The sequence below is a fragment of the Chionomys nivalis genome, chromosome 3 (genome assembly GCF_950005125.1).
Source record: "Chionomys nivalis chromosome 3, mChiNiv1.1, whole genome shotgun sequence".
NCBI lineage: Eukaryota > Metazoa > Chordata > Mammalia > Rodentia > Cricetidae > Chionomys > Chionomys nivalis.
Window position 1 is genome coordinate 104,051,267 of NC_080088.1, and position 71,061 is coordinate 104,122,327.

At 46.1% G+C, this 71,061-nt stretch overlaps 3 protein-coding genes across 6 annotated transcripts; 2 read left to right on the forward strand and 1 right to left on the reverse strand.

The window, feature by feature from the left end:
- Positions 1-4,003: 4,003 nt before the first annotated feature.
- Crcp (CGRP receptor component) lies at positions 4,004-45,054 on the reverse strand. 4 transcript variants are annotated; one of them, XM_057764822.1, is made up of 6 exons: positions 44,958-45,054; positions 34,649-34,685; positions 32,046-32,144; positions 26,495-26,589; positions 18,563-18,620; positions 4,004-9,331 (listed from the first exon to the last, which is right to left on the reverse strand). In XM_057764822.1, the coding sequence occupies exons 1-6, from the start codon at positions 44,963-44,965 to the stop codon at positions 9,182-9,184; spliced, it is 447 nt and encodes a 148-aa protein (XP_057620805.1). In that variant the 5' UTR covers positions 44,966-45,054; the 3' UTR covers positions 4,004-9,181. The 4 variants fall into 4 exon arrangements, with proteins under 4 accessions (XP_057620805.1, XP_057620804.1, XP_057620806.1 ...); XM_057764821.1 differs by having other exon boundaries at positions 44,872-45,042; XM_057764823.1 differs by lacking the exon at positions 26,495-26,589.
- LOC130871462 (NADH dehydrogenase [ubiquinone] 1 beta subcomplex subunit 6-like) lies at positions 35,547-36,063 on the forward strand. The gene has a single exon (XM_057764825.1). The coding sequence runs from the start codon at positions 35,592-35,594 to the stop codon at positions 35,976-35,978; it is 387 nt and encodes a 128-aa protein (XP_057620808.1). The 5' UTR covers positions 35,547-35,591; the 3' UTR covers positions 35,979-36,063.
- Positions 45,055-53,836: 8,782 nt separating the features above from the next.
- On the forward strand, positions 53,837-69,605 carry Asl (argininosuccinate lyase). The gene is made up of 16 exons (XM_057766085.1): positions 53,837-54,136; positions 59,497-59,691; positions 60,218-60,301; positions 60,522-60,578; positions 60,710-60,807; positions 63,058-63,135; positions 63,255-63,332; positions 64,611-64,663; positions 65,502-65,564; positions 65,980-66,094; positions 66,219-66,303; positions 66,398-66,457; positions 66,709-66,792; positions 69,037-69,117; positions 69,227-69,333; positions 69,427-69,605. The coding sequence occupies exons 1-16, from the start codon at positions 54,125-54,127 to the stop codon at positions 69,569-69,571; spliced, it is 1,395 nt and encodes a 464-aa protein (XP_057622068.1). The 5' UTR covers positions 53,837-54,124; the 3' UTR covers positions 69,572-69,605.
- The last annotated feature ends 1,456 nt before the right edge of the window (positions 69,606-71,061 follow it).

Sequence of the window (71,061 nt, forward strand, 5' to 3'; positions counted from 1 at the left end):
CTCTATCTTAAGTCGTAAATATTGTCTCAGAAAGTAACGTGGGGACCAAAGAGACACCTCAGTTCTTAAAAAGCACGTATTGCTGTTGCAAAGGATCCATGCTTGGTTCCCATAACCCAGGCCAGGTGGCTCATGACTGCCTGTGACAAAGGGAGGAAAAAAACCACAAATTAGGGAGGTGGGAGGGTGGCTCAGTGGTAGCGCACTTGCCTATCTTGTGCAAGGCCCTTGGTTTCATCCACAGCACTGAAACCGTATAACAAAGAGAATGTCCTTGAGAATCTTACGACAAAGGCCTCCCATGGGTCATTAACCAATGGTAATAAAACATATTCAGAGCATACAGAGGGGAATCCCACATCAGAGGGGGGAGGACATAAGGAAGCAGGCTCCATGAGGAATGCCTGTCAGTGAGGACAGGAAGGCACACCCCGTGTGGAGTGGGCAAGAGCTCTAAGGGTGACGTCTACACAGACACAGTGGCATTGGTGCTGGTGACAGGAGCAGGTGCAGTTCTGGTAACCTCAGGTTAGTTCTGCAATGTGGCCTGGGCACTGTGCCTGGAGGCTCGGTTGCAGGTGGTTCTGAGTTACCCACTGCCCTGTAACGAGTGCTTTTTCTGTGTAAACTAACTGCAGGAGGTTTTGCTATATGTCATGAAGTCTTATCTGACCCAGTAAGCAGGACTAAGCAATAAAGGCAGTGTGTATCCAGATGAACTATAGTTATAAATGCTTGGTATTTAAAGTGTGTGTCATCATACACAGATCCCCCCGGAAGGGGAAGTAGACAAGATCTCCTCAGTAAATTGGCAGTGTGGGGGGAGACGAAGGGTCATAGGAGGAGAGAAGGGAAGTAGGGAGGAGAACATGAGGGAAAGGTTGACTTGGGTAAAGGACAGAGGAGAGTAAAGAGATACCTTGAAAGAGGGAGCTATTATGGGGTTAGCGAGAAACCACAGACTAGGGAAATTCCCAGGAATCCACAAGGATGACTCCAGCTAAGAATCTAAGAATCTAAGCAATAGTGAAGAGGGTGTCTTTTTTTTTTAAATATTTATTTATTATGTATACAATATTCTGTCTGCATGTATGTCTGCAGGCCAGAAGAGGGCATCAGACCTCATTACAGATGGTTGTGAGCCACCATGTGGTTGCCAGGAATTGAACTCAGGACCTTTGGAAGAGCAGGCAATGCTCTTAACCACTGATCCATCTCTCCAGCCCCCTGGAGAAGGTGTCTTAATTAAGAGACTACCTTAATTATCACAGAACCTTCAACTGATGGAAGCAGATGCAGAGATCAACAGCTAAGCACTGGGTCAAACTCCTGGAGTCCAATCATAGAGAGGGAGGAGCAGTATTATGAGCAAAAGGGGTCAGGACCATGATGTGGAAATCCACAGAACAGCTAAGCTGAGCAAGTGGAAGCTCACTGGCCCTGGACTGACAGCTGGGGAACCTGCATAAGACCGAACTAGACCTTCTGAATGTGGGTGACAGTTGTGTGACCTGGGCAGTTTGTGGGGCCACCAGCAGTGGAACCAGTATTTATCCCTAGTGCATGAACTGGTTCTTTGGAGCCTACTACCTATGGAGGGATACCTTGCTCAGGGTATACAGGGGGGAGGGTCTTGGTCCTGCCTCAAATGTGTGATAGACTTTGCTGACTCCCCATGGGAGGCCTCACTCTCTCTGAGGAGTGGATGGGGGTGGTGGGGAGAAGGTGGGGGAGCAGGAGGGAAGGAGGGAGAGGGAACTGGGATTGGTATTTAAAATAAGATTATTTTATTTCTTTTTTTTGTTTGTTTTTTTGTTTTTTTGTTTTTCGAGACAGGGTTTCTCTGTAGCTTTGGAGCCTGTCCTGGAACTCCCTTTGTAGACCAGGCTGGCCTCGAACTCCCAGAGATCCGCCTGCCTCTGCCTCCCGAGTGCTGGGATTAAAGGCGTGCGCCACCACCGCCCGGCAGATTATTTTATTTCTAAATAAATATTAAACAAACAAAGTGTGTGTCATGACCAATGGCACCAAGGACTTGGTAACAAATACATCATTTGGAGGTTGGAGCTGTAGTTGTACAAAGTCCTGAATTTGGTTCCCAGCAATACATAAAGCAGGTATACTGTCATATGCCTGTAACCTTTGACTTGGGAGGTGAAGGCAGGAGGATAAATTCAAGTTAAGCAGGGCGGTGGTGGCGCAGACCTTTAATCCCAGCACTTGGAGGCAGAGGCAGGCGCAAAGTTCAAGTTTGTCCTCAGCTACACAGCAAGTTTGAGGTTAGCTGAGGACGCATGAAAACCACCTCAAAAACAAAATAAAACCAACTAAAAAAGAAGCACATACATAAAAAAATGAGTATTTCTATAAACTGGTATAGAATAACTCCCAGAAGATATGAAATAGATATATTGAATTGCAGAATATAGTAGAATTGCAGAACAGATCACACACAAGTTCTAGAACAATCTAGGCTATAATATCTCAAAAATAAACAAAAAAGGGATATAAATTAGTAGCAATGGAAAGAAAGCAAGAATTGAAAGCAGATTGCACATAATGAAATCAATTTTATTTCGAATTTGCTCCACAGCCACACTGCAATTTTGTAAAGAATAAAGCCCACTAACTGAACACAGGATTTGACTCTGTACCCTCAGCTGGGGGTAGAGGATGTGGTGGGGAGGAAAGAGAATCAACAAATCCTAAACTGGTTTTTTTGTTGTTGTTGTGGGGTTACTTACTTATGAGGCAGGGTCTGTGTGGCCCTGGCTGTCCTAAAACTCACTATGTAGAATAGGCTGGCCTTCAACTCACATATATCCACCTGCCTCTGCCTCCCAAATACTGCAATTAAAAATGTGCTCCACCAAGCCTAGCTTAAACTTTTTTTTTTTCCTTTTGAGACAGGGTTTCTCTGTGTAGCCCTGGCTTTCCTAGAACTCTCTCTGTAGACCGGGCTGGCCTCACACTCAAGAGATCCGCCTGTCTCTGCCTCTGGGGTGCTGGGACTGAAGGTATGCACCACCACTGCCAAGCCTTAAACTCTTAAGACTAAAACTTTATTTACTAGCATTGTGCTGTGTGTGGGTGAGCGTGGCAGGTATGCAGAGGTCAGAGGACAGCTCTGTGGAGTAGGTTCTCTCCTTCTGCCTGTGTTTGGGGCCAGGTTTGTGCAGAAAGCACCCTTACCCCAAGCTATCTCACTAGCCCTAAACGCTTTTAAATAGCTGTTGTACCTAATGGTACACAGGAAACCGTTCGGGAACATTTTGACGGAAGAGAGGATTGAGTTTCTATGCTGATATAGTTGGAAGCCAGGAGTCTTAGAGGAAGAAATATGAACGTATGGAATGGGAGGGGAATCAGGTGCAGTACTATACATGTGCACATTTCAGGATATGGAAAGCTGAGGCACGATTACAAGCTTGAAGCCAACCTGGACTAAATTGTGAGACCCTGGCTCAATGAACAAAATGAAAACACTAAATGTGGAAGGGAGCTGGAGAGATGGCCCAGCACCTAAGAGCATGTGAGTTTGGCTCCCAGCAACCATGCCAGGTGGCTCAAAACCACCAACTCCGGCTTAAAGGTCCAATGCCCTCTTCCTTCGATGCCTTCTTCTGGCCTCCAAGAACACTGCAATCATGTGCACACAGGCATATACACACAAATAAAAACGAATCTTAAGCAGAAAAAAGCCGATATTATCTTTTACCAGCAATGACGTCAAGACCCTGACCTTGACCTTTAGCACCATTCATTACTAATAGAAATTAAAACTGCTTCACTGGGTGGTGGTGGCGCATGCCTTTAAACACAGCACTAGGGAGGCAGAGGTAGGTGAGCTCTGTGAGTTCAAGGCCAGCCTGGTCTATAAGAGTAAGTTCTAGGAGAGCTAGGGCTGGCTGTTACACGGAGAAACCCAGTCTAGAAAAACCAAAACAACAACAAAAGAATTAGAAATTAAACTGTTACTTTGAACTACTTTAAAGAAGTAATTTAATCCACAGCGGGCAAGATACACATCTGGTTCGATCAAAGAGACTTTTAAAAGGACGGGGTTATGACACAAGGACCCAGGAGATATCTTAAAGTGGTTTCTACTAACAAATCTGAGGCAATTTGAACACCAAGATAATTTAAGAGAATTTTTTTAAGCTAGAGTCTTGTGTAGACCAGACTAGTCTCAAACACACAGTTCAGCTAAGGATGACCTTCTGAACATCAAATGCACACCATGGCATCCCACACAAACATAATAAATAAATGTAATTTACAAAAAACAAAAGCTAAGAAAGCCAGATGTGGTGCATGCATTTGCAATGCCAGAACTCCAGCGGCACTGGCCAGTAGACTGAGTGCTGAGCTCTGGGCCAGTGTAACACAGACAAAAAACAAGGTGAATGGTCCCCGAGGAACAGCACCTAAGGCTGTCCTCTGGCTTCCACATACACACATATACAAGTGCACACTCTCACAAGCGCTGTGCACACACACACTAATTCAAGTAAATAAAACGTACATTTATTTTTACATCACCTGCTTTTATTCTTTATCACATTTTATAAATTTGTTTGCACATATTTTGAAAGATAAACAAAAAGTCCTAACAAAGAAAGTGTCTGGAGTGAGGCTCTTGAAGAACGCAGTGTTCTTCCAGAGCGGTGAGGATCAACAGAGAAGCCACAGCTGAGATGAAGCAGCAGGAACCCCCTACTGAGGAGACTTCAGAGAAGCTGGACCCTCACGTAGTTAGGTAAGTCTGGGCCTGAGGGGTCTGTTGGATATGCCTCGCCACACCTGGAGAGCTGAACACTATGATGCCTGAGAGACACCCCTATCTGATGCTCCCCCAAGCCTGGTACATCCCTAGTTGAGGCTCCTCAGCCTCATCCACTCTGGGCTGATCATCCCTCCTAGTCTTGAGCACTTCCAGCACTGAACCAACCAATCCAGCAGGCCTAGGCCACCATCCACCCCAAGAACAGCCCAGCAGCTCTGGGGATCTGCAGACACATGGCAGCTTCTCCGATCCCAGCCCTTGAGATCGACTGCAGCTCCCTCTTGTGACCTTACTCACTGCTGCTGACTTCTACCAGGCTAGTTCAGCCTTGGGCTTTCCTTCAGCAGCTCTGACATTGTGTGCCTTGCCCTGACCCTGACTCCCTGGCTCCCCTATGACTCAGCCTTGGCTCCTTACCCCAGAACCCCACCCTGCCAATGCATGCTCTGGTCCTCCTCTCTGAGGCTCTCACTGGGAAAGAACTGGAATATTTAACCCCAAATCTCCCAGGTTTCCAGGCCCCTCCAGCCTGCCCTGCAAAAGGACAACTTGGAGCTTCTAATTCTGTGAACACCATTTCTGACCCAAATATGAGACAGAACACCAAAGACATGTAGGTGAATAATGAGGCTTTAAGCAGGAATAGCTGCTGCTCTAGCCAGGAACTGACTACAGAATAAGGAACGTAACTACCCAGCCCCAAGATTGCCTGCTCTACCCTGGTGCTGGTTAGTTTTATGTCAACTCATTACAAGTAGAAGAAGGAGCTTCAGCTGAGAAAAAAACCTCCATAAAATTTGTCTGTATGAAAATGCAGTGCGTTTTCTTAATTAGTAATTGATGTGGGAGGACACAGCCCATTTTTGAGTGGCGCCATCTCTGGGATGGGGGTCCTGGGTAATACAGAGATACAGATAGATATGCAGGCTGAGCAAACCAGGAGGGAGCAAGCGGTAAGCAGTGTTCCTCCATGATTCAGTTCCTGCCTGACTTCAGCAGTGTTGGTCTGGAAGTATAAGTTGCTCTTGGTCAAGGTACTGGTCACAGCAATAGAAACTAGCTGGGCATTGGTGGCGCACACCTTTAATCTCACCTTGGGAGGCAGAGGCAAGCAGATCTCTGTAGTTTGAGGCCAGCATGATCTACATAAAAAGTTCCAGGACAGTCAGGGCTACAAAGAGAAACCCCTATCTCCAAAAACAACAAACAAATCCTAATTAAAACAACCCCTTTTATTGGCTCAGAAATATTCAGAAACCCAAGGAAGAAAGATCAGTAAAAGGATTACTCAACCAAGTATGGTGATGCAGCCTTAGAGCAGCGACTTGCTGGAGCCGGAGGATTAGGAGCTGTGTGCTTAGCCTGTCTGGAAAAGAGAGGGCAAGGGATGGAGTTCAGCAGTACAACTAGCCTAGACTGCATCAGGGAAGGACTGGAGAGAGTCACTCAGTGGGAGAGAGTTTGCTTAGAATCCTCCAGTGAAGAGCCAAAATTGTGGCTTAGCAGGAGAGCTTTATCTAGGATTGCCCATTGTTTCTGGGAGCATGACTCAGTAGCATGTTGGGCATGGATAAGACCCTAGGTTCAACTCCCAGCTAGTAAATACACATTTAAAAAAGAGAACCAGGCTTGATTAGGAGGCCTGATGATCCAGTCTGTGGAGTCTATGTCTGGAGCAGATAGTCCTGGAGTGTGTACCCCACTTTTGCTACTTAATGGCTCTGATTCCTCAGGCCAATGCTTCTTTCTGCTGGCAGCTGCAGGGTCTCCATCTGTGACTCAGGAACAACTTCCATACTAGAGACTTTTTTGTAAGCAAAGCTTGACAACAGCAATTTAAGGGAGTTTGTCTATTTCAGCTCATGGTTTCAGAGGTATCAGTGTGTGGTTGCCGGGTGGGTTGTGTTCCTGGGCCTACAGTGAGGGAGAGCATCATGGTGGTAGGAGCACAGGCAGCAAACAGAAAGCAAAGAGGAGAGAAATGGCAGGAAGAAGACAGGCCACTACAGCCACCAAGGCATGTTCCTTCTCACCTACCTCCTCCAACCACATAGGAATTTCTACCTGCCTCAACAATCCATTCTAATCTCTTAAGCGATTGGGCCTAGCTCAGTCTTCATGATCTATCTCTGGAAACACTCTCACAGACACACCCAGAGGTGTGCTATTCTCTCTCTCAGAGGTAGACCTACTCGATTCTGAGGCCAACCAGAGCAACATAATGACACCCTGTCTCAAAAAACAAAACAAAGCGAGGAGTGATGGTACATGCTTTTAATCCCAGCACTCAGGAGCCAGAAGTAGGTAGATCTCTGACTTCGAGGCTAGCCTGGTCTACAAGAGCTAGTTCTGGGACAGCCAGGGCTACACAGAGAAACCCTGTCTTGAAAAACTAGAAGCAAAAAAGTTTCTAAAAAAATCAAAACAAAATAACAATAGCAAGCACAAGTCTTTAGAAGGCTGGCAAACCCGGTCCTGATGTTCCTCGGTGCCAACTGAGGACACTGACAGTGACTCTGTGGCCAAGAAAACAACTAAAGACCCAGAAATGAATTTATGAGAGAATGTATCTCTGTGGATAAGAAGGTGTGTTTTTTTATCAAGGTTCATCATGGTTGTCACAGCAGATCAGCTGGCTGGAAAAGGGGTGAAGAGGAGGGCTGGAGATACGAAGTTGTCCTCAGGGAGAGCCACTGCTTCACTCCTCTGAAGGAAAATTACACATGAAGACTCTATCTCCAGACCCAGCAGTAAAGATACTTGGTAGAGAATCTTTGCCTCCTGGACTTCCTCCCAAGGACAGGAGTGACGACAGGAGTGAAGAGAACTGCAGCTAATGTTCTTGTAGAACAACTACTAGTACCTCTGCCGCAGGAACTAAGACAAAGGGAGACTGAAGGTGACAGAATATTCAACTGTCCATCTGCAGCCTCCCTGAAGAAGAATGGGCCAGCTAGCCACCACACAGGATTCATTTCTTAACCCGTACCTTGGGGAAAGATTGAAGGAGAAGATGAAAGAAGGTACTGAAACCTCTGAATCTGATACTTCTGATGAAGAACCACTACCTTGTATTTCTGGCAGAAGAACACCCTCAACTAACAGGATGAAGTTTCCAGTTAGTACCAGACTTTACGTCCTTCATAGGTCATCTCGAGTATAGAATGTCTTTAGCAAAAGGATCATACCATTGAGTTTTGAAGTCATGGCAATGTCCGATAATTTTTTTTTTTGAGGGGGGATCTATGGGACTCAAGAAAGATTACCTATCACTGCATATTTTATTTGATAAACTATGGTGTCTGGAGAGAAAGAATCTCCCCATTACATAATAATGCCATTAAATTCCTATTAAATACGACCAAAAAAAGGTCTCAAAAAACAAACTAACCTCCTCTCCCACCAAAATACACACACAGTATAGTGGCACACCATATGGTGTGTTTATTTGTTTGTTTGTTTGTTTTTATGAGACAGGGTCTCACTGTGTAGTTTGGGCTGGCTGGAACTTGCTATGTGGACCAGGCTGGCCTCTGCCTTTCAAGCTGAGAGGCATACACTTTCAATCCCAGCGCTCAGGAGGCTGAGGCAAAAGAATCATCAAAAGTCTGATGACAGAGTGGGCTACAGACTGAGTTCAAGGTCAATTTGGGCTATAAGTGACTGAAAATAAACAAGTGCCTCTCATTTTTCATCAGGTGGGATGCTCTGCTACCCACGCACTCTGGCAATAACAGGGTCATACCCAGATGCCCTTTGACCATGAACCAGAACCACGAGCCAAAATAAGTCTCTTTTCCTTGTCACTTACCAAAGCTGTAAGAATTGTTTTTAGCAATTAACAGAAAAAGGATTAATTTTTTTGTATGTATTGGTATGCATGCATGTTAGATGTGTTCACATGTGATTTCCTTCCTATGCGGACCAGGCTGGGCTCAAACTGGAGTTTGCTCTTAATCTCCTTTTCTAACGTCCTGTTTCTGCTAAGGACATTCCCCAGGAGCAGCTGTGTGCAGCTCTGGGAGGTCTCAAGCATGAGCCATTTCCACAGCTCAACTCTCATGCAGCCGCTCCTGCCATAGCCTACAACACAGGCATCAAAGCGCTAAATAGCTTAGCACTGCGGACAAGTGTGGCAGAGGCCACAGAAGTCTTTCTACCCAGAAAGCTGCACAGGCAAGTCCCGTCTTGAGCTCTCTGCCCTTCTCTGACCCCATGTTTCTTGATCTCAAGGCATAAAGATTTCTTTATATCTTATTTTTGCAATTTCTCCGACCCAACCCTGAGATCGGGCATATTGAGAGGGGGTAAAACCAAATAAACAATCCTCTGAACGTCCAGGAAATGGCTGCTGGGGCTTTGAACTCCACGAACAACCTTGCCAGCTGTGCACATCTATGCTGGGTCTTCCTCTTCCATCGCCACATCATTGCTGGTGCTTTTACTCTGTTCATCCTCTGGTCCTGCAGGCAGAATGCTAGTGACAGTATGCAGAAGGGCTTCAATCTGCTCCTCCGTGAGCCGCTCTTCACTCTCTTCTACCATCTACAAGGGAAAGGAAGCCCGTCAGGGGTTAGAAGTAAGCCTCCCTTCATTGCCCACCTGAGCCATGCAGTCCACAGTGCCAGTCCAGAACCTGGACCTGAACCAGCCAGGTCTTCATCTAGGATCCACAGTAGGATGAAACCAGCTCAAATCCAAGATCAAGCCAAAGCAAGCATGCAATATGGGTCTGTGGAGCTGAGCATCTGTCTGTCTTTCTCTTCCTGCATGTTGTTCTTCCTTTTTTTGGTGACAAGGTAGCCCTGGCTGTCCTAAAACTCACTATGTAGACCAGGCTGGCCTCTAACACACAGAAATCTGCCTGTCTCGTGAGTGCTGGAACTAAAGATGTGCATCACCACTATGTCCAGCTTGTTCTTCTTTAGATAAAGGGAAATTCTAACTATTCTGTTCCCATTAACATCCACACACTAATATGTCAGGTGTGCAAAGAAATTCACCTTTGGGGGATGACAGGGCCCTAGATAAACTTTAGGATTTCACAACAAACTACCTCCATCGTAAGTGGTACGACCCAGTCATTTGATGCTGCTCCCCTGTACCAGCTTCTATCCTCTAACAGTTCTCAGGACCCCTGCTTCTCACCAGAGCTCTGCAGGGTCCTTGTGATCTCTTCCAATACTCACTGCAATCCTAGCAAGAAGCAGGACTGGACTCTCAGCCTGGCATGCCCAGGTAGGAAACCTCCAGCTAACATATATCACATTGTGGTTTGGCTCCTAAATGTCCCTCAAATGTTACCCCTAGGAAGTTTGGTCCTCAGCCTATGATACTACTGGGAGACAGAAGAACCTTCAGTAGTGGGGAGTACAGGGAGGAAGCCAGGATATTGGGGGTGCTAGGACCCTAGGCTTTCCTCAAGTTTATGGTTTAGTCACTGTCCAGGCCTAAAGCAACAGGGCCATCTGTACTTGGACTGAATCTGAAACCATGAGACAAAATAAACCTTTCTTCTTTGTAAAGTGGTTATGTCAGGTATTTTATTAAAGCAAGAGAAACTAATGCAACCCACTATTCTCCAAAGAAGGCAGAAGAGGAGCCTGACAAGTAAGTAGAAAAAAAGAGAAGCTGAAGAGATGACGGCTCAGCAGTTAAGAGCACTGGCTGCTGGCGCAGAGGACCCATTTCGGGTACCAGCAGCCACACAGCAGCTCATAACCACCTGCAACTCTAGCCCCAAGGGCTCCAACACCCTCCTCTGGCCTTTGCAGGCACCCACGTGCACCCTCACACAGGCACACATAAACATAAATAAAAACTAAATTTTTAAGATTTTAAATTTATTTTTATTTTTTACACGTATGAGTATTTTGCATGCATGTGCACCACGTGTGTGCCTGATGCCTGCTAAGACCAGAAGAGCACATCAGATCCCTTAAAACTGGAGTTAAAGATGGTTGTAAACCACAGAGGTGCTGGGAACTGAACCTGGGTCTCTGGAAGAGTAGCAAGTGCTCTTAGCTCTCCATCCTCATAAAAATACAACTTTAAGCCAGGTGGTGGTGGCACAAGACTTTAATACCAGCATTTGGGGGGCAGAGGCAGGTGGATCTTTGTGAGTTTGAGGCTAGTCTGGTCTACAAGAGCTAGTTCCAGGACAGAAACCCTGTCTCAAAAAAAACAAAAAAACCCCAACAACTTTAAAAGCAGTATGCAGGTATGCAAGACTGTGTTCACAAGGAGGCATGAGCATGTGACTGACACCGGATGAAGGTTTTTTTTAACAACTACCCTCTGAGACCCAGCAACTGATACAAAAAGGTATTTCAGAAAGAACCCTGGCAAATGTGCAGCGGGAAGTCAAATAAGGAAAAGGTTCCATCTCGAAGAGAACGGCAGTCTGACTGCCTCCTCTTGCAGACACAGTAGTGCTGATCTGAAGACCACATAAGACACACCCAAGAACACATCGTGGGTGCACAGAGCACTTTTCTTTCCGCCAAACCATTTCTATAGCCAGAGAATAGTTTTGGGTGTTTCAAGTAGGGAGTGTCCTGACCATTTTCTAATGGTTCTTTTTTTCTTTATTTAGACAAGGTCTCAAGTACCCCAGACTGTTCTCAAACTTGCCATGTAGTCCAGGATAACCTTGAATTTCTGATTTGGCAGCCACCACCACCTAAAAGTGCTGAGATTATCAGGTGCATACAGCAAGCTGGGCTTGTGCAGTGCCAGGAAAGGAACACTTACTTGTTCAATACCCTCAACCATCAGGGAAATCAAATTAAAACTGCCTGAGATTTCACCTTATCTCAGAAGACCCAAGATCAGTAAACAAACGACAGCAGATGCTGGCGAGGATACAGGGAAAGACACACTCCTCCACTGCTGATGGGAGTGCAAAGTGGCACAGCCACTGCAGAGATCAGTGTGGAGGTTCCTCAAAAGCTGAGAATCCATCTACCTCATGATCCAGCTACAGCACTCCTGGTTATATACCTAAAGGACTCTACATTTTACTACAGAGATACTTGCTCATCCACGTTCATGAAGCCAGAAACAGGAAACAGCCTAGATGTCTACCAGGTGATGAATAATGAAAATGTTGATACACTTACGCAATGGAATACTGAAATCTGCAGATAAATGGATGTAGCTAGAAACGATCATCCCAAGTAAGGCAACCCCAGATCCCGAAAGACAAACACTGAACGTTTCCTCTTACATGATCAGTTAGCTTTTAAGCTTTAGTATATGTGTTTCATTTAGAATGCCTAGAGGTTAGGTAGTTAACAAGTAACCCGCAGGAAGGAAGGGATCTTCCAAGGAAGGAGAAATAGAATACGATGTTATAAAGGGATAAAGGGTCTGGTATGGTGGTGCACATTTAGAAGCAGAGAGGCAGGCAGATCTCTATGAGTTCAAGGCCAACCTGGTCTATATAGTAAGTTCCAGGACAGCCAGGGCTATGTAGAGAAATCCAATCTCAAAAAACAAAAACAAAACAACAAAAAGAGATAAAGGGGAAACTAGAATAGGAGAATAAGATGGGGGTGAAAGAACAGGGTAAGGGAGGGAATGTGGGGAGGGAAAATTAACACTAAAGGCCCTTTGAAAATCCATATGGAGCCAGGTAGTGGTGGCGCATGCCTTTAATCCCAGCAATCGGGAGGCAGAGGCAGGTGGATCACTATGAGTTCGAAACCAGCCTGGCCTACAGAGCAAGCTCCAGGACAGGCTCTAAGGCACAGAGAAACCCTGTCTTAAAAAAAACAAAAACAAAAACAAAAAACCATGGAAACCTATTACTATAGAAGTTTGCTGAAATGTACACATATGTGAAAGAAATTCCCACCAAGACATCTTATGCTACCAAGTAACCATCGCCCCCCACTGCTAGGAACGGATTACAACTTGGTAAGTCATTGGTCAAAGGGATCCCAAAGAATTCCCCCCAAATCACAGGGTACTCCCAAGGCTATTGGTTATCCTCCACAACCTAAGAGTAAGGGCATATATGAAGATACCACTTACTATGTCATCAAGGATGGAGAAAGAAGCCAGGCGGTGGTGGCACACGCCTTTAATCCCAGCACTCAGGAGGCAGAGGCAGGCAGATCTCTGTGAGTTCGAGACCAGCCTGGTCTACAAAAGCTAGTTCTAGGACAGGCTCCAAAGCTATGGAGAAACCCTGTCTCAAAAAAAAGCAAAACAAAAAAAAAAAACAAAAGAAACAAAAAAACAAAAAACAGAGCTGGTGCCCAATTAGAAGTTTCTCCCGTACTGGATCATGTTCATGGTACTAGAAGGTACTAAGCACATTATCAGAGAAGAAGAGTAGTCTTCAATAATCATCTAGCTACGAACATGTCTGCAAGATGTACTGCTACCACAGTAGTTCAAATGTTACAGGAGTAACCAGCTGTCTTTTGATTGGATTTAAGACCCACTCCATGAGATGGAGCTCCTATATGGCACTGCTAAAGGGCCAAGAACCTGAGACTAGACAGGTCATGGGTCCTAAGGGAAATCTGCTACAGTTATTCTGCTAAAGGAATGTAGCAATAGAATGACTCTTAATGAGACACTGCTGTTCCCACAGATCAGCACATCACACACCCTTACTAGTGAAGCTTCTTGCGGCAGATGGGACCTAACACAGACCTACAACTGGACACTGCAGAGAGTGGGGGATTTTGGAACACTCAGCTCTAATGAGATCAACCCCTGCTATCAAGGCTCAGAAATCTAAGCTGAAGAGGAAGTGGAAAGATTCCAAGAGCCAGAGGTGATGAATGATAACAAGGAGTCTTCAAGGCACAGCAAGGATGATCTATGTAAGAATTCAGATGGATTATGACGGACAAGTTTAGCCCATCACGGAGAAGGGGAGGTAGACACAAAGTCCGACACTCCAATGGAGTAACACTGGGCATGCCAATCATACTCCAGGGCAAGACCCATGCCCAGGAGCACGCTAACACAAAGAAGACTCCATGTTCTTTATGCCTTCTGTTTTAGTTTGTTTTATTAGGGATCTTTTGTTTGTTTATTTTTTGTGTGGTTGTTTTTTTTCCTCCTTTGAGAGAGAGAGAGAACATGAAATTGGGAGGGTAAAGAAGTGGGAAGGATCTGAGAGGAGTCAGGGGAGAGGAAAAAATATAATCAAAATAAACTTTATGAAATGTTTTAAAATGATAAGAAAAATGAACAAAACCCAATTCTTTAAAAATGCATTTTTAGACAGATATGTTGATGCATGTCTTTATTGCCAGTATTTAGGAGGTAGGAACAGGAGGATCAGGAATTCAAGATCATCCCAGTCTCAACGACATGTTAAGTTTGAGGCCAACCCAGGCTACATGAGACCTTACCTCAAAAAAAAAAAAAAAATCCACAAAATCAGATCAGACACACAAAATTAATGGCAGTAATCCAACACAGTATGCCCCCAAAGAAGAAAGGGAGTTGGAGTGAAATATCTGGTTTGATTATTTAGTGCAAAGGAAAGACTGTAAGCTGATGAAACACTGCCAAACATGGCCAATGACCGGCCTGGCCAAAGCATCTGTGAAGAGCTCCACCATATGAGGAGCCGCACTGGAAACACACTGACCGTACTGAAGCATACTGACTTTGGGAGGCACGGCAGTGTGCAAGAGGCTCTGTCTGCAGCCCCAGGTCTTTAAGCTCAATCCTAACTTCTTCTGGAGCACCAGAGCCTCTCTCACTGATGCTGGGCAGCAGTATGGAGGCTCCTGCTACGGGGTGGGTGGAACCCTCTGAGGCCTTCCTTTTTACACAGAACCAGTGCTATTGCCCAGCATCACTGACTCTGGGCCTGGCAGCAGCAGTGCCAATCAGGGGTCACTAGGTATGACCTTAGCAAAAGGGCACCAGCTCTCCAAGCTGGCAACTTTACCAGAACTATACCCACAGGGTAACTGTAGTTGGGAAGGTGGTTTTAAACATAAGATTCTGAGTTTTCAGGCACAGGAAGAAAACGAAAGCTTACCTACCCTCTTCTTGGACCACCAGAGAGGTCAGCAACTACATCCTGCCTCACCTTTCCTCCCCACAGGAGGACAGCCCAAATAAGAAACTCAAGGCTCAGCTGGGTGGTGGTGCAATGGAGGCAGAGGCAGGCAATTCTCTTTGAGTTCAAGGCCAACCTGGTCTACAAACAAGAGCTAGTTCCAGGACAGGCTCCAAAGCTACAGAGAAACCCTGTCTTAAAAAACCAAAATAAGAAAAGTAAAGCTTTAAAACTGCTTTCAGTGTTAAAGCATTTGATCTCTAATTGCTGCTGTTGGCCTGTTAGGCTTGGGTCATGTGAGGAAAGCCAGGTGCTAGGACTGGCAACTTCCAGTGGGGAATGGCCTCTTCTCGAGTGTTTGGCTGCCTCCAGGGATTAGAGAGCTTTGTGTATGCAGAGATCTGTCATTCACCAAGAGCTGTCTGCCTGCTAGGGTTTTACATATTCATTTGCTTTTATATTGTGAACAACTTGATGTGTTGGTATTGGGGAACATTGAAATGGAGCCTTGAGGTTTTTTGTTTGTTTTTGTTTTTCAGAATGGGGGAGTGCTGGGATTAAAGGCGTGCGCCACCACCACCCAACTTACTTTTTCTAGTTTTGCAAGTTTTTCATCTTTGTGATGTGTTTGTGGGGTCTGATCCTCAGCGTCCACCTAGTCTGAGCCTGCTTATGCATGACAGGACAGTTGTCTGTTTCCAGGGTGCTCCTCTCTCTGCCACCCATCTCCCTAAAGGAGCACTAGGATTACAGACGCTCACACTACACAAGCTTTATGTGAGTCTGGGTCCTCAAGTTTGTGGGGGACAAGCACTATACCCACTGAGCTATTTCTTCCACACCATCGCCTTAGAATCAGGACCTTTCTGAGCACTAACACGACACTTCCTTAGGGAAGACTAGACAAAACTGCTCTCCACCTAGGTACCAATTTCTACTTCTGACCTCATTTGACAGGTTGCAGAAAATGAATAAATACAGCAAAATCTTACCAAAAATACTGTATACAACTACTTTCAATCTATATGTTACAGTACATGTAAAATATAAATCAATCCTGTGTTGAAACTTGTGCCTTAAATGAGACATCCTGGTAATAAGGTCCAATACTAAACACAGAGTTGTTCATCCTGGAAAACTCAGCTGTAGTAACAGACATGACTTCCAGCTATTTGGCGTCTCAACATCAGCTTTCTCTGACCAGCTGAAAGTGATGCCTACAGTGAGCTGTAGGGCTGCTATGGGAATGTAAGCCAATGGGACTTGCTGGGCACAGGCTGGAATGCTGTGCAGGACAAGGATCTGTGATGGAGCACAGCAGAGCAAGCTGGTCTCTCACAGCAGGCCCACTTCCTCACAGAGCCTCTCAGTCAGTGGACAGCCACCAAAGGACCACAACAAACCCTAGCTGAGGCACTTCTTGCTCTCAACCGAACTCTAGCAAGCACGGGTGGTGCAGCCCCTTTGTGAAGCTGTAGTTACTCCAGGGAAGCCAAGTCCTTTGCTTTCTGACCTCTGAGAAACCCTCATTCCTCATGCTCTCTGGCAGTCAGGATGCTGCTCTATCTAAGCCCTGCTGCTCGCTATCTTTTGCACCAATTCTATGGTAGGAAAAAGATCTGATTAGAAAATGCTCCGCTGCAGGGAAAGAAGGGTCTGTAGAAAGAGACATCTGAGGGAACACCACACTAACCATCTCACAAGCTGTGACGAGTGATTCTAGGTATCACCTTAAAGGCACCTGGTTGATTGGTAAGGTTCTGGGTGCATCTGTGAGGAGTCTCTGGAAGCCTGTGTGAGCTAATCGACTTGTTGGAAAACGTCTACTGTTAATGCAGGTGAGCACCACTCAAATGGCTGAGGTCAGGACAGCACCATTCTTACCCCAAGTGGATCACTCGTGTCCTGGGCAACCTTAGTTCAGGCTCTTTGGCCTGAAGGCTGTAGTACATACAGCAGTCACCCTAAGCTCTCAAGCCCTATAGCCTCAGACTGTTTAAACTATCAGCTTCCTTGATTCTGAGGACTTCCCACCTGGACTGAGCCAATCTACTAGTACCTTGGGGTCTTCAGCCTGCAGATGGCTTTCGGGGGGGCGGCTCTGTTCTCCCATAACCTTGTAGTCTATTCCCCTAGTAAATCCCCTCATCTCTGTCGATACAGACCCCAACTGGCCACTCACTGTCCTCTGAAATAAAAAGGTGAGAATACCTGTCCTCCTCCAACACTAAAAGGACACGGACAAGGCCCTTGGAGCACGTCTAACATGTCAGAGTGCTCAGAATCAGCTCTTCCAACAAGCAAGTCCGGAGCTTTCCCCAGGCTCGATGTGGAGCCCTTCTAACCCTCCTCATGGCTCCTCTTCATCTGTCACTTGGCCACAAACAGCATGTGGTGCTGATTAAAGTTGGAGGAGACCCAACATGTGATCCTTAACCCAAGGGACAGGGATTGGTTTCTTCATCTTTCCCTCTCCTGTAAGCTGAATCTGTCTAACATCTAGAACAATGAGGACACACAGATGGGGACCTCTGTTTAGCATAAAGGCCAAGTCCCCCAGGAAGCTCCCCAGAATGGAAGGAATGTCTATAATTTAATTCTGGGTATGTTTGGAAGGACAGACACAACTCTAGAAAGACAATGAAGGCTTTAGTCAAAACTACTTTATAACCTTTGAAATGTTTTAGATAAATTGAGAGGCGTATAGAGGTTCTTGGTCATTATTTTACATACTTTGCAAATTTTACAAAGACCCAAATGCTTCTTCTGTACTTGTTTTTGTTTTTTATTACATGTATTTTTCAAGAAAGGAGCATATGTGACCTGGGCTGGCCTCAAACTGTCATCCTCTACTCCTGCCCCCACAACAGTGGGCTCACAGGCATGTATCCCCAACCCCTGCTAAGAGCTGAATATTTCTAAGATAAACTTTGTCAACTATTTTACTAATTCTCAAAACCAAGTTTTCCTGGTGGTGACAGGACCAGCTTAACCCTCACAGCTAACTGATGCTCTGCCGTGTACCAGAAGGCCCCTGCCGCATGACACCTGAGAGGAGCCTCTTGCTGGCCTGCACCTTCACTTCCTCCCCAGACACCCTGCTCTGTCTCTGTCCACCATGGCTGAAGCACATTGGGCCTTACAAATTCCTAGGCTGCACCAGATACTTTTATGCAGGGAAATGAGACCACGTCCATGGGTTTAGAAAGGGACACACGCTTGGAGAAGCAGAAGGAAGGATGAAAAACTGCAGGGGTGAGTTATGAAATGCTGACAGAAATTAATGTTATATGCTCGAGAGAGAGAGAGACTAAGCAGAGGTGGAAGCAACAGAAAGCGGGGACAACTGAGCATCAGCTAGAACAAGAACTGCTGAGAAGGCCCAGCAGGACAGGAGAGGAAGACAGCATGTGGGGAAGAAAGAAAGAGGTGGAAGGGCGGGGGAGGGGTGCACTTTGAATCTAATGTTTTTATGCAACATCTGGTTGGCTGTAACTCCTACAGGCCAGCCATGGCCAGAAAGGCCTAGAACAGCAGAGGACACAGGGTTGCCAAACCCGAGGAAGGAACTGAACTTCTAGAGTCCCACTCTCCAAGTGGTGAGGCCTCCGCTCCGGTCTCTCCTTTCACTTACAGCACGGCAATGGGTGTGCAATCCCTGGCTTGTTCACTCTCAGCCTTTCTGCATCTCAGACCCACAAAACAACTCCTGGAGTCCAGCGACCTCCCCCACTCACCAGCTGGATCTCAACAGCGGTCATTGGCCTGTGGTTCAGCAGCTGAAGTTTCTCGGCTCTGTCAAAAGAAAAACATCAACTGCTTAAAACTCTCCTGCCCTGAAGGACCTTGGGTCTTGATCAAGTTCCTGTCAGGAAATAACTGGAGAATCCCTACCAGGTGGCCCTGTAATAAGGAAGATTCAGAGAGGAGGGGACACCAGACTGCTCCTCAGTGGTCCATGAGCCAGCATCCCACAGGGGACACAGGCACAGAGCTTCCTAAGGGAGCAACAGCAGAGGTGAGGGCTGAGGGACGACTCAGCTCATCTGCCTTCCTGTACCTCCTAACGACTGGAGCGCCATCCCTGGGCTCTTCAAGAAAAACCTGCCTGCCAAGGGTTGTCCTCTGATCTCCCCATCCTGCACAATGGCACATGCATGCCCATACTCATATAACAAATAAGAACATCTAAAGCATGTTTAAAAAGATAACACTTGCCATTCACAGGGGCACAAACCTCTGATTCCAGCACTTGGGAGCTAGAGGCAGGCAGATCTCTGTGAGTTAGAGGCCAGCCTGTCTCAAGAATACACAACAACAACAACAGAACTCCCCATATTTGCTACACTGATTTTTATTTGGAAAATGAGAAAGTGTTTTCTTTTTCTTTACTGCTTTACCATTATTTTTATTTATACTTTTTTTAAACTTGATTTATTTTTTTTAAAAAAGGAAACCAACTACCATCTTTTTTCATTTTACATAAGAAAGTGTTTTCTTGATTCAATTTAAAGAAAATGAAGAGAAGATTCTCCTCATTGGTTAGTCACTGCTTAGAAATGGCTAAGAATTCAGTTCTGAGAGTAAGGTTATATATTGCTCAGATTTGTTTTGTCTTAATTTCTTTTTAGAAGGACTATTTTTTAGACATGTATTTATTTATTTGTGTGTGTGTAAGAGAGAGAGAGGGAGAGAAAGAACATGTGTGAGAATGCCACAGCACACACATGGATGAGAGAAAGAGAGAGAGTGAACGTGTGAGATGCCACAGCACACACGTGGATGAGAGAGAGAGAGAGAGAGAGAGAGAGAGAGAGAGAGAGAGAGAGAGAGAGAGAGAGAACGTGTGTGAGATGCCACAGCACACATGTGGATGAGAGAGAGAACGTGTGTGAGATGCCACAGCACACACGTTGGTGTCAAAGGACAACTTGCAGTTGTTTCTCTTTCTCCCGTGTGGATTCCAGGAGTCAAACTCAGACGGTCAGGCTTGGCAGCCAGTACCTTACTCACTGAGGCATCGCATTTTTATTTCTTAAGATAGGTTGGCCTTGAACTTGCTATCTAGCTGAGGATGACTTTGAACTTATGATTCTTCTGCCTCAATGTCTTAGATCCTAGGATGTGATGATAGATAGGGCTTGTCAACTTGACTGGATTTATCATCACCATGGAAACAAACCTCTGGACATGCCTGTGAGATCGTTTCTGGATGGATCAACTGGGGTGGTAATGTGACTCATGTGACTGCCACCAACCCACTAGGGCTGGGGTCCTACTGAACAAAAAGGAGAAAGGGGGCTGAGCAGCAGCATCCATCTCCGAGTGCAGGCTGAGGCTGCACTGTGACCAGCTGCCTCCCACTCCTGCTGCTATGCTTTCCCCAGCATGATGGACCGGACCCTTTCTCCCGCAAGTGGCTCTGGTCAGGCATTTTGCACAGCAAAAAGTAATTAATACACAGTGTTACTGAGGTTTGAATTATCTTAGTAAATTAAAAGAAGCCAGGCATGATGGCTCAGACCTGTTATCTCAGAACTGGGGAAGCTGAGATAGGATATCAAAGTTGAGCCAGCCTGGGCTAAGTAACAGTTGAAGATAGCAATTACCATATGACCTCAAACTTGGTATGAGGCCAAGGATACTTTAATACCTGATCTTCCTGCCTCCACCTTCCAACAGGATTATAGGTCACCATATCCAGTAGCAATTATCACAAGAGATACACAGCCCACTGCTGAAGAGGTTAAAAGGTGACAGCACTTCAAAGATTAATTTTACTTCCTGTATGAGGATTTGTCTGCAAGAATATTATGTATACCACATATAGAGACCAAAGGAGGGCATCAAATCCCATGAACTGGAATTATAAACAGTTCTGAGCCTCTGTGTGAGTGTTGGGAACCAAACGCAAGGGCAGCAAGTGCTACTAACCATTGAGCCATCTCTCCAGCTCCAGTGACAAGACTTCAAGGGGAGAGGAATGACCCTACCTTCGCCATCCCCACACAAGTGATAAGTTCTACATTTCTTCCTGGGTCTGACTCTAGAGTTTCACACTCATCCTTTAGTTCTGTCCGACACAAATGGAGTTTAAAGGTACTCTGGATAAAGATGCAAAGCCACAGCTGCCTACTGTTTGAGAAGCAGTGTGAGTTAAGTACCTCCCCAAGTCTCAGGTCCACATATGTAAAAAAAATTAAAGAGTACCACTTAGAGCTCATGAGGGCTATGAGAGGTGACATTCTCGTATCTCAAGTGGCTGCTACCACCACTTATTGTCTGTTTTCCATTTCCTGCCAAAGGAGGAAGATGTTTAAGTGACAAGGAGATAGGAAATAACCTGTCCACAGTTCCCAGCAGTCAAGATAGGGACTTAGCCGCCAGCGCTCACACTGGCCATACGCTTCTAGTAGAAGCACTCACCATGACGACAGTCCCACCAGAGCTCCAGTCATTCAGACACCGTTACAGCGCACGTGGTCAAGCTCTATCCTCAAATGCCCTGAAACGTTTACCAATCGTTTCCTCAAATGAGATTTCACAGTAGCGGAGCATTGGCCTCGTATGCAGGAGGTCTTGTGTTCAATCTCAAGCAGGATGGGAAGGGAGGAGGAGGGAGAAGAAAGATGAAAAGAAAAGAAACAAAGGGAGGAGAGGTGGGAGGTGAAGAGAAAAAGATTTTGCATTGAGCCCTGAGAATTTTCTGGGCAAAACTGAGGGATGTGGCTTAGTTTGCTAGGGTTCTCGCCTGAGTTCCATTGCCAACACTACATAAACCAAGGCATCCTGGCACATACCCTACCCTGCCTCTGCTCTGCCACTGCCAGCCACTGCTTCCTTCAGAAGTTCACCCTATGGATTCCACAGTGCCCCTCTTTCTTGTCTGGCCCTTCGCTGACTATTCCTTCTTCGTATGTTAGGTTCTCTTCCCTTGTCTGGCCCTAGCACTCCACACTGTCACCTTTTCCCTCCAAGCCTCTTACTGGCTTCCTCATACAAAATGCACAATCTCCATAGCTACTACAGGTTCTGCTGGAGAAATTCATGTTTCCAAGATATGTGAGCTGAACTCCAGATCTTTGTAGCCAAGTGCCTCCCACACATCTCCATGTAGACATTCCAGATCCTTCGAAACCAACACACCTGATGCAATTGTGACTATTTTCCAAAAACTAGCTCCTCCCTGTACTTCTCGTCTCGAAGACGAAAGAGCCTAAGGTTAGAAATCTGGCAGCCACTCCTCACTTTTTCTAACCCACGCCAACACTCAGTTCCCAGGTACTTATGTTTCTTTGAAGGTGCTTGTGTCCTCCTCATCATTACTTTAAATCCCTCCAACCTCTCGGATACAGGACAGCAGCTCCACCATGAGCCCTTCAACTTTTCAGTAGACCTTCCTCTTACAAGCAAACACCTTTTAAAAGACTGAGATCTTGTGACGGGAAAGATGACTCAGTAACTAAGAGCTTTTACAGAGGATTCAAGTTTGGTTCCCAGCGCCCACATGAAGGCCAACAACTTTCCATAACTCCTGTTTCAGAAGTTCTGACACCTTCTTATGCCCGCCACAGATGCCAGGCAGTGCACATAAATACACACATGCCATTCCCAGGATGACCAGAAGGTGCTGGATCCTCTGGGTGCTGGGAACTGAACCCAGGTCTTCAGCAAGAACAACAAAGTGCTCTTAATCACTGGCCCACCTTTTCAGCCATGGTCCTCCCAAAGGTTTTGGAATCAGTTTGAGTTTCTCTAGTTCACCCCAAGAACCCTGTGACCTCTGCTCTTGAGCAGTCTATCTCCATATGGCTCCACTTTCACTCAGTGATCCAGCCAAGCTGTAGACACAATACAGCAAAGCCTCAGGCCGATTCCCAACTCTGTCTTATCATCACCTCTTATAAACAAAATAGTACCCTAAAGCCGGCACTTGCGTGCCTCTCCACTGTGTCTCCTCCATCACAGCACTGAGAGAGACAGAGCTGGCATGATACAAATGCAGTCTGAAGGGTGAGCTGAAGGAAGGGCTAGGGAAGCCTTGACTTCAAGCAGAAGCTTGTGGCAATTCTGAGGAGACAGGAAGCAGGAGTTGATGTTCTGAGAGCAGACCGGGTAAGACCACCAGGGAAACCTGAGAATCCATCATCTACACTTGAGCTCTGCTGGTCTGAAGTCCACGTCACACCCCTGGAGTAATGTGTGTGCAAGAGAGAAGACGGGCAGAATTCCTACAGACCTAACTGAGCTGACCTGTGAGGGCAAGTGTCCCTCTCCACAGCTGTGTGCCTTAAAGGGTAATCTCAGGATAGGAGCAAGGAGCTGCTATTAGGCACTGAGAAATAGAGATCAGGCCAAATCTAAACTATTAAAGAATCAATTTTGGTGGAGACTGGGGTAACACACTAAACAAAAAATTATATAACACATGGTACCAGTGACTTGAAGTTGAATTCCAACTGTATTATTTTGTTGATGAAGTCTATGAAGTCAAACAAACAAAACCCCTAGCCTACCCTCAAGGACTCCAGTAAAGACATCTTAGCAAAGTAATGAATGGCTCCCCAAGCAAAACAGAAAGAAGGTGACTTCAAGATCAAATATAAGATTGAAAGGACATGTTAAACATAGTTTTTAACATGATTCCTGGTTAGCAAGGCTGGCCACCGTCTTATCTGGCAAGTCGCCCCTTCACCAGTCATGCAGGCAAAGAGGCAGAAGTCAGCCACAGAGCAAGAAGCTTGCTGGATCCCTCTACTGGCCACTGTGCAGCACGTCGGGAGCTTTTGCCCAGGCAGTCATAAAACCAAGAGGTAAAGATGTAAAAGGCTATATGAGACTTTATAAATGGTTAGTTTGAAGACCACAAATTGGAAAAGGGAGCCAGTTAATTCTCTACTGAAGTGGGCTTTAGTTAACGTGTATTCAACCAATTCTGAAACAATTTGAAAAGCGATCCCTATTTTATAGGTTTTTTTTCTCTCTTCCTCCCTTTCTCCAACCCTTTCCCTCCTTTTCTTTTCTTTCTTTTGCCAACACTGGTGATAGAACTCAGAACCTTAGCCATGCTAAGCAAGTTCTCCACCATGGAAAAGATGCAGGGACTACATCCAAATAGACAAACACTTGGAAAAGGACTTGAAAAATCAGTCATTAAGATTTCTGTCACAGGGCTGGAGAGATGGCTCAGCGGTTAAGAGCACTGACTGCTCTTCCAGAGGTCCTGAGTTCAACTCCCAGCAACCACATGGTGGCTCAGAACCACCTATAATGAGATCTGGTGCCCTACAGGCAGGATACTGTATAAATAAATTAAAAAAAAAAAAGATTTCTGTCACATGGGGCTGGCGTGATGGCTCAGAGGTTAAGAGAGTGTACTGCTCTTGCAGAGGACCTGGATTCAGTTCCCATCACTCATGTCAGGCATCTCACAACCATCTATAACTCCAGCTACAGAGGATCCCAAGCTTCTGCCATCCTCAGGCATCTGCACTCACCTGAACTTATCCACATGCAGACACGCAGACACACACACACACACACACAATTAAAAATAATTTTAAGGGGCTGGAGAGATGGTTCAACAGGTAAAAGAACTGGCTGCTCTTACAGGGGACCCTGGTTTGATTCCCAGTATCTACATGGTGGTTCCCAACTCCAGTTCCATGGGACCCAACAGGCACACGTGATGGACATACATACACACATGCATGTGGGCCAAACATTAATACACATAAAAAATCCAATAAGAGGGCTGGAGAGATGGCTCAGAGGTTAAGAGCATTGCCTCCTCTTCCAAAGGTCCTGAGTTCAATTCCCAGCAGACACATGGTGACTCACAACCATCTGTAACGAGGTCTGGTGCCCTCTTCTGGCCAGCGGGCATACACACAGACAGAATATTGTATACATAATAAATAAATAAATATTTCAAAAAAAAAATCCAATAAGACATTTTACTGGGTGGTGGCAGCACCTTTAATCCCAGAACTCAAGAGGCAGAGGCAGGACGATATCTGCGAGTTCAAAGCCAGCCTAGTCTACCGAGAGAGTTCCAAGGCCACACAAAGAAACCATGTCTCAAAATACAAACCAAACCAAACCAAAAAAAAAAAAAAAAAAAAAAAAAGCAAATAAATAAATAAAATATAAAGAATTTAAAGAGCAACTATGCTTTTAAGGCCAATTCCCATTGATGACAATGAAAACCTCAGTAAATTTGGCTACACACTACATAACAAAGGGGCAGCATTATCAGAGGCTTATAACAACAGAATTGCCAGTCTAAACTATCTGAATCGTCAAAAGGCCCAGAATACAATTCATAAAGTTATTTCAACCAGGAAAATATGACTTATTTTCAGAGGAAAAGAACAGATAGTAAACACATGCTAACTCAGATCTTAGAATATCAAAGGTGTCAGCTATTATTACAACACAAAAAGGAAACAGTGTTGAACTGAATGGACGACCAGCAGGTCTAGCAAAAAAGTCATTCATAACCGTGTGCAGACGGTGAAAGGGGAACTGGAGAGATGGCTCAGTGGTTAAGAGCAATGGCTGCCCCCAAAGTCCAGAGTTTAGATCTTAGCACCCACATTAGGAAGCTCACAAACAACTATAACTCCAGCTCCAGAGGATCTGATGTCTTCATCTGGCCTCCAAGCGCAACTACACACACACACATACACGTACACACACACACACACGTACACGCATACACACATACACACACGTACACACACACGTACACACATGTACACGCACACACACGTACACACACGTACACGCACGCACACGTACACACACATACACACACGTACATGCGCACACACGCACACGTACACGCATACACACACGTACACGCATACACACACGCACGTACACGCACACACACACACGTACACACACATACACGCACACACACAGTTTAAAAGGTTTGTCTCCAGTGTTCACCAAAAGAACAGAGGTGGAGAAGTGTAACAATCATCATCCCGAACACGGAAACAAAAGCGACTGGAGGGCTGGATCAGTGTTCAACAACACCCACCCAGCATGTGCTGAGGCCTGGGTACAATCCCTAATAAACAAACACCAAAAAAACAAAACAAAAAAAACCAAACAAACAAAAATTTACGAAGCGGCTTTTGGAAGTTATCAACATTAACACTAATCCTAAAAGACATGGACTGGTTGTCTCCCAATGTAAACCCTTAACCTGTGTTTTCAGCTTTTGTAAACTGAACTCACATATATATTAAAGGCCAAGAAAAGCTGCCAGGAGGCATATGAGGTGCAGGCAGACTACAGTCAAGCCACTTCTACCTCAAGCAAACACAATGCCAGGTAGCTTTGTTCATTAACCTTATAAAAAGAACTTCCATTGTCTTTTTTTTATTTTCTCTTTTTTGCCTGCCTTAAAACAGTACTGTGTACGCCCTTAATCCCTGCATCAGGAGGCAGAGGCATCTCTGAATCTTTGGGCATGTGACCAGCCTGGTCTACAGAGTGAGTTCCAGGAGAGTCAGGGCTACAAAAACAAACAAAAAACCCAACAACTAGAAAAAACAGTTCTATCTGCAATTATGAGGCCAAAATGTGACTGAATGAAGATGCAGCTGTTGTAAGAAACTATTCTAAGGCATTATTCTCACTGCATGATAACTTACTTGGTCAGCTTGTGGCTTTTCATTGCTGTGAGGAATTCTTGAACAATTGCAGGACTCTGGTTCCTGCACGGCGTTTTTGATATGTATTTTAATGTCTAAAAAATAAATACACAAAATAAAGCCAAACATAAGATATAAAAATTTTGAGGGTTTTTTGCCCATCAAAATCCCAGCAAAATTCTTCAAAGACCTCGAAAGAACGATACTCAACTTCATCTGGAAAAGCAAAAAACCCAGAATAGCCAAAACAATCCTGTGCAATTAAAGAACTTCTGGAGACATCACAATCCCTGACTTCAAACTCTACTACAGAGCTACAGTACTGAAAACAGCATGGTACTGGCATAAGAACAGACAGGAGGACCAATGGACCCAAATAGAAGACCTGGATATTAATCCACACATTTTCGAACACCTGATATTTGATAAAGAAGCAAAAAACAACAAATAGGCGGGGCGGTGGTGGTGCACGCCTTTAATCCCAGCACTTGGGAGGCAGAGACAGGTGGATCTCTGTGAGTTCGAGGCCAGCCTGGTCTACAAAGGGAGTTCCAGGACAGGCTCCAAAGTTACAGAGAAACCCTGTCTCGAAAAACCAAAACACCAAAAAAAAAAAAAAAAAAAAAAAAAAAAAAACACAAAAACAAATAGAAAAAAGAAAGCATATTCAACAATGGTGCTGGCATAACTGGATATCAACATGTAGAAGAATGAAAATAGATCCATAGCTATCACCATGCACAAAACTCAAGTCCAAATGGATCAAAGACCTCAACATAAAGCCAGCCACACTGAACCTTATAAAAGAGAAAGTGGGAAATACACTTGAACGCATTGGCACAGGGAACCACTTCCTAAATAGAACCCCAGCAGCACAGACACTGAGAGAAACAATTAATAAATGGGACCTCCTGAAACTGAAAAGCTTCTGTAAAGCAAAGGACACAGTCAACAAGACAAAACGACAGCCTACAGAATGGGAAAATATCTTCACTAACCCCACATCAGACAGAGGTCTGATCTCCAAAATATACAAAGAACTCAAGAAATTGAACACCAAAAGATCATATAATCCAATAAAAAAAATGGAGTACAGACCTAAACAGAGAACTCTCAACAGAGGAATCTAAAATGGCTGAAAGACACTTAAGGAAATGTTCAGCATCCTTAGTCATCAGAGAAATGCAAATCAAAACAACTCTTGTTGTGCTTTCCTGTCCCTTTAAGGGACAAGCCACGTCCACTCCCATTACCTCTGACCTGCCGCACCATCTTGCTCCTTCCCTCTTCTGCTTCTTTGGCATGTGCACGCATTTTCTCTGGCTCTTTCCCTCTATCTCTTCTCTCTCTCTCTCTCTCTCTCTCTCTCTCTCTCTCCCCTTCAATAATGCTTTTATGGCTACTTTCTGTGTCCATGGGTCTGCTCACATGCGCCCGCTGCATTGGGAATTCCACCGCGTGGCTCCCCGCCAGACTCTGGAGCCGGCTCCAACACACGCCCACCCCACTGGCACCCGCTGGAGCTCGCTGCTGCTGCTCCGTGAGCCCTGGGGGGACTCCCCCACATCACTTTAGAAAGAATAACAACTGGGCTGGAGAGATGGCTCAGTGGTTAAGAGCATTGCCTGCTCTTCCAAAGGTCCTGAGTTCAATTCCCAGCAACCACATGGTGGCTCACAACCATCGGTAATGAGGTCGGGTGCCCTCTTCTGGTCTGCTGACATACACATGGACAGAATATTGTGTACATAATAAATAAATAAATTAATTAAAAAAAAAAGAATAACAACTCTGAGATTCCATCTTACACCTGTAAGAACAGCCAAGGTCAAAAACACTGATGACAACTTATGCTGGAGAGGTTGTAGAGGAAAAGGGAACACTTCTGCATTGCTGGTGGGAATGCAAGCTGGTACAACTCCTTTGGATGTCAGTGTGGCAATTTCTCAGAAAATTAGGAACAACTTTCCTCAAGACCCAGCAATACCACTTTTGGGTATATAGTCAAAGGATCAATCGTGCCACAAGGACATGTGCTCAACTATGTTCAAAGCAGTTTTGTTTGTCATAGCCAGAACCTAGAAACAACCTAAATGTCCCTCGATCTAAGAATGGATAAGGAAAATGTGGTATATTGACACAATGGAGTACTACACAGCAGAAAAAAATAATGACATCTTGAATTTTGCAGGAAAATGGATGGAGTTAGAAAACATTATTTTGAGTGAGGTAACCCAGACACAGAGACAATTATCACGTGTACTCACTCATAGGTGGGTTTTAAACATAAAGCAAAGAAAACCAGCCTACAAACTATAATCCCAGAGAATTTAGACAACAATGAGGACACTAAGAGAGACTTACATAGATTTAATCTACACGGGAAGTAGAAAGCAGAAAAAGACAAGATCTCCTGAGTAAATTGGGAGCATGGGGATCCTGGGGGAGAATAAAAGGGGAAGGGGAGTGGTGGAGAGGGGAGCAGAGAAGAATGTAGAGCTCAATAAATATCAATAAAAAAAAGAAAAAAATTTTTGAGGGTTTTTTAAAGATCTCTTTTTATTTTCAATTATGTGATTCTATGTGGGTATGCCCTTGAATACAGATATCTGTGGAGGCGAGAGGCTTCAGAATCTCCTAAAGCCAGAGTTCCAAGCAGCTAAGTCACTCACAGCATGAGTGCTGGGGAATCAACGTGGACTCTCTACAAGAGCAATATGTGCTCAAAACCACAGAGCCATTTGGAGCCCCAGGACACAGGAATTTGAATAAGGGGCTGGAGAGATGGCTCAGTGCTTAAGAGTACATACTGCTCTTGCAGAGAACTCAGGTTCAATTCCTAGCATCCACATTGTGGTTCACAACTATCTATAACTCCAATTCCAAGGATCTGACACCCTCCTCTGACCTCCACAGGCAAATAGGTGCGCACGTGGTACACAGACATATATGCAAGCAAAATACTCAAATATATAAAATCTTGAAAAAATAGTTCTAAATAAGAAAAAAGGAAAGCAGTGCTATAATTTAATATTCTAAAATTTTCAGATTTTTAAGTTATTTTTATTTTTAAATTATGTTTATGTGTGCACGTGTGCGAGCATGTATATAAAAGAGCAGGGGCAGAGGAAAGAAATACTTATCCCTTGACACTGGAGTTAGTTACAGGTGGCTGCGAGCTGCCCAGTGCAGGTGCTAAAGCCAAACTCAGGAGCAATAAGCACTTCTGACGGCTGAGCCATCACTCCAACCCCAAAGTACTCAAGAGTTCTAGCCCAACACTTGGGGAGTTTTGTTGTTGTTGACTTGTCTCGGCAGTTTATACAACATTCTAAAGTAATGCTTGCTGTTTCCATTCAATTCCCAAACAGGTTAGGAAGAACAACCTAATGAATTAATTTTGCTTTCTTTTTATATGCCTTTAAACCCAGCACTAAAGAGGAAGAGGCAAGCAGATCTCTGAGTTCCAAACCACCCTGGAATGTGAGTTCCAGGTCAACCAAGGTTACATAGTGAGACCCTGTCTCAAAAAACTGAAGAAAAGGGAAAAATTTAATTTGGCCTTGCACAAAGAACAGTTCTAGCCTTTGTCCTAGAGTTGTAGGTGGTGATTTCCAGGTCCCTGGAATGTTATGCCTGGGCCCCTGGGTAATTCTGCTCATCAGCCGAACTCAGGGGCTGGCCACACCTCTACAGTTTCACAGCAAGGGTTAGCTAGCATTAAGACCAGTGTACATCACGACCCAGCGGAGCTTCCCTGCTGGCAACATTCCATGCTACGGTCAAGACCGACTTTAGAAAACGAGTGACTCGAGTCCGTGTGTGTGGACAGTAGAGACTATGACTTGGATACCCCTATTCTTTTATTCCCTTGGCTAACTTTAATCTGAATCCTTTCCTTTTGCAAACTGTCACTGTGACTGCCATAGCTTCAGTCCTGAGATAGATAACAGGAGCTAAGCTCTGCTCCCACTGTTACACATCATCAGTGTTATTTCTGTTCCTCGTAAGCACTGATTCTGCTGTCCCTTTCCTACATGAGTCAAGACCCTGCGGCACCAGACAATCTTACCCCTCATTCGTAGCTGCTGAGCTCTCCCTTCCTGAGTTACAGGACTGTAAGGCAGTGGACACCATGTCAGATAGTCATTTGGATGGCTTCCTAGACACCTTGGGGGATGACACAAGTTGTGGCTCCCAAACAGACAGGACTGTTTTGAACAGTCTATACTGGATTTTTTACTGTTGCTGTTATCACAAACCACAATGAACTCTAGATGATCCTGCAAACATTTCCATGTAAGCCAGAGGAAGAGCATTTCCTTGATGGCCTCGCAGGGGGTCTGTATGACTCGTGTGAAAGAGATGAGGCTATGTGACTGGAGCAAACATAAACTTTATCTGCATGTGAGGTCCTCTGTGGTCACTACCAACACCCCTTATCATGGTTGGTCTCCATGTCAACTTGCCACAAACTAGAACCACCTGAGTAGGAAGCCTCACCTAAAGAAGTGTCCTGATTGCCTTGATTGATGTGGGGTCCCACTCGTGTTGTGAGCGACACCTTGCCCCTGTTCACATGGCCTCCCTCTACTGAGTTAACCTGCCCTGTTGCTGATTCCCACACTGGTATCAGGACCAGTGTTTCTGAGCTTTCGTCGTGGACTAGAGACCAGTAGTTCCCCAGGAAACTACCAGTTGCTCCCACCCCAACTGAGAGCCAGCCGCTGTGGAAATATTCTGACTGCTGGGGCACTGAGTCTCAAGGACCAAGAAACTACAGGGTTCTTAGCTCTCAGGTCTACTGTTGTTACTATTTTAAACCTGACTCAATGTTTGTGTGTGTGACATACATAGTTTTACCCCATGAATCCCATCCCTCTAAGAGAACCCGGACTGACACACCCCTTCTGTGACTAAGTAGGGGTCAGTTCACTGGCGAGATGGCTATAGAAGACACCCTCACCCTCCGTGCTGCAGCCCTTCCCTGATGTCACCACAGGCCCAGTAAAATGCTCCTCTCAGCTGGTTTCCCTATTTGTCAGCGGTTTTTCCTGTCCCGTGTCTAGCACAGCAAGCTGCTCGGGCAACATGAAGAAGCAACACAGACAGTGAGGGAGCAACAAAGACGGTGGCAATGGAGCAGCAGAGAGCCAAGGGCTGCTGGGAAGCTACCATGTCAACTGCTGCCTGACTTCCTAGGCCTACCCAAGAACTGGAACACAAAGTTGCACTATCAAAGCCTGCATGAGGTTATAACACTAGAGGGCGCCATCCACAGCATCTCCTATAGGTCAGCTGCTATCACCTCCAAGGAAACAGACCCAGCACTGGCACTGTAAGAGCTTCCCACCTACCCACACCTCTCATCCAGAGAGAGCAAACGGCTCCCAGCCAGATGACCAGGAGCATCTGAGGGTCGTTCGGTGGGGACCCCAAATACGCACTTTATTCAGGACATTTTATTCTGTCTCACCTACTGGCAGGTGCCCCCATTCCTCCCACCCTCACCACTGGAGAGGCCCTGAAGGCTCTGAGCAGCTGGGCTCACCTCGTAGGTGATGGCATTCAAGTTCTGCTGCCCGGCACTGTGTTTGTTCTTCCCACTTTCCTTCCGCTGCTCCTTGAGATCTGTTAGCAGCTGGTACACCTAGGAAGAGACACAAAAGACATTTGTCAGTGAAGCTGAGAGATGTGTTTCTCCAAGGTTCTAAAAGACAGTCAAGTTATGCCACTTTATTCCCACAATCTGCTTCCCACGAGTTGGTCTAGATCAAGCATTTCATCCTAGAATTGTGCAGCATCTTTCAGATGCTCTCTTAGTTAAACCAATTCAAAGCCTCCTTTAGCAATCAATCAATCAATCTATCTATCTATCTATCTATCTATCTATCTATCTATCTATCTACCTACCTACCTACCTAGCTACCTACCTAGCTACCTATCTATTGGTTTTTCTTTTCTTTTCTTTTCTTTTCTTTTGTTTTGGTTTTGGTTTTTCGAGACAGGGTTCCTGCCTCTGCCTCCCGAGTGCTGGGATTAAAGGCGTGTGCCACCACCGCCCGGCCTACTAATCCCTTCTTATCTCAAGCTATTATGACTATTTGAAAGTAGATTTTCCTAAATATTTTAAGGGGGCTCTGCTTAATATACAAGTCTAGTATAATAATTTCTTTCTATAACAGAAAGAGCATGAGACAAATGATAAAATACAGCATCAAAGAAAAAAAAAGAGCTGAGAATATTGGTCAGTGGCAAACGATTTGCCTAATATGACAAAATCCCTGGGTCCCCAGCATGCTGAGAAAAACAAAGAGGAAACGCTATGATTCTTAGAAGAAAACTCTCCCTGCAAAGGAAAAACACATACACATCAGTGCTGGGCTGGAGGTGACTGGGACTTCACTCCTGTTTCTGAGGAAAATACGAGCCCCCAGATCATTACCAGCAGGTGTGTGACACCCACCTCCAACAGTCCCCCAACCCTACCACCTTTGTAAACTGGTACCGTGAGACCTAATGAACATGTTTCCCCAAAGAAACAAACACCCAAATACTGAGCAAAGGCCAATCAGTACAAAGTAGTTCCTAAAAAAAAAAAAAAAAAAAAAAAAATCAACGAATAGTTCCTTCCCGAGGCTAAGCCACAACCACTTAGGCGGGTCTTTATTAAGTAATATGGCAGATTGAGTTGATTCTACACACACGCAGCCCAGAATGGAGACCCAGATCCCCCGAGACTTTGGGTTTCACTGTGACGTGGACACTGATAGGGAATTTATACGCAGGCTCTTCTACACTGAAGCTGCCCCATCAGACTGCTTTGCCAGGACCAAACTAGACCCAGGCCAAGCAGAAGGCAGTAAAAATACTAGGATCTATCTCCCTTCTCACCAACTTCTTTCCTCTTTGTCTCCATCAGTCCAAATTATAAAGCTGCTCACTCTTACTAAATTACTCAAAATAGTCAAGTCAACTCAGTCTCAAAATGAGGGTATCAATCTCTGAGGCCCTTTGAAGATCCAAATGAAATAAAAGATGGTAATCAGGAAAGAACTAAGATTTTTTTTTTTCATTTCTCTGTAGCTTTGGAGCCTGTCCTGGAACTAGCTCTTGTAGACCATGCTGGCCTTGAACTCGGAGAGAACCATCTGCCTCGGCCTCCCGGAGTGCTGGGACTAAAGGTGACTAAGATTTTAATAGAAAGCAGTGGCTCTACAGCAGCAGCTCTAGCGACAAACCCTGGGATTTACAGAAGGGCACTTAGGAACCAGAGCCTCCCTGCTTCCCTAAGGAACCATTCAAAATTCATAAAACTCAGACCATTCCAAGATCCGCCCGGGGCCACCTACCCTGTGTTAAAGTGGAAACTTCAAATGAGTTGTCATTTCTTAAGAAAACTAATCTTTCTTTAAACCAGGCAGTAACTATGCATGCCTTTAATCCCAGCACTCAGGAGACAGAGGCAAGTGGATCTCCGAGAGTTTGAGGTCAGCCTGTTCTACAAGTGATGGAGGAAGGTCATTGGTTAACTAATAAAGAAACTGCCTTGGCCCATTTGATTGGCCAACCCTTAGGTGGGTGGAGTAGACAGAAGAGAATGCTGGGAGAAAGAAGCCAAGTCATTGAGTCGCCATGATTCTCCCACTCCAGACAGACGCAGGTTAAGATCTTTCCTGGTAAGCCAGCTCGTGGTACTACACAGAATATTAGAAATGGGTTAGATCAATATGTAAGAGCTAGCCAATAAGAGGCTGGAGCTAATGGGCCAGGCAGTGATTAAAAGAATACAGTTTCCGTGTAATTATTTTGGGTAAAGCTAGCCTATTACAACATACAAGAGCTAGTTCAGAACAGGCATCAAAGCTACAGAGAAACCCTATCTCAGAAAAAACAAAAAGAAACTAACCCAGCCGGGCGGTGGTGGCGCACGCCTTTAATCCCAGCATTTGGGAGGCAGAGGCAGGCGGATCTCTGTGAGTTCAAGACCAGCCTGGTCTACAGAGCTAGTTCCAGGACAGGCTCCAAAGCCACAGAGAAACCCTGTCTCGAAAAACCAAAAAAAAAAAGAAACTAAAGAAACTAACCCAACATCTTCACAAGCAAAGACAAAACCAAAAGAGGATAATACAAACAGCCCGTGAGAGCCCTTACCTCATAGTTACTGAGCAGTGCCGCGTTCGCGTCCTTCCTGCAAAAGAACAGTGAGCCATGTCAATCCACATCCATTACAAGGTCTCAAGTGTCTAGAAAATAATCCCTTTAGTCGAGATCCAGCTAGCTAGTTCAGGAATCGAGAACAATCTAACACTAGAAATGCCTTAAGTCCTTCCTGGGTTAGCTAGCCCTGTCTGGGTTAGCTAGTCCTGCATCAGCAATTTCAGGTAGAAACAACTTTCCTTTCCTTTTAATGTTTATTTATTTATGTGTGCATATGCCTATGAGAGCTAAGAATTTCTACATGGGTATGTAGATTTGCATGCCTGTGTGCACAGAAGGCACTGACCCCTCAAAGCTGGAGTTACAGATGTCTGCAGGGTTCCTACACTTGTCACATGGATGCTGACATCTAAATTCTGGTTCTCATTATGTAGCAAGCATTCTTAACCACTGAGCTATCTCTCCAGCCCCAAGGCTTTCTCATATATATATATATCTGCTCCCCTCCCTGCCTCTCCCCTTCCCCTTAGAGCTATGTAAGTCTCTCTTAGTGTCCTCATTGTTGTCTAAGTTCTCTGGGATTGTGGTTTGTAGGCTGGCTTTCTTTGCCTTATGTTTAAAAACCACCTACGAAGGGCTGGAGAGATGGCTTAGCTGTTAAGAGCACTGACTCCTCTTCCAGAGGATCTGGGTTCAATTCCCAGCACGTACATGGCAGCTAAAAACTGTCGTAACTCCAAGATCTAACACTCACACATAGACATATGTGCAAGCAAAACATGAATGCACACAAAATAAAAATAAATAAATTTATTTAAAAAAAAACACCTATGAGATCACAGCGCGCCGCTCCCAGGTGTCTTCAAGGTCGCTTTGCGGAGCAGGAGCGCGCCTGAGTGACCCGTGCTGCATCCCTTTGAGCGAGTTCGCCGGCAACATGAGGGGGTACACGGCGGATGAGAAGCTGCGGCTGCAGCAGCTGTGGGAGCTGAGGAGACAATGGCTGAAGGTACAGGAACTGAGCCCCTGGGAGCCCGTGTTGCCACCGAGCAAGATGTGGCCCCTGGAGGGATTCTGGAATAACTTTCTGCGGGATGGGGCCGTGTGGAAGAACGTGCTCTTTAAGACATACCGGTCCAGTATCTTCACTGTCTCTCATATACTTGTACCTCTCTGGTTCATTCACTACTATGTCAAATACTATGTCGCGGCAAAACCATATGGCATCGTTGGCACGAAGCCCAAGATATTCCCAGGTGATACAACTCTGGAGACTGGAGAAGTAATTCCACCAATGAAAGATTTTCCTGATCAACATCATTAAAGAGCACTTAAAAACTTAAAAGACTTGTGTAATAGCAAAAGTCTCTTCATATAGTGCTGTATTTACTGAATCTGTTTCCTCCAAAAGTAACTAATAAAGCTTATTCTCAGAAAAAAAAAAAACACCTATGAGTACATGTGATAATTGTCTTTCTGTGCTGGGTTACCTCACTGAAAATAATATTTTCTAGCTCCATCCATTTTCTTGCAAAATTCAAGCTGTTGTTATTTTTTTCTGCTGTGTAGTACTCCATTGTGTAAATGTACCATATTTTCCTTATCCATTCTTCGGTCGAAGGGCATTTAGGTTGTTTCCAGGTTCCGGCTATGACAACAAAGCTGCTATGGCACATGTCCTTGTGGCACGATTGAGCATCCTTTGGATATATACCCAAATGTGGTATTACTGGGTCTTGAGGAAGGTTGTTTCCTAATTTTCTAAGAGTCACCACACTGACATCCGAAGGGGCTGTACCAGCTTGCACTCCCACCAGCAATGCAGAAGTGATCCCTTTTCCCCACAACCTCTAAGGCTTTCCTTTTTATAGACACAGCATATCATGTGCCCATTTCCCCATGATGACTAAGATATACATTATCCCAAACCTGTGTGGACAGAAAGTTAAGTACAAGACATGGAAGGTAACCCTCAAAGGAACCCCAATATAGAAGGGTCTGTAGGCAGCAAGAGCATTAGAAATGACTGAAGAAACAAGGTGCTGATTCATCCTTGGTGAACATCCTTCTCTCATTACAACCAATGGTTACTGGCATCTTGGACAACCTGAGTCCTGCCATGTTGACAGAAATGGCCTATGTACTTTTAACACAAACACTGTCACTAGAAACCCCAGCAAGGATCAAGGATTCCATGAAAGTCACAGAGACGTCACATATTTAGTTGCTAAAAGCCTGGTTTCTCCCCTGTATAACAACTGATAAGCAAGCTGTTACCGCTCCTGTGTGAACACAGCTACGGCACAAAATGACAACTGATCCACTCCACACTATCATATCAACATATATCAATAACGACTCAGATCACAACTGGCCCATCCCACACCGTGACAGCAGAGGACACATTGCTTTAAGCAGCCCAGAGTCAGCATCCTATGACAATTAAAGACAATTGAAACCAGACATACTGAGGTTCTGATATCCTCTCTGCCAAGTTAAGATGTAGATTTTATTGGACCAATTTCTCCCCACGCTTACCCCAGCTAAAACAAGATATGGGAACAATCTAGCGTAGCATGGACAATGGAGAGATGGCTCAGTGGTTAGGAGCTCTTCCTGCTCTTGTACAGTCCAGTTTCTAGCACTTACATCAGACAGCTCACAACTGCCTGTGACCTGTTCCAAGGGCACATGCACTCATATGGTACACAGACAATCAAGCAGACATAAATATAAATATTTTGTAAAATATTTATATATATATATATATGAAGTGTAACCTGATTCTAAACCCCATTATGTCTGTCATTGGCTGTATGTATTTTCTAAAGTGATTTCATCTCTATAATTAAATCTTCACATTTCCAACATGGAAATTATACTATACACCTCTGTAAGATTATATACAGGATTAAATGTTATACACCTCTGTAAGATTATACACAGGATTAAATGCAAAGATATAGGTAGAACACCGTAAGTGCTTAGAAAATGTGATTATCATTACTTTCGTCTGTGCGGCTAAATGTCTTACTTCATGAAGATTTTCCATTCTGGTGAAATGAGATGGCAGATTTGAAGATTAGAACCTCCACAAATGGAGGCAAGTATTTAAAAAAGATTTCAGACTGGAGAGACGGCTCAATGACTAGGAGCACTAGCTAGCTGCTCTTTCAGAAGACCTGGGCTTGATTCATGGCATCCACATGGTGGTTCAATCATTTGTAACTCCAATCATGAGGGAATTAGCCCTCTTTTGACCTCCAAAGTCACCAGACATGCACATGGTATACAGACATACAAGTAGACAAAACACCTATGAGCATAAAATAAATTTTAAAAAAAGATTATGTCAACTCTCACTAAAAGTCCTCCAGTTCAGGGGCCTATCAATATAATTCCAACTTAATTCTGACTAAAGCTCTCCAGTGCAGGGGCCTATCAATACGATTCCAACTTTCAGATGACAAAGCTCAGGCTCAGAGAGTAAAGTAACTCGCCACACAGTAAGAAGTTCCATGAATTGGAAAATAATGATGACTATGAAAAATGAGAGTAGATTAGGTGAAGGGAAACTAGAACAGAATCTAAAAATCCAGGTAGAGCAGTCTGGAGCGGACACACGGGCAACAAGAACCACTGCGCGGTCTGTCGCTGGGAGTGGACCTGCACGGTGAAAATGACAACGCAGAATTTCAAAACCATGGCGTGAGATGGCTGCTTTCCCCAGTCAACAATTACAGCGGAGCTCTTCCACAGCTAACATGGGTCAACAAGGCAACAGCACAGTGATGTCAGCACAGAAATCAAATCGGTGAGCAGCGCCTGGTCAAATGCTCCTGGTAATTCAGCAAACGCTACAATTGCACAAATCTCCTGCTTCATCCCAAGGACACTGAACCCAAGGCAGGGTATTATATTTAGAAAGAATCTAACACAAGAGAAATAGTGCAGGGCTCAGCTGGCAGAATGCTTGCCTAGCAAGGACAAGGGCATTGGTTCCATATCTAGCACCAAATACACCAGGCATGATGGCCTGTAATCAGAGGAAAAAGTACCAGAAGTCTAATGTCATCCTTAGCTACACAGGCAGTTTGAGGCCAAACTGAGTTAAATGAGAGCCTGTCTTTTAGAAAACTAAACAGACAAATTAAATCATGTCTACTGAATCAGGAAATCAGCCCACAGGGCTTCCTACTGGTTGAAATTGAGTTACAGTTCCCTTGCTCTCAGAGGAACACTGCGCCTGTGATATATCACTTCAAGGTGAATAGCAATGGGTCCATTCCAAGCGTCACTGGTATATGTTATTTCCAAATCACAAACGACTCTGTGATTCTGTGGTCGTGCACTGAGAAATTCCAAGTCACTGCCCAACTACTTGAGTCAATATTGTACACACAAAATCAGGGGCAAGATGGTGAATACTTGTAAGCACAACACTGATGGATGGGGAAAGAGGATGACACCTGCTACATGGGGAGACCCTGTCTCAAACACAAGCACACCAACACTCTCTAGGAAACAGAGATGTAAGAATCCAACAAATATCATCTGCCTTTTCTAGCAAGAGAGAGAGAGGGAGAGAACTGGGAATTCTCTTTCACAAACAATTTGAAAAAATGGAGAGCTGGGTCAAGCTGGGGTCAAGCTGGGGGTCCGACACAGATTAAGCAAGAACTCCACCACCAACCTACGCAGTCCCTCAGGGACATTAATGAGTCTGCTTGAGGATCAAGAGAACAAGGCAGACATCGCATCTTGCAGACTCTGACTGGCAGAAACCAATTAATTCCTGGAACTCACTTTGTAGACCAGGTTGGCCTCGAATTCAGAGATCCACCTGTCTGCCTCCCAAGAGCTGGGATCAAAGGCCTGGACTACCATCCAGCTAGTTTCCATTTCTTTTTGGTTTTTGTTTTTTTTTTTCAGGGGGGGGGATATCTCACTAGAGCCTTTATACTTAGGATTCCCCTGCCTCAGGCAGGCATCTGAGTGCTAAGAATGTAGTTGTGTACCATCAGATCTGGCTGATTTTAAGACCCAGCTACTCAGCTATTCAGATTAAATGCCAATATATTCTAGGCATAATTTCATCTAATAGAAAGCCAATGAGAGACCAGGATACAGTTCAATAGTAGAGCATGTGTTTAGAATGCAATCCCCAGAACCAAATCTTTTGTCAATGGGTAAATTAACCATTTTTCCGTAAAGGCCAACATGAGCTGTACATCTTGGAAATTTTTATAAGTCTTTTTATAAGACTTATTATTTTATGTGTATGTGTGTATATGCACATGTGTTTAGCTGCCTTCCAAGGCCAGAGAAGGATATCAGATCCCCCTAAAGCTGAAGTTATAGGTAGCTGTAGGCCATCTGATGTGGGTGCTGGAAATAGAACTCAGGTCCTCTACAAGTGCAGTAAATGCTCTTAATCATGCAGCTCCAGCCCCAAGGGAAGTTCATTTTTGTTTGTTTGTTTGGTTTTTGGTTTTCAACACAGTTTTCTCTGTATAGCCCTGACTGGCCTGGAACTAGCTCTGTAGAGCAGGCTGGCCTAAAATTCAGAGAGATCCTCCTGCCTCTGCCTCCTGAGTGCTGGGATGAAAAGCATGTGACGCCATTACCCAGCTTAAAAAGTACTTTTTAAAAGGGTAAAATAATGACATGATGTCTACAACTGTCAAATGGTTCAGAATAAAGTGTACGTAGATGTGTGTATGGAGAGAATGCTTGGACAAACTATAAGGCAAATATCCACAGCGAAACTTTAACAAGCGGGCCAGCAAGATGGCTCAGTGACAGCCTGAATTTGATCCCATATGGTGGAAAAAGAACTAAGTCCACAAGTGGTCCTCTGACTTCCACATGTGTGCTGGAGTATGTGTATCCCAATACATAAATAAACAGAACTCAATTTTTAAAAAGTTTTTAACAAGTAAGGCCTCAGTGAGATGCCTTAGCAGGTAAAGGAGCCCGCCACCAAGCCTGATGATCTGAGTTCAATCCCAGGGACCCACAGAGTGGAAAAAAAGAACTAACTTCCACAGGTTATCCTGACCCCTACATGTACACCAAGACATACATATACTCATAGATAATTAAAATGTAATAAAAGTTATGTTAACAAAGAAGCTAGGTGTAGTGGCACCCAGTATAAACCAGCACCTGTCAGGTTAAGGAAGGAGGATCAGAAATTCAAAGGCAGCCCAGGCTATAAGGTGAGAACTTTGGTTGGTTGGTTTTTAAATAAAGTCTTTTAAATTTATTTATTTTTATTTCATTACATTCATGTTTTCCTTGCATGTATGTCTGCGTAAAGGTGTTAGATCCAATGAAACTGGAGTTACAGGCAGTTGTGAGCCACCATGTGGGTGCTGGGAATTGAACCTGGGTCCTCTGCAAGAGCAGCCAGTGCTCCTAACTGTGAGCCATCTCTCCAGGCCATTTGTTTGTTTTTAAACTGGGTACTGGAACTCACAATTGTAACCTCAGCATTTAGAAGGTGGAGGCTAGATCTCCTCAGCTCAGAGTTTGTGGTTTTACTTTATTTTTAAGGTCGGTTCTCACTGTGTAACAGACTGACCTGGGACTTGCTATGAGTTGGGGCTGCCCTTAACCTTGTGATCCTCCTCTTGCTGCTAATCCTAAATGCTAGGATTATAAACCTGGGCCTAAGTGAACTTTAAAGACTATGGAATCTATGCTTTAGGTAGGCAGTTACTTAGTGTCCCGTAAGTAATTCATTACTGGACTAAAGCTGTCTTACTATTTGAAATTTAACCTGTAAAGTGTGCTTAATGTGCTGAGTCAACTTAATGAAAGCAAACAACCACTTTGGAAAACAGAATCCTGAATAAACAGAACAAAATGATCTATTGACACGTTCCTTAAAAGCACACATAAACACCAAAAAATAGAACAAAAAAGTGAGCCGTATCTATTAATTGCCACACACTTAACTTATGAACAAAATGACGAACAAAATTGCTAAACTCTTCTATACTTAAAACGTTATCAATTCATGTTCTGAAAAACTAAACTTTGATACAGGAAAACTGAAAGCTTCAAAGTCAATGAACACTTTAACTTGTACCTTGCACTTCCTAGCTAGCCAACAAGCACTCTTCCTAAGCCCACTGCTGGGTTGTTGTTTATCTTTTGCTTCTCTTTCTAAATCTCCATATTGCTAGCTGTAAAAGGACAGCACTCCTAACTCACACACACTACAGAAGACAAGGTCCATTTGTTCAACTCTGACTATACACTACATTGACAAAGCCACAGCAGGCTGCAGAGGCTCAGCAGTTAAGAGCTTGTACTGCTCTGGCAGAGAACCTGAGTTTGCATCCCAGCACCACATCAGGAGGCTGATAGTGGACAGGAACTCCAGCTCTGGAGGATCAGATGCTCTCTTCTGGCCTCCAAGGGCACTCACTGCACGCACATGCGCAAACCCACAAAGACATATACACACATTAACTGATTTTTTTCGAGACAGGGTTTCTCTGTGTAATTCTGGCTGTCCTGTAACTCACTATGTAGCCCAGGCTGGCCTTGGACTCAGAGATCCGCCTGTCTCTGTCTCCTGAGTGCTATGAGTGAAAAGTCATTCACCACCACTGCCAGGCATAAAAAAATAATTTAAAAAAAAAAGGCGGGGGGACCATGAGCTGGGAATGTAGCTCAGTTAGCAGAGTGCTCTTCTAGCACGTAAATCCTGAGCCCCATCCCCAGCACTGCATAAACCAGGGTATGGTGTCACACACCAAAAGTTCAGCTGTGGGAAGTAATCAAGGTCACTCCTGACTACTTATTGAGTTCAAGGCTAAACCTTGAACACAAGAGACCCTACCTTAGGGTTGGGGTGGGAGGGAACCAGAAAACAGGAAAAAAGACTGTCTAATGACTGGGAAAGAGCTAAATTATGGTTTAAACAATCAGACAGAAAATGAGTGGAAAAGAAAGGTCATAAACATTGAGGAACCACCATCATATAAATGAATAAAGTAACAGAATGTGTACAGAGAAAGTGCCTCAAGATGAAGCACTAAGGTGCTCAAAGTTTAGACACCAGTAAGGGAAGAGGAGTAAGAAAAGGACTCCTAAGCAGTAAGAGGAAGGGGGAAATCCAGGGGCATGTCAGGGAGCTGAGAATTTCCAGGGTTTCTGGCAATAGCTACTTAGAGGAGGAGAAAGCTGAACCAGACAACCTGAGCTACACAGTGAGAGACCCTCATCTCAGATACTGAAGGGCTAGTCTGATGTGGTGGCTTGAGAGGTGGAGACAGGCTATCAAAACTCCAATAGCATCATCTGCTAAATAGCAAGTTCAAAGCCAGCCTGGGCTACTTATGACTCTGTATCAAAAAGCCTGACAAACTGTAGTACACATAACAAGTAAACAGAACATGAAGATGAATGTTAATAACACAATTTAGGTATGTCAATCATGTACACATATCAAGTCCACAGGTAGAGTAGATGCAAATCATTCTACTTGCACATCAAATCATTTAAAAAAAAAAAAAGTATGGAGAAAAAACTGTTAGGATGGCTTTGCTGGTGGGAGAGTAACTGCCTAGAATGTTCAGGACACTGCCATTCCAAACACCACAATACGAGGATGGGGGGTTGGCTCAGTGCTAAAGCGCTTGCCTAGTTATCCCTAGTTTCCATCCCCAGCACCACAAATAATAGCAGCAATAATAAACGTGTGGAGGGTGCCATTCAGTGGTACCCGCCTAGCATGTGCAAGATTCTTGGATACCATCCCCAACATCACAAAATGATGATGATGATGGCTAGGGAGGTATATAGCTCAAAAATTTGCCTAGTTGATTTTTTTTTTTTTTTTTTTTTTTTTGGTTTTTCAAGACAGGGTTTCTCTGTAGCTTTGGAGCCTGTCCTGGAACTCGCTCTGTAGACCAGGCTGGTCTCGAACTCCCAGAGATCCGCCAGCCTCTGCCTCCCAAGTGCTGGGATTAAAGGCGTGCGCCACCATCGCCCGGCTTGCCTAGTTGATCTTAATTGCGAACTTGAAACAGCCTAGCGTCATCTGGAGGAGAAGCCTCAATTGAGGAGCTGTCTCTTTGTCAGGTTGGTTTCTGGGAATGTCCTTGAGGGACTGTCTTGATTATTAAGTAACACAAGAGTACAGCCCACTAGAGGTGGCACCATCCTTGGGTAGGTGGCCCTGGGGGGTATAAAGAAGTTAGGAAAAGCCAGAAAGTATACCAGATAGCAGAGTTCTTGAATGCTTTCTGCTTCAGGTTCCTGCCTTGAGTTCCTGCCCTGACTTCCCTCAATGATAAATTGTGTCCAGAAGTGTAAGAAGTAATAAACCCTGCCACGTGGTGGCAATAAACCCTGCCACGTGGTGGCGCACACCTTTAATCCCAGGAGTCAAGGAGCCAGAAGCAGGCGGATCTCTGTGAGTTCAAGGCCAGCCTGGTCTACGGGGTGAGTTCTAGGACAGTCAGAGATACAGAGAAACCCTGTCTCAAAACAAACAAACAAAAAAATGCAATAAAGCCTTCTACCTCTAAGTTGCTTTTGCTCATGGTGTTTGTCACACAACAGAAAGGAAACTAGTACACCTAGTATGTTCACAGCCCTGGTTATCAGTATCACAAAATAACGACGGAGAGAATGGCTGGGGTTGCAGCTCAGTGGCAAAGCCTTTGCCTAGCACGTGCAAACTCCTGGGTATCATCTCCAGCATTACAAAACGATGATTGTGGTGACTGGGGGGATATGGATCAGCAGTAGAGTGTTTCCCTAGTATATGCAAAGCTCGCATCCCAAAATGTTAATTGTGACTGCGAGGTACTTCGGGGGCAGACTACTTGCGGAGTACTGGTAAGGGCTTGAGTTTCAAGCCTAGAACCAGAAAAAAAATAATAGTGAAGAAGGAAGGAGGGAGGGAGAAAAGGAGGAAGGGAGGGAGGGAGAAAGGAAAGAAGAAAAAACGAAAAGGAAGGAAGGAAGGAAGGAAGGAAGGAAGGAAGGAAGGAAGAAAGAAAGAAAGAAAGAAAGAAAGAAAGAAAGAAAGAAAGAAAGAAAGAAAGAAAGAAAGAAAGAAAGAAAGAAAATATCTATTCCTCCCACATTCCCCTCCCCTAACGAATGTGGGAGGGGAGCCGGTAGCCAGGCCAGCAGGATCCCTTCCTTGCCGCCCCGGCACCAGGTACTTCCGGCCCGTCCACTCCGCCCACCCGTCCAGCTCGCGGTCCGGAGGTCCGGCCGCCAGCCGCCTCATGGTCCCCAGATGAGTCAGGTTTCCCTTGGACTAGCAGCTTACACTTCCATGTCGCCTCTGCTTCGTCGTGCAGCCGCTGGAAGGGACGAGCCTCACGTTGCGCCACCGCCGCACGGCGCTCCGCCGCTGTGCGTGCCGCAAGGCACTCTGGGACGGCCTGCTGCACGCCGCGGCCGCGGGGCCGCCGCAGGGCGGGCGGGGCTCCTCCTTGGTCCTTGGTGTTGTACCGTTTTCGACTTTCAGCCTGTCGAGTGTTTGGAGATAGAAATTAAACATCTTCGTGGTCTAGGTTTTGTTAATGTTTTAATAAGATAAGGTTGCGGCCTTGGATGCGTTAAAAAACCCCAAGCCGATCATGTTCGCTCATACCTGTTATTCCAACCCTAGAGAGGTTGAGGCAGGGGGATTGCCACGAGTTCCTGGCCAGCTGCATAGTGAGTTTCAAGCCATCCTGGGCTATTGGAGACCCTGTGTTAAACGAATGAATGAATGAAATTTAAAAAACAAAAAAACAGAAGCCAGGAATGGTGACGCACGCCTCTAATTCCAGGAAGGGGAGGTAGAGGCAGGCACATCTCTGAGTTAGAGACAACCAGGGCCACACAGAAAGTGGGAGGGAGGGAGGAAAGGAGGGAGGGAGGAAAGGAGGGAGGGAGGGAGTTGGAGAGATGGCATAGCAGTTAAGAGTACTTCCAATTCTAGCAGAGGATCAGGACAACATAGTGGCTCACAAAACCTATAAATTTGATTCCAAAGGATCCAGGGTCCTCTTATAGCCTCTCACCAGGCATTCATGTTAAGTATATACATACACGCAGGCACTCACACATATACATAAACTCAACCTTTAAAAAGGAAAAGGGAGCGGCTGGAGAGATGGCTCAGTGGTTAAGAGCATTGCCTGCTCTTCCAAAGGTCCTGAGTTCAATTCCGGCAACCACATGGTGGCTCACAACCATCTGTAATGAGGTCTGGTGCCCTCTTCTGGCCTGCAGACATACACGCAGACAGAATATTGTATACATAATAAATAAATAAATAAATAAATAAATAAATAAATATTTTTTTAAAAAAAGGAAAAGGGATGGACCTGCTGGCCCATATCTGCTATAATTCCAGCATTTGGAAGTTAGAGGCAGAAGGATTAAAGATTCAAGATCATCCTCTATACAGTGAGTTCAAGGCCAAACTGGGATACAGGAGACCTTGTTTCAAAAAAAAAAAAGAAAGAAAAGAAAAAGAGTCTAATAAGCAAATCTTGCCAGGTGGTGGTGGTGGTGCATGCCTTTAATCCCAGCACTCAAGAGGCACAGGCAGGCAGATCTCTGTGAGTTTGAGGCCAGCCTGGTCTACAGAGCTAGTTCCACAACAACACACACTACACAGAGAAACCTTGTCTCTAACACACACACCCCACAAAACAAAAGTAGAAGCAAATATATAAAGATAGTAGATTAGTGGTTGGTTAAGGCTAAAAAGAGAAGCTGAACAGAAATAGGGAGCGACTTAAAAGATACTTAATTTCTTTTAGAGGGCACAAAAATGTTTTAGATCTATCATAGGAAATCTAGGCTAGTAAACATATCTGTTATCCAAGTACTTGGGAGGCGGAATGCCTTGGATTTGAAGGCAGTCTGGGCTACATGGTGCATTCTGGGTGAACTTGGGATATGTAGGAAGATCCTTTCTCCCAAACAACAGCAACAAGAGGAACTACATGAGGATGGTGGCATAATTATAGGAATATTGGAAACATTGACTATTGGAGCTCAGCCGTGAAGGGTGGGTGAGTCCTACTTCTGCAGGAGACCCAAGGTATCACCAATACACATAAAGGCCCTGTGCTCCGGCTCAGGGAATCCAATGCCCTCTTCTGACCTCCTGGGGCACCTGCACTTCCATGCACGTGCACACTCACACATGCAAACACACACACACACACACATGAAAATAAACTTTTTAAAATATTGAATAAATTGGGAGTCAGAAGCAGGAGAATTTCTTGTGAGTTTGAGGCCAGCCTGGTTTACATAGTGAACCCCAGGACAACCAAGATTATAGGAAGGCACTGCCTCAAGATAGATGAATAATATTGAGTATTGAACTATATGGTTTAAATGAGTGAATAATGGAATATATAAATTATGTATCAAAAACCTGTTAAGATTTTTTTCAAGGAAGACGGGTTCTCACTGTGTAGCCTTGAGTAGCTTGAAATTTCATGTAAACCAGACTGGCCTCAAACTCAGAAATCCACCTGCCTCTGCCCCCCAGTGTTGAGATTAAAGCTGTGTACCACGACTGCCCAACCATATTAACGTGTTTTGCAGGTGATTGTATCTGAGGAACTGATTAAAAGTGGGGGGAGTCTGGTATGGTGACACATGCCTGTAATTTCCCCACTTCGGAGCTGGAGGCAAGAAAATAGTTTAAGGTCATCTTCAGCTACACAAGGACTTGGAGTGAAACCCTGTTTAAAAATAGTAAAAATTTAAAGACGAAATAAAAAATTAACACTTCAATAAAACGTCATCCCAGGTCCAGCTGACATAATATGCGCTGATGAGTGCTCTGTACCTGTCTTGAACAGAGCAAGCCCCACAGTGATGTCCATTGTGTTATTATTGTGTTCATTGTGATGTTCACTGTGTTATTATTGTGTTCATTGTGATGTTCATTGTGTTATTGTTGTGTTCATTGTGAAGTTCACTGTATTATTATTGTGTTCATTGTGATGTTCATTGTGTTATTATTGTGTTCATTGTGATGTTCATTGTGTTATTATTGTGTTCATTGTGATGTTCATTGTGTTATTATTGTGTTCATTGTGATGTTCGCTGTGTTATTATTGTGTTCATTGTGATGTTCATTGTGTTATTATCCATTCAACAATCTTACAGCGATTGCCCGCTGGGTGCTGGTGATTCAGGTATGAGTAATACACACTCCCTGTCCAAGCCAGCTGACAGCCTAGTTGGAGGACCAGTTCTGGACGTAAATAACTATGACACGCTGTGTTTGACTCTGTATTATAGAGGAGGGGTTAACTAACAAGGCAGAGAGGCGTCCCCAAGCCAGAAGTGTTTTAAAGTGAGTGGAAGAAGGAATAATAAAAACCAAGGCTTCAGAGACAGATTCTTCTGAAACACAGGCTAAGTGCCTCTGAGAGCCACACCATAAAATGGCTCAGAGATGAATTCAAGTAGGAGAATTGGTTTGCATCCAATATTGAAATGGTATCCATCTGGGTACCTATTAGGTACTTGTATCAACCTCATTGACGCATCAGTGATTGTCCTGAAGTAATGGACTTTTGTTTGAGTTTGGTTTGTTTGCTTGATTTGAGATGAGGTCTTAAGTAGTCCAGGCTGGTCTCAAACTGGCTAACCAAGGATGACCTTGATCTCTCCTTCCTCCTGGTCTCTACCTCTCAAGTACCGGGGATACAGGCAAGTACCACCACACCTAGCGTGTTAGGTGCTGGGAATGGAACACAGGGCTTTGTGTTTGTGAGACCAGCATTCTACCAATGATCTACATCCCCAACCCCTGAACTAACCAGTAAATATTCTCTTTGACCTTGGTAGGGTTGTTATCATTGTGATATATGGGTTTGTGAACTCAAGAAAATGACCACACAATCCAAAATACTTTGGAACACACCCTGTGGTGCCAAATCGATCAGGCAAGTGCACCCAGAGCAAGGGCACTCGGAGGGGGAGGGCAGGGCAGGGTATCCACACTGGGTGTTTACTCCTAACCCAGAGGGTCCCTGTGCCTCACCCTAAGTGGCCAGAGCTTAAGCCTCACAAACAGATGCAGTTGATAAGCAGAATGCAATTTCTCACAGATGCAACCTTGAGCATATATTTTGATATCAAGAAGAGAGAACTGAGCCGGGCAGTGGTGGCGCACGCCTTTAATCCCAGCACTCGGGAGGCAGAGGCAGGCAGATCTCTGTGAGTTCGAGACCAGCCTGGTCTACAAGAGCTAGCTCCAGGATAGGCTTCAAAGCCACAGAGAAACCCTGTCTCGAAAAACCAAAACCAAAACCAAAACCAAAAACAAAAACAAAAACAAAAAAAAAAAGAAGAGAGAACTGACCCTGGAGGAATTTTGATTTCTGCTATGCATTACAGTTTTTTTTAATGGAGTTTTGTCTTATGTAACCCATTAATAGAAGAGACAGTACATTTTGCTTACATTTCCCACACCATAAAGAAGTAATTGATAAATAGAATAATACCACCAACAACAATAATTTCCATTCAATATTAACCTCTTAAAATCAAGTTTAGGGTAAGTGAGTCGGCAAAAACACAACTCTCTCCTCAAAGGGTATAAGAGACAGTTTATCCTGAAGTCGTGTGAGTGACAATGGCCCATGGGAAAAAAAAATCAGGGTACCCAAAATTCTCAGTCCTGATATGGTCCCAGTTAGATGAGATTTTTATAGTAACAATAAAGAGCATCACAAATTAAAACATTCTTCGAATGCATTGGTGGAAACAGGAAAGTGGGCTACAGAAAACCAGGGACGTGTCTGCTCTAGTCCCCAGAATCCTCTGCTAACATTCTTGCATTTGGGTCGACAGAGGCTACAGGTTCTAGAGGTTCTCGTACGTTCCCAAAAGTTTACTTGATATTCACAAAATGTCAGGTCACATACAAGATAAATTACAATTAGGCTTTGCATCTGCAACATTTCAAGTTCTCCACGATCTCCAGGTTCTAACAGACTGTGGTCAAACAGGTATGTCTTCCTTCTAGTGATTTTGTCCCCAGGTGCTTCACAGGTGGGCCCGAGGGATGGAACTCAAGTAGTGGGAATGGGCAGTAGGCAGCCTCCCTGGATGAGCCGTATTGCCTGTTTGTAGTTGTTGTTTAGGGGAGGAAAGTTTATTTTGGCTCATGGTTTTCAGAGGTTTACGTCCCTGGTAAGCTGACTCCATTGCCATGGGTCTAGGGTGAGGCTAGCGTGTGGCCAGCAGCAGTTGGTGGAACAAAGCAAGCTCACCTCATGGCAGATGGGAAATAAACAGCTCTTTTAGTGTAGCTTAAATACAGAAGGCTTCCCACGAGTGCCATCCCTGTGCAGGGGCCACTTAATCTTCTCTGTAGAATTCTAATTTTAAAGAATGTAGTGCTGAGGTGAGCATCACTGTTGTAATATATTTGTGTGTGTGTGTGTGTGCGCACATGCACATCCCATAGTGTTCATGTGGAGTGTGTGTGTGCGCGCGCACGCATGCATGCATGCATGCACATCCCATAGCATTCATGTGGAGGTCAGAGGACAACTTTCATGAGTCATTTCTCGCCTTCCACCCTGTGGATTCTGGAGACAAAGCTCAGTCATGAAGTTTGGCAGCAGCGTCTTTCCCCACTGAGCGTTCTATCAGACCTCCCCCATCCCTCTTCTCTGCGAGCCATACCTGAGCCATACCTCTCTAGTCTTTCCCTGCCAAACGTCTGTTTTCATTGCCGGGACTGGAAAGGCAGGTGACTGTCATGTGAGGTTCAGTAGCAATCCTGTTAGCCAGTTGGTTATTAATGTGATCCCTCGGGTAATTAATTAGCCTCCAACTGGCCAGCTCTTGGAGAGCTTCCCAGGCAGATGCCATGTTTATCCTGACATGCTAGATTTAGTTCCTGGTTCTGCTGAAAGACCCCCCAAAGGATGTCTTTCTTCTGGAGAGACCCCCTACCCAAGGATCAGTCGAGACCACTCGTGCGGATGCAAACAGCAAGAGGATTTTTTATTCTGTCATGACAGGGTCCCTCAGGTTCGGGATATGAAGGACATCCACAGCTGTTACAGCCCATCTTTTAAAGCAAAAAGCCACAGAGACAAGGGGGGGGGGGAACCTGTAAGTTGTTTTCCAACTTATTGGATTGGCTTATTCAAAAAGGCTATTACCAATAATTAGCTGGAGAGTGATTGCCAGATCAGATGAGGTAAAGGGAAACTTCTGAAGGTCACTTTGCCTCTTCCCAGGGACTAAGTCAAAACATCAGTAACTGAGTCATAACCTAAGGGTTATCATGCCCCTATTCAGGGAGATGGAAAGTTTCCAACATCTCAGTACGTGCATGCATAGCTGTTATGTCCTTGGTTCCCAGGGAAGGTGGGGAAGTACTGAGAGTCATCAGAAATGGCTTTAGATTTTTCTTAAAGTTTTACATTTTCTTAGGGTTGAGGGGGCTTACAAATGCATTTAGAGTCTTTCATTCCCTCCTCTTGTTTTGTCAAATCCCAATCTTGGGATTTTCTGAGGTCTCTCTTAAGAGCCTGATATTTGTGTATCAGTACTAAAACTTGGGTAATAGGATAAGAGTCCCGGAGAGTTTGTTTGGTATTTTTTTTAAGAGTCCTTTGTTTAGCTCTCCGTGTGCTGAAGCTTTTATCTGGAGGGTCCTGAGTCGTCCTGTAGAGGTGCTGGCTTTACATGAGATGCATTGATCCAGGCTGCAATGTTGTCTCAACGGATGTGAAATCTCTGGGTGTCCAGGCTGATAGGCAGCAGCCAGAGGCTTCCACACCTGGGCTTGGATGATCAGGAGGGCCTTTAATGGGCAGATAACAGTCTGGGAAGAACAGCATCAGGATTATATACCTCATTTGCCTTAGTGAGCAGTGGCAGCTCTCACACAGGATCTCATAAGAAGTGAGTTTAAATCGCCCCAAGGTGTTTTGAACCCAAAACAGGACAGAGGGAGGGAGGTCTATCCAATCATTTTGCCGGTCTCTAGGGCCAATTTTGTTAATTTGTAAAAATTTTCTTTTAGAATTTTATTTATCCTATCTATCTGACCTGAGCTTTGGGGTTGGTAAGCACAATTTAATCTTTAATTGGCCACACACTGACTTACCTGGGCAACAAAGGCAGGTCTATTATGAGACACAATTATCTTGGGCATCCCAAACCTCAGGATGATTTCCTTTATGATCTTCTTAGCCATTACATTGGGTGTCTCAGTCCTGGTCAATGTATGATGGCTATCGTTTTTGGCAAATGTGTGGCCTCCTGGAGGCTCAAAATTTCTGCAGATGTCAACAGTCCTCTTTGTCTGTATATTGTTCTGCGTATATGGGTGATGGCAAAAGCATACCTGCTGTCAGTATAGACGTTCCCTCTGCCATCTGTAGAGCTTGTATCAAAGCCACAAGTTCAGCTTGTGCTCTACTTATGCACATTCAGACAAAAACAACCTCAACGGCAGGGAGACACTCATAGCTGGTCTACACAGTGGCCGCGGCCCAGTCTTCTGCCAGCCATGGTCCCAAACTGACTTCATGGAAGCCTACACTTCCTGCTTCTAAGATGCACTTGATAAGACTCAGGGATGGGCTGAGTGTTAACTCTCAAATGCATGAAATAATCACTTTTAGGATCCCCTTTCTGGACTCTCTAGAGACTACAAACTGGGCTACATCCCCAACTTTTTTTGTTGTTGTTGCTTTTATTTTTTAACTTCTTATTTATTTGTTTGTTTGGGGTGTGTGGTGTGTGTGTGTGTGTACGCGTGCACGCATGTGTGTACATACACACACACAAAGACGTTAGAGGGCAATTTGGTGGTGTCATTCTCTTCCACCATGTAGGTCCCCGGGCTCAAACTCAGACCTTGACTCTAAGCACCTCATATCCGATGACACGTGTGGCTAGATCCGTCTTTTCTTTTACAATTGGTTTATTTTGGGTGTGAGAGGTGGGGAAGTGTGTGTACCATGTGCCACAGGGCATGTGTGGAGAACGGAGGGCCACCCTCTGAGGTCGGTTCTTGCCTTTCCCCCTTATCCAGGCAGGGCTTCTCTTGGATTCACCACTGCTCCGAGTACTCCAGACCCGCTGGCCCCCAAGCTCCCAGACGATTCTCCAGTCTTCTCTCCTGTCTTGAGTTGGAAGTGCTGAGATTACAGACGGGCCTCACAGGATGAAACTCAGGTTCCCAGCCATCTCTCTAGGCCGGCGGTTTTCTCAACCCCTTTGGGGGCTGAACAACTCTTTCACAGGGGTTGTCCGAGACCGTTGGAAAACACAGATATTTACATTATGTAAAATGTAGCAAAAATGCAGTTATGGAGTAGCAGTGAAAATAATTTTATGGTGATGGGGGGAGGGAGGAGCACCACAACATGAGGAACTGTATTAAAGGGTCACAGTATTAGGAACATCGAGAACCACAAGGGTCTAGGAATATCAAACTCTTGATATTCCTGCCTCAGTTTCCCAAGTGCCGAGATCACAAGTATTCGCTAGCACAGGTAGCTTAACATTTAGCCGTTATCTTTTCCCACTCGGACTACCAATCTTTTTGTTTGTTTGTTTTTAAATTGGTCTCGTGTGTAACCCAGTCTGCCCTTGAACTGGTTTATGCAGCTCAGGATGACCTCAAACTTCGGATCCTCCTGCCTTGATTTTTCCCAATGCTGAGAGTACGGATCTGTACCACCACAACCACCATACAAAGCCACGTCTGATTTAGTATGTGCTCTTCCCCAAGCCCTCTGCTGCTTTGAGACAGGGTCTCAATGTGTAGTCCTGATTGGCCTGGAACTCACTATGTAAACCAAACTGGCCTTGAAATGAGAAAGACTCTTCAGTCTCAGCCTCCCAAGTGCTGTGTTGGCGGCTTTTTATTTGTTTTTGAAACAGGTTCAATTGCAACCCAGGCTGCAACTTCCTGCCTCGGACGCCTGGGTGCTGCTGGGTTGACATTCCTCTCACCTTTCTTCCCTCCTAGCGTGGGTCTCACCTGTCTGAACCTTTAAACAGCCAACTGCTAACAGGTCGAAAATCCCATACTTCCTCTGGCCGCAAGCAGCTCAGCCAGAGGCGGTCCCGCCCATAGGCGGCACACCCACCTCTCCCAATTGGCTCTACGCTGCCAGGAGGCGGGGACAAGGCCGAGGGGCAGCAGCCGCCATCCGGGCGAGGAGAGGCCAGAAGAGATCAGAAGGCACCTGTCCACCTAGAGTCTGTTCGACCAGATCCGGGGAGCGTGGGACAGAGGGACAAACACGAGGGAACGCCGAGGACTGTGGCGCGCTTGCCGAGTGCTGCCCACGTCCCGCAAGCCGAGCGTGTGTCCCCAACTCTGAGCTGTCCCTGCCCCCGCAGACCTCCAGAGTCGAGGTGGTCAGTTTGATCTTGTTTTCCAGATCGTTAGGACCGAAGTTCCAGGAGAAGGAGGAACCGCCCAACATGGCATCGGAGGTGTGTAGGACTTGGGGGACCTTGCAAACGAGCGGGGAGGAGCCACTTGGGTTGACCCGTGCTTGGGGCCGCCTCCCTCCAGACAGACCTGCAGTGATACAGAAATTCCCGACCACACTTCCAAAGCCCAGTTTAATGTAGGCTCACTCAGGGATGTCCCCATCGCCTTCTGCCCATCGAGCGCCGCCAAGTGGCTCAGGAGGTGACGTCACTAATGACTGCGAGTTGGCCACCACGTGTGGCTGTTTCTCTCCCTATCCCCCCTTTTTAAATAAAAAAAAAAATTGTATTTTGAGGCAGGGTTTCCCTGTATAGCCCTGGCTGTCCTGGGACTCGCTCCGTAGATCAAGCTAGCCTCAAACTGATCTACCTGCCTCTGCTCGAGTGCTGGGATTAAAAGCATGCATTATCACGGCACTGTTTTCCCTTAAGAAAAAAATAGTTTAGAATTTTTATGTGTATGGAGGTTTTGCCTGCATGTATGTTTGTGTACCACGTGGGTGACTACTGCCTATGGAGCTCAGAAGAGCGTGCGAGACTACAGGAGCAGGACAAATTGCTGTGAGCCACCATATCGGTGCTGAGAATCAAACTTGGATTCTCTGGAAGAGAAGCCAGTGCTCTTAATGGCGGATCCATCATTCCTGCCCCTGTTTCTCCTTCTCAGCTCACTTTAGCCCAGGCTAGCCTGGAACTCATTGTCTGCCCAGCTTGGCCTCAGATTTCTGGCAATTCTCCTGCCTCCACCCACGGAAAGTTCAGATTCCAGGTGTGAGCAAGCGACCACATCAAAACTTTCCGTTTACTTTTTGAGCATTTTCTTGTTTGTTTATCTGTTTATGAGTACGTGCATGTGTGGGCATGGCACGCACATGAGATCAGGGAAGAACTTGTGGGAGGAGATTCGCTTTCCTACAGGCTTGGCAGCGAGGGCCTTTACCCAATGAGCTCCCTCACCTTTCTCAACACCCGCCTTTCACCCCCACATCCTCCTGTCAGTCCCCACCCTGTAGGATACCCCTCGTGCCTTGCGCTTGTCCTCACGTATAGAAAAAGTTGAGTCCTTAAATTGTACTTGGGCTCTGTCATATGGAAAGAGCCAGAAGGTAGGGACCTCTCTCTGTAGCTCTAGTGACCCCCAGGGTGTCCCTGTCCTCTCCTTTGGGCCAGTATTCCTGGCTTTTCTTCCAGTTTCATGGCAAGTGTGCAAGACATAGGTCCCTTCCACGGACTTGGTTGGTTTATCTAGTCAATGGACTAATGAGAGCTGTTGGGCTCCGCCTGTAAGGGATGGATCATGGAGTCAGCACTCTGGCCTCACAGGGAAAAGGGGGCTGTAGGGAAACAGATGCCAGCGTGCCCAGTCCCTTCTGATCCTCGGTAGCTGGCGAGTCACTTCCTCTCCCCTCATCTGAACACGTTAAGATGGCCTGATTTACTTAGCTGCTGGGTCGTGCGGAGGGTCAGGAACAAGGACTGGACTTTGGAGCCAAACAGATGTGATTTGTACACCAGGGACAGCCTTGACCTGTTAGTTCCGTTGTGAAGTGGGGGTAATTGTGTCCACTTCACAAAAGGATGGAATTGCAATGCCAGGTGTCACAACGCACACCTTTAAACCCAGCTCTCAGGAGGCCGAGGCTGGTAGATCTCTGAGTTCAAGGCCAACCTGGTCTACCTGTGAGTTCCAGGACAGCCAGGACACAGAGAAACCCTGTCTCAAAACAAACAAAACAAAGCAAAGCAAAGCAAAAAGCTATTTATCCTCCTGCCTCCACCTCCCTAACGCTGGGGTTATAGATGAGCACTAATTACGCCCAGCAAGCAGTAGCCACTCCGATACTTCTCTTGTGCATTTGAATTGAATTTTGCTCATTCTACTTGGCCCAACTCTGAGACGCTTTCGCCTTGTCCCAGACTCCTGGCCTGGAGCAGCACCCTCTCCAACTGCTTTGGCCCATTTACTGCCCAGTTGGAGACGCCTCACTCTGACCTCCCAAGACCGTTTCAAACGTTTTCCAGGGCTAATTGTGGGGGTACACTTGTACCCCCAGCCCTCAGGAGGCTGAAACAGATGGATCACCGATTAGAGGCCAGCTTCAACATTGTAATGACTTCTAGGTCAGCCTGAACTGCATGGCATGGCCCTATTTCCACAAGCCAAGAACGTGGCAGGGGTTGTTAGCTCAGTGGTAAACTACCTGCTTAGAATCCTCCAGAAAGGGGCTGCGTATGACTCAGTGATATAACACCTGTGTTTCATACACAAGGCCTAAGGTTCAATACCAAATATCAGGGGGGGACAAAGGGAGTGTGTGCCTGGAAGCGTGCTGGTGAGATTGGAGCTGTTTGCTCCCCACAGTGGACTGGACTGCAGATGACCTCAGCTTGCCTTAAGCCATTCTGTGGGTTGGTACTAATTGTTCTGGCTGCTGTCCTGCTTGTTAAGGGGTTGTTATTACCAACAAACCAGACACAGAAGCCAGAAATCTGGAAAGGAAGACAGCCGCAGGATCCTCCCGGGTCTTCCCCAACAGACTCCTGACTTGCTCCCTATTCTGATCTGCTGGCCCTGACCCCCAAGACCCAAGGGCCCACGCGGCACTTTGAAGGAGATCCGGCTTTTGTTGAGGCAGCTAAGGGTCAGGTGCAGAACCTCTCAAAGCCGGGGGTGACGGTGGAGGCTGCCTCTATGGGTCAGAGCCCTTTGACAGTAAGACTGTTGAGTACGGAGGAGGTCAGCTCCAAGCCTGGAGCCAGAGCACAGTGGATGTTCCCATGGCGCCCACAGCACCAGACCCAGGAGCACAGATGGTAGAGCAAGCCCCAGGGATCGGGAGGTGGCCCGGCTGGTGAAGAGCTTGTTGTGCAAGCGAAAGGACCTGAGTTTGGGTTCCAGTGCTGAAGAAGGTGAAACTGTTGGGTGAGGATCAGGGTCAGTGAGGGATCCTGTCTCTAAAATGCGACAGGACGCTTTGATTCCGACATGTGGGAGACAGGGGCTGGCAATCTAAACTCTAGGCCAGCTTGATTGATATAGTGAGTTCCAAGCTAGCCAGGGCTACATAGTGTGGCCCTGTCTCAAAAGTAATAAACAGGCCGGGCGGTGGTGGCGCACGCCTTTAATCCCAGCACTTGGGAGGCAGAGGCAGGCGGATCTCTGTGAGTTCGAGACCAGCCTGGTCTACAAGAGCTAGTTCCAGGACAGGCTCCAAAACCACAGAGAAACCCTGTCTCGAAAAACCAAAAAAAAAAAAAAGTAATAAACAGTAGTAATAAATAAAAAGGTAGAGAGCAATTGAGGAAGACACTCAACACTGACCTCTGGCATTTGCGTACACACGTGAACATGTACATACAGGAGAGAGAGAGAGAGAGAGAGAGAGCACACCCTGTCTGTGAGGACCCCCAAGCCCCCTTCACTATGCATGCACTTTGCAAATGATATCAGATTGCATGCTTATAACAGTGGTTCTCGACCTGTGGATCTTGGGGGGATTGAACTACTCTTTCACAGGGGTCCCCTAAGACCATCAGAAAACACAGATATTTACATTCTAATTCATAACAGTGGCAAAATTACAGTTATGACGCAGCAATGAGATAATTGTATGGTGGGGGTCACCACAACCCGGGGAACTGTATTAAAGGGTTGCAGCATGAGGAAGGTTGAGAACCGCTGACTTATAACAAGCCTATCATGTGGGTATATTTCCTGCTTTGCAAAGAGACAAAACTGAGGTTCCAAAGAGTTATATGATAGGTCCAAAGTCAGTTCAGAGTTCTGGGGCAGAAGTGATATGTCCCCAGTGGCTCTTGTAGACACCCACAAACAGAGAGAAAGGTTGCCAACGATGGACATGTCATGTTTCTTTTTTTAAAAAAAAATATTTATTTATTATGTATACAATGTTCTGTCTGTATGCCTGCAGGCCAGAAGAGGGCACCAAACCTCATTGCAGATGGTTGTGAGCCACCATGTGGTTGCTGGGAATTGAACTCAGGACCTTTGGAAGAGCAGGCAATGCTCTTAACCGCTGAGCCATCTCTCTAGCCCCATGTCATGTTTCTTAACTTTGTCCTTACCACACTCTCCTCCAAGTCCTGCATGCTCAGTATCCCATCCTCCCACATGTCCACATCCTGGCCTGTGCCCTCCTCTTTCAGAGAGGTGCCTCTCTGACCCACCCCTCTGCCCTTTGGTGCCTGGGGTTGAGTGCTAATGTCTTTTAAGAACTACAAAGCATTGTCTTTGTAAGGTCTGGGGTACAGGCCTGTAATCTTAGCTTGCTTGGCAGGCTGAGGCAGGAGAATCTGCCTAGGCCACAGAGTAAGCTCAGTACCAGTCTAGGCAACTGAGGAAACCCTCTCAAAATTAAAAGACGATCATACATGGTGACTCACACCTTTTAATCTCAGTACTCAGGAGACAGAGATAGGCAGATCTCTAAGAATTCCAAGCCAGCCAGACACAGTGAGACCCTATCTCAAAAAAATAAATAAGAGACTGGGGAGATGGCTCAGCGGTTAAGAGCACTTACTGATTTCACAGAAGACCAAGGCTCAGTTCTCAGCACCCACATGATGGTTCATAATCATCCATAACTTCAGTTCTAGGGGGTCCAACACACTCTCCTGGCCTCTGCGGGTACCAGGCATGCACGTGGTTCACAGACATACATCAGGCAAAAAAAAAAAAAAAAAAAAAAAATACATAAGATAAAGTAAATAAATTAAAATAAATAAATAAAGTAAAAGAGGACTATTAATATATAACTCAAACACAACACTTGTCTGCCATGCCAGAGCCCCTAGGTTTAATCTCAAGTATTAATATATACATATACACAAATATGCCGGGCGGTGGTGGTGCATGCCTTTAATCCCAGCACTTGGGAGGCAGAGGCAGGCGGATCTCTGTGAGTTCGAGACCAGCCTGGTCTACAAGAGCTAGTTCCAGGACAGGAACCAAAAGCTATGGAGAAACCCTGTCTCGAAAATCAAAAAAAAAAAAAAAAAGCAACAACACCAATATATGTATATATACACACACATACATATATATGTACTTATACATGACTATAGAATAAGTATATACTATGTTGTCTGTCAGTTAAAGAAAAAAATTCTGTTGTGCTCCAAGGAATGCCACCATCTCCCAGGTCCATGCCATGTGGTGAGAAAGAGCCCTGACTTCTCTGTCTATCATATCCCTTGCACAAGTTCTGAATCTCAGTTGCCCCATCTGTCCAGTGAGAATAATGTCTAATATTATTCTCCTCCCCCCCCCATACACACCTTTCTGGGTATCTCTCCTAAGGGTCCCTTTTGAGACTGTTCTCTTCTGCCCTCTTGTCCAGAGTGGGAAGCTATGGGGTGGCCGTTTTGTGGGTGCTGTCGACCCCATCATGGAGAAGTTCAACTCATCTATCTCCTATGACCGGCATCTGTGGAACGTGGATGTGCAGGGGAGCAAGGCCTACAGCAGGGGCCTGGAGAAGGCGGGGCTTCTCACCAAAGCCGAGACGCAGCAGATACTGCAAGGCCTGGACAAGGTAGCCTCCGTGACACGAGGTCCACCCTACATCCATTCCCCTGGGAACCCAGGCTCCTACCCAAAGTCCCTAAGCAATGCATTCACCTTTATTCTCTCCTCCTGAGGCTGGAGATGGAACCCAGACCTGTGGTGCATGCTGGGTAAATGCTTTGGTGCTGAGCCACGCCCCCAGCCCCTCACTGGGAGATTCTAGACAAGTGTTCAATTTTACCATTGAGCCATATTCCAGTTCTTACACCCTGGGTACAAGCTGTAGTATCCCAGATTTGTTGTTTGACCTTGTAATAAGTAGGTGATGGGAGAGGTGTGCTATAATTACCAGCTCTGTTTTTTAATGACTGACTCCTCGGGTGGCCCAAGACCAAGGTGGACTGGGTCAGAGATCATCCCTCAGGGATGGGGAATATTTTATGGCTCAGCTTCAGTACAAGGGCATTTAGCAGACATGGTGGATCCAAGACCAAGGCAGGGAGACTCCTGATGCCTATCAACCTGACACTCTGGGTTGCTGCCGCCTGCTTCAGGTAGCTGATGAGTGGGCCCAGGGCACCTTCAAAATGCACCCTAATGATGAAGACATCCACACAGCCAATGAACGGCGCTTGAAGGTATGGTACGCCCTTCTTCCTAAAAATCGGTCTCTCTTTATCGACCTTACCCTGGGCACTAACCATCACTGGCAGAGTAGAAATGGCAAGAGACTTGGGCAGGACCCAGTCGTAGGGAGGGAAAGCCGTAAGGCTGGCAAGGACCACTGCCTAGACTCAGTGTCCCCACTGAGCTGGGATTAGAATGTTCTAGCCTATCTTCATGCCTCTCCACCCCTAGGAGCTCATTGGTGAAGCTGCAGGAAAGCTACACACGGGACGAAGCCGCAATGACCAGGTGTCACCAGCCCTCTTTGCCCTCTGCCGTGACCTTTTCAACCCTGGGAACCCCGGAGGCTCTTGGCGCGGTTTTTCGGGGAAGGAAGCAGCAGGCTCCACTCCCTGAGTGTGGCCGTCTCCTCCCCACAGGTGGTCACGGACCTCAGGCTCTGGATGAGGCAGACCTGTTCCAAACTCTCCGCCCTGCTCTGGGCGCTCATTGGAAGCATGGTAGACCGGGCTGAGGCGTAAGTCTTCTGGGGGACACCGCCACAAGAATTCTCTCCCTGGGCGGAATTTAAGCAAGGCATAAGTGTTAGTAACCCTAAACCGGCCATGCCAGAAGTATGCAGCCAGCGTGGATGATGGGTCCCCGTGGCTGCGTAGTAGATGGGGTCCTAGTCTTCCACTGGTCTGTCCCTGTCTATATACGCGAGCCCCTCCAGGGACCAGATGCAAGAGCAAGTACAATTGCATATAAAGGCCTGAGAGGAGTAGTTAATACTCGAGTGCGGGACCAAAGAACCTCCTGCTCCTTCCTAAAGCAATATCAACAGTTCACAGGCCCAGTCGGGCTTGAGGGGCGGTATTTGTTTGTTTGTTTTAGATTTATTTTATTTTGTATGTATGAGTGTTTTGGGATTTTGGTTTGGTTTGGTTTTTTGAGACAGGTTTTCTCTGTGTAAGAGCCCTAACTGTCCTGGAACTAGCTCTGTAGATCAGGCTGGCCTTGGACTCACAGATAATCTGCCTGCTTCTGCCTCCTGAGTTCTGGGATTAAAGGCTTGTACCACCACCGCCTGGCATGTATGAATGTTTTGATCGCATGCATATATGTGCTCCACCTGCATGTCTGATGCCTGTGGCGGTCCAAAGAGGGCATCAGATCCCCTGGAGCTCAAGAGGTGAATAGCTGTGAGCCACCATGTGGGGACTGGGAATCAAACCCCCGGTCTTTCTGCAAAAACAAGTGGTCTTAACCAGTCCCACAAGCCCAACTGTGATAGGCTCAGCTACTCTCATGAAGACAGCAGTGGTTCGGTTCAGAGGATAAAGCCTTAAAACAGATGCCGAGAGTCACAGAGGGCCACCAGGCTCTGTTCTCTGAGTTCAAGACCTAGATGGCAGGGGTGAAGACAGTTGAAGACCAAGGCCCCGAGGTGTTCGGTGGGCTTAGAGGTCCAAAACCAATACAGAATAGTAAGGAGTGGGGAATAGCTTTCTTTTTAGTTTGGTTTGGTTGATGGTTTTTGACACAGGGTTTCTCTTTATAGCCCTGGCTAATCCCGGAACTTGCTCTGTAGACTAGGGTGACCTAGAACTCAGAGATCCGCCTGCCTCTGCCTCCCATGCACTGGAATTAAAGTTGTGTGGCGCCACCACCACCTAGCTAGGAGGGGCCATGTCTCAATAGCTCCTACCCAGGCCAGCCTAGATCAGAGGGCAGTGGCCAGTCACGCTTTAAGGATCTTTGGAGACAAAAGTTCCAGGTGCCCAGGGAGAGGCCCTAACATCCAGCAGCAGGCAATCACCCTTCAGTCCGAACCGTCCCATCTTACCCACATCCTGCCCTAACATGGAAGGCAAACAACGGGACCAAAGGTTGCCTCCCACCAGCCTCGTCCCGCTTGCATGTTCTAAAGTCCCTGGGACTGGCTTCGTCCCCTGCAGACTTGACAAAGGAGCCCCTGAAAAAAATCTTAGGTGGTACTAGAATCAGCGACGGCCCTCCTCTTTCCCAACTCTGTGTTCCCCACTCATAAGCCTCAACTGTGCCCGCTCAAGGGCATATGTCCTGAGGTAGGGTTGGAATGCTGGGAAGAGGAGGAGGGTGAGGGCTAATGAATACAAGGTTGTTTTTAATGGCATGATGATGGTATTCTGAAATTGAATGTGGTGATGATTATACACTACAGGTAGCCTAGGACTTGCTATGTGTAGCTCAGGCTAGCCTCAAATTTAATCTCCTTTCCTTCCTGTCCTGGACTTTCTTTTTCTTTTCTCTAGACAGCCCAAACTGGCCTCCAACCCACTACGTAACTGAAGCTGACCTTGAACTTCAGGTCCTCTTGCTTCAGTCTCCAGTCTCCCAAATGCTAGGGTTACAGGTGTGCACCACCACCCAGAGCTGGGCTTGGTTTTTCAGACAAGGTCTCGTCTGTAACCCAGGCTACATAGGACTCACCATATAGCCAAGGCTGGTCTCAGTCTTACAGCATTCCTCCTGCCTCAACCTCCCCAACACTGGGTCCACAGACTTTCACCACCATGTCCTTCCTGCTGTAATGTTTGATCTCACTGACTTGCTTCTGTTCTCTTTCCTTAAGGCCTGTCCTGTTTGTACCCCTAGTGAGCATCTGGTCCCTTATTCAGGCAGAGCTCACAGATCTGCTCTTACCTTCCATGCAAAGAGCCTGTAGGTTTCCAGGGGTCCTAGGCAAGCCTTACCTGTTCCTCTGGACCCCAACCCCTCAGGTGCCCTGCTTCTCCTATTACAGGGAACGTGACGTCCTCTTTCCAGGGTACACACACCTGCAGAGGGCTCAGCCTATCCGTTGGAGCCACTGGATCCTGAGGTGAGCTTTGTGGAGTAGGGACACTGGGAAGGGGCCCTGACTGGGGGGCCTTGGTAGAAGGGGAGGCTCCTTGGTATCTATCACCCAACCACCGTCCACCTGTTTCTGGTTTCCCACAGCCACGCTGTTGCGCTGACACGAGATTCAGAGAGGCTGCTGGAGGTACAGAAGCGGATCAATGTCCTGCCACTGGGGAGGTAAGTCCCCAGTGTCCCCAAGGCCTGATGGAAGGTGAAGGCAGATCACCACATAGTGAGCAGGACTGAAGAAAGCTTGGGGATCAGAGGGAGGGGCTTGTGAGGCCCTGTCCCTTCCTCAGAGTCTATATATAGACAGTTGTGGTTGCTGGGAAGGGGCATTTCTTCAGTGATTGAAGAATCTGCCCATGCTATTATTGGTAACCACTCACACATGGCCCCGTAAGCAACCCCAGCGGAATTCATTGGGTCACCGAAAAAGAAATGAACATAGAAGGAGCTGGGGAAAAGGGATCAGCAAGGTAGGAGGGCAAGAGAGGATAATGGAGGGGGCTGGAGAGATGACTCAGCAGTTAAGAGCACTGGCTGCTCTTCCAGAAGTCCTGAGTTCAATTCCCAGCAACCACATGATGGCTCACAGCCATCTGTACTGAGATCTGGCGCCCTCCTCTGGCGTGCGGGCATACATGGAGGCAGAATGTTGTATACATAATAAACAAATAAATCTTTAAAAAAAAAAAGAGGATAATGGAGGAATGAATATGACTAAAATACATTTTACACATGAATGAAAATGTCATAATGAAATCAGATGTGTACAATATACATGTTAAGAATTCTAATGTAGGCAGAGAGATGGCTCGCTGGTTAAGAGAACTTGCTGCTATTCTAGAGGAAGCGGGTTCAGTTCCAGGCACCCACATTGGGTGCCTTATAATCCACCCATAGCTCCAGCTCCAGGGAATCCAGTACCCTCTTCTGGCCTCCATGGGTGCCTTCACACATGCACACATATGTACACATAAATAAAAATAATAAAACAAAGTTGTAAAGGCTGGGGAGATGGTTAGGAGCACTGGCTGCTCTTGCAGAAGACACAGTTCAGTTCCCAGCACTCATGTTGGGAGGCTCACAACTGCCTCTAACTCCAGTTCCAGGGTCTCTGAAGTCCTCTTCTGGCCTAGGTGGACACCTACATGCACGTAGTTCACATATAGACAAAAAAGCACACACACACATAATGTTTTTATCACCACCAACAAAAAGCTGCCCCTACTTGGCCTTTCAGATCTCTAACATGGGGATAGCTAAACTTGAGAATTTGCTGAAACTCCAGCCAACTTCCCACTGGGCACCATTTTCCCTGCATGACGACAAATGTTTGGGTCCTTAAGGTGGCCAGGCCAGCAGAGGGGCTGAGTTACTAAGATTTGACCCAGCATGTTGTGTGTATGTGGTATCCAGAACTTTAATCACTATGAACCCTTGTCTCTACAGCGGGGCCATTGCGGGCAACCCTCTGGGTGTGGACCGGGAGCTACTCCGAGCAGGTGAGGTATACTCTGCTCATCCTTCTCTGGAGACTATCACTCTTAGCCCCTGCTGGGTCCCAGAGACACAAGGGGTGACATGTGGAAGGTTTGTAGGTCCTCATGCTCACAGCCAAGCACCAGGGGAGCCAGGAATGTTAAACACATGGGGTCGCAGGTTCAACAGTATTGGTTTAAACTTTGGGAGTCTTATCCCACGTATTTTATTTTAGGCATATTGAAGCACGCCACAATTTGATGAAATCTTTCCTGGTGATGATTAACTCAATCCCGTGTCACAATAAAATTTATGGCATGACTACCCTGAAACTCTTTGAATAGTACATGTGGCACCTTCCATAAAGATAGGTTCTGTAGATTGACAAGTTCACGATAAGGGTCCAGGGGAGGATCTGGTGAGTCTCAGCCACACAGATAGTGCAAAGGTCACCAGGCTATTAACCTCTTCTGCTCCCAGCCTTCTGGGTGGAAAACAGGTTAGACATCTCCCCATGTGAAGTGACAACCTTGTGTGTTTAGCATTCCTGGTTCCCCTGGTCCATCTGTGAGCCCAAAGACTTCCGTGCCTCCCACAATGAGAAGGCAGAGGCCCTCGCATTTTGTCTTTGGGTATTGAGATTATTGAGGTTGCCTATGGCAGGGGTACCTATTGCTGGGAATACTTCGACCTCCATCCACCCTCCTGAGATCGGTACAGAGACCCCCTTCCCCACCTCAGACTCCTCCTCGATTCTCATTTCCAAGAAGGAGTCAAGGATGAGGCTGGGCATCCTGGTTCCGGGAAGAGAAGGGCAGTTCCCAGCTCCCAGTCCAACTGTTTTTCCTCCCTCACATCCAGAACTGAACTTTGGAGCCATCACGCTCAACAGCATGGATGCCACCAGTGAGAGAGACTTTGTGGGTAAGATACAGGACTGGGGATACAGAACGCTTTCTTAGGGGGCGTGAAGCTCCGGGTGTGATCCCCAGAACCACACGAATTGGGCATGTTGGCACACACCCACAGTCGCGGCACTTAGGAAGTGGAGGCGGGAACACCAGTAACTGAAGGACATCCTCTGCTAGTTAGCTTGAGACCAGCCTGAGCTAAGATCCTGTCTCAAACAAACAAAACCAAAAAATTCCACCACCAACAATAACGACCTTCAAGATTACTCCGTGGGTAAAGCGTATACTTCCAAGTCCGATGGCCCCAGTGTGATGCCCTAAACCCACGTGGTGGGAGGAGAAATCTAACCCCTGCAAGCTGTCCTCTGACTTCTACGAATGAACACGCACAGAAGGTAAATTAAAAGAACGCCTGCTGTTCCTTTTAGCGGAGTTCCTGTTTTGGGCTTCTCTGTGTATGACCCACCTCAGCAGGATGGCAGAGGACCTTATCCTCTATGGCACCAAGGAATTCAACTTTGTGCAGCTCTCAGATGCCTACAGGTAAGGCCCGTATCTCAGGATGCTGGAATGACTTCCTCTCACCCCAGTCCGCCCTGCGCAGTGCCTCTGCCAGAGGGCCAGCCAGGCGTCAGCAGAACCTCAGTCCTCACACCTCTGTCCCCAGCACTGGAAGCAGCTTGATGCCCCAGAAGAAAAACCCAGACAGCCTGGAGCTGATCCGGAGCAAGGCGGGCCGAGTGTTTGGGCGGGTGAGCTGAGAAGAGAGGACGGACCCGGTGGGTCCTCGGGGGACTTCATAACTGGCTCTGGTGTCCCAGTTCCTCAGCTTCGTTCTTCCTACAGTGTGCTGGGCTCCTGATGACGCTCAAGGGACTTCCCAGCACGTACAACAAGGATTTACAGGTTAGGAGGCTGGGGATGCGATGAGGACCCCTCTGGCTGTACCACGTACTACTCAGAGCCGCAATACCCAGAGAGGAGCCCCTAGAATGACTCCTTCCTGTCCTGGGCACACAGTCTGTGACTACCCTCAGACGTCCCATGCTGCTCCTTAGGGAAGCAGGGAGAGGTGCTAAGTGTCTCCAATAGAACAAGGGAAGAGGTCTGGGTGAAGGATGGGGCTGCCGGCCCCTCACCTGCTACACGCCTTCCAGGAAGACAAGGAAGCTGTGTTTGAAGTATCTGATACCATGACTGCCGTCCTCCAAGTGGCCACCGGAGTCATCTCTACGCTGCAGGCAAGACTAACGCTCCCCACATCTCCTACCTCCCCTTTCCAGGCCCTTGATCCATGGAAATGCCAGATTTGCGAGGGGTCAGGGGATGAGGCCAGAAGACCATGGATGGGGAGGGCAAGGCACCAAAACCTGGCACAGAAGAATAGGGATTGGTTAGACACCAAAATCCCAGGTTTTGACCAGAATAGGATTTTTTCTTTTTTGAGATAAGATCTTACTGTGTAGCACAGGCTGGTCTCCAACTTGAGACCTCAGCTTCCCAAGTGCTGGCATTATAGGTCTGCCCCACTGTCTTCTCTCCTCCTCCTCCTCCTCCTCCTCCTCCTCTTCCTCCTCCTCCTCCTCCTCCTCTTCTTCCTTTCTTCTTCTTCTTTTGGTTTTTCAAGACAGGGTTTCTCTATAGCTTTGGAGCCTGTCCTGGAACTAGCTCTTGTAGACCAGGTTGGTCTCAAATTCACAGAGATTCATCTGCCTCTGCCTCCTGAGTGCTGGGATTAAAGGCGTGCACCACCACTGCCCGGCCTCCCCGTCTGCTTCTGAGACAGGGTCTTGCATATAGCCAAGTTTGGTATTAATCTCACCGTCCTGCTCCCTTAATCTCCTAAATGCTGAGATTGCAGGCATGCACCTCACCGCTAGTCGCATTTCTGCTGTAGCCTTTTATCACAAAGATGCATAGAAAACCCCCATGTGCCAAGACCCAGCTTTAAAAACAAGTGCCTCGTGACCGTTCTCTGTGTGGTTCAGACAGAGCTTCACTGTGAGGCCACATGTTGCTTCTGCTGCCTTTATTCATCTCTTTTCCTCTCCTACAGTTATTTGGAAGTCAACTTCCAACTTCACAGCATTTCACCCCTGAATAGTTCCACTGTTTCTAAAGCACTGGTTCTCAAAATGTGCCTCTGCTTACCTGATAGGAACTGGGGGAGATGGCCCAGTGGTTAGAGCACTTGCTTCCCAAATGTGAGGTTCCCAAGTTCCCATCCCTAGAAACACATGCAGATACCAGCCGGGCATGGAGGCATATCTGTAATTTCCAGTCCCCCCCCCCAAAAAAAGGGTGTCTTAGTTAGGGTTTCTATTGCTGTGAAGAGACACCATGACCATGGCATCTCTTAAAAAGGAAAGCAGAGAACACTTCATGGAGCTGGCTGCTTATAACTGAGGATTAGTCCATTATCACCATGGCAGGGATGGAGGCATGTAGGCAGATATCATGGAGCTGCTACATCTTGGCTCGAAGTGGTCTGAGACACCGGGCATGGCTTGAGCATACATGAGACTTCAAAGCCCACCTCCACGGTGACACACTTCCTCCAATAAGACCACACCTACTCAAAGAAGGCCACACCTCCTAATAGTGTCACTCCCTTTGGGGACCATTTTCTTTTAAACCGCCACACAGGGGATAGTCGTGTCTGTGAGGTAGAAGAGCTAACAAAGATGATCCCTGCACCTCAGGTCTTCACATGTATGGACGTGCACATGTGCCCACACATATTTAACATAAAAAACAGTGGGGTGGGGAACGCTGCAGAGATGGCTCAGAGGTTAAGAGCACTGGCTGCTCTTCCAAAAATCCTAAATTCAATTCCCAGCAACCACATGGTGGCTCACAACCATCTGTAAGGAGATCTGGTGCCCTCTTCTGGTGTGCAAGCATACATTCAGGCACAACACTATACATAATAAATAAATCTTAGCCGGGCAGAGGTGGCAGACACCTTTAATCCTAGCACTCGGGAAGCAGAGACAGGCCAATCTCTGTGAGTTCAAGACCAACCTGATCTACAAGAGCTAGTTCTAGGCCAGGCTCCAAAGCTACTGAGAAACCCTGTCTTGAACAACCAAAAAGTAAAAATAAATAAATAAATAAACCTTAAGCAAACAAAAATAAACCCTGAATTTAAAAAAAAATCATGCACAGACACGTAAGCACAGCACACATACATAACAGAAAATGTAATCCTATACTGAAAGCATGGATGCATTCCTGTAATCCCAACACTAAGGACACCAAGACAGGATTGTAAATTTGAGGCTTGTCTGGGCTACAAAGTCTCAAAAGATAAAAACAAACTAATATTGATGAAAATGTTCAAGCAGAGAGTGGCTTGCTCGTGGGGTGAGGAGGGGCTGAGTGGGGTGGGGTAGGGGCGAAAGAGACTCATCAGTTGCTTAGAACACGGTAGGGCAGGCTCCACACCATCCCCCAGCTCACATTTGCTGGACCGCTGCCCCCAGATTCACCGTGAGAACATGACACAGGCGCTCAGTCCTGACATGCTGGCCACCGACCTCGCCTATTACCTGGTCCGCAAAGGGGTGAGTGTGAAGCACCTGGGCATGGGGACAAGGGTGTCCCCAAAGCCGGGCACTCAGGTCACAGCGGAAAATAACTCCCGATGGCACCACCTTCTGCCTTTGTATCCAGATGCCGTTCCGCCAGGCCCATGAGGCCTCAGGAAAAGCTGTGTTCATGGCAGAGACTAAAGGAGTTGCCCTCAACCAGCTGTCCCTGCAGGAACTGCAGACCATCAGGTGTGCACCACCCTCACCATCCCCACCCCATCCCGAATCTGACCCTGGGCAGTTCCATGGAGTACACTATCCTGACTCTTTCTTCCTCCCCAGTCCCCTGTTCTCAGGTGACGTGAATCACGTGTGGGACTATGGTCACAGCGTGGAGCAGTATAGTGCCTTGGGTGGCACAGCACGATCCAGTGTCGAGTGGCAAATCAGCCAGGTGAGGGCCCTGCTGCAGGCCCAGCAGGCCTAGATTCCACCCACCTAAAGCTGCTCCCCAATAATAAAGTGGGGGCTCTGAAGAGACACCATGTGTTTCCTGCCTCAGACTGTCTTCCTCGTGGGTGGAATGGGGATTTGTTGAACTGGCCCATGGGGGTAAGAAGGAAGTTGTTATGGTAAAAATAAATCGGTGCTGTTCCCCGAGTGGCAGCAGCTGGCAAGTGCCAGGCAGGGAGCCACGTGGTGGGTGAGAGACCTCGGTTGGGCAGCCAGTCCCACGAGGAGCCACAGCCTTGGTGTGTAAGAGCTAGAGAAGGGAAAGGCATACCATGCAGAGTGAGGTTGGATATTTATTTAGTGGGTTATGGAAAGGAAGGGCAAAGAGGAGAAGGGGGAAGAGCAGAGAGAGGGAGAGAGAGAGAGAGAGAGAGAGAGAGAGAGAGAGAGAGAAGAAGAAGGAGCTCAGGCTGGAAGCAGAGGGAAGAACTGCTTGCCTCTGTGGATGGGAGAGGGAGTAGGTGGGGCTTGCCTCTTAAAGGTACAGGCCAGGCCATTGCATTCCCATCTCTTTTTTATAATAAAAAGGTGGAGGTTAGACACAAAAGGTTAAAGGAATTGGGACAGTGGATTCTCAAGAGTGCTTCCTGCTTTTTTGTGAGCATCATCTTGTGGGGGACCTGACAAAGCTGGGTGCTAGTCACATTCTGGCATAGCTGGTCCCTTTAGGTCCTGGGGTAGCTGGTCTCTTTGTGTTTGTGGTATGGAAATTTCTGGCATCTCTTATACCTGTTTAAGGTATTGGTAGAACAGAGGACAAACTTAAGTTTAGGGGGAAAAAATTTAGGGCCAGGGAATTGAGAGGGGTGTATCTGACCTGTTTAAGGTGGATCCTTCAATTCAGCTCCCTGGAACGTACAAGAACTCTTTGAGTTTGTGAAAACATAAGTTTAGACATAGACATTGTATAAACAGTAGCATATTTATGTCAGAATGACTGTGACAGATGTTTTTGCACAATGAAAATTATTTTTAAGACCATGGAAAGCAGTGTGAGAGAGATTTGATAGCTAGTACTTGTTGAAATTCATTTGGTGAGGCTGTCCTTTTGAACGACAAAACCCCTCAGCTGTCAAACTGCATCAGAGATCTTTGAGAAGGATAAAATTTTACTTGAGTTATTGATTAAAAAATGACAGAGAACTTACATGGTTGGCACCTAGAGCTATTCTTTTTGGGTCCTCCATGGTTGCTAAAGGTTGCATTTGCCTTTTGCTGTTCAGCACAGGGCCTACCAGGCTCCAGAAGATCCTGTGGGCTAAGAAATCTGTAGGAAGACAAGCATACCTTAACCTGAGCAGCTAGGCTGTCAATTCCAGTGATTCTTTCCACTGTCTGGAGATCTTCAGTTTAGATGAAAGGAAGTTTTTCCCAGTGGTCAGCGCTTGGCAGTTAAATCAAACTGTGTGCCCATTTGTCTTCTGTCTTCGGAGGAAATAGAGTGTTGCTGCTAGGAGCCAAATT

Excerpts from the sequence above, each read along its gene's own strand:
- Crcp (XM_057764821.1), bottom strand. The coding sequence starts at position 44,915 with ATGAGGCGGCTGGCGGCCGGACCTCCGGACCGCGAGCTGGACGG. Across the intron at positions 26,590-32,045 it reads TGAATGCCATCACCTACGAG|ACATTAAAATACATATCAAA; the intron begins GTGAGCCCAGCT and ends TTTATTTTTTAG. Across the intron at positions 18,621-26,494 it reads AAAAGCCACAAGCTGACCAA|AGCCGAGAAACTTCAGCTGC; the intron begins GTAAGTTATCAT and ends TTCTTTTGACAG.
- LOC130871462 (XM_057764825.1), top strand. The coding sequence starts at position 35,592 with ATGAGGGGGTACACGGCGGATGAGAAGCTGCGGCTGCAGCAGCTGTGG.
- Asl (XM_057766085.1), top strand. Across the intron at positions 65,565-65,979 it reads CAGTGAGAGAGACTTTGTGG|CGGAGTTCCTGTTTTGGGCT; the intron begins GTAAGATACAGG and ends TGTTCCTTTTAG. Across the intron at positions 69,334-69,426 it reads CAGGAACTGCAGACCATCAG|TCCCCTGTTCTCAGGTGACG; the intron begins GTGTGCACCACC and ends CTTCCTCCCCAG.